The 71,207-nt window shown below is 47.3% G+C and overlaps 2 protein-coding genes across 3 annotated transcripts; one reads left to right on the top strand and one right to left on the bottom strand.

Moving 5' to 3' along the window:
• Positions 1-17,993: 17,993 nt before the first annotated feature.
• On the top strand, positions 17,994-57,985 carry zic1 (zic family member 1 (odd-paired homolog, Drosophila)). The gene is made up of 7 exons (XM_076047596.1): positions 17,994-18,012; positions 19,066-19,132; positions 31,252-31,288; positions 54,160-54,251; positions 54,394-55,715; positions 56,098-56,261; positions 56,748-57,985. The coding sequence occupies exons 5-7, from the start codon at positions 54,737-54,739 to the stop codon at positions 56,943-56,945; spliced, it is 1,341 nt and encodes a 446-aa protein (XP_075903711.1). The 5' UTR covers positions 17,994-18,012; positions 19,066-19,132; positions 31,252-31,288; positions 54,160-54,251; positions 54,394-54,736; the 3' UTR covers positions 56,946-57,985.
• Positions 46,895-51,685, bottom strand: zic4 (zic family member 4). 2 transcript variants are annotated; one of them, XM_076047595.1, is made up of 3 exons: positions 50,367-51,684; positions 49,584-50,255; positions 46,895-47,372 (listed from the first exon to the last, which is right to left on the bottom strand). In XM_076047595.1, the coding sequence occupies exons 1-3, from the start codon at positions 50,797-50,799 to the stop codon at positions 46,924-46,926; spliced, it is 1,554 nt and encodes a 517-aa protein (XP_075903710.1). In that variant the 5' UTR covers positions 50,800-51,684; the 3' UTR covers positions 46,895-46,923. The 2 variants fall into 2 exon arrangements, with proteins under 2 accessions (XP_075903710.1, XP_075903708.1); XM_076047593.1 differs by having other exon boundaries at positions 49,584-51,685.
• Positions 57,986-71,207: the final 13,222 nt, after the last annotated feature.

Consider the following 71,207-nt stretch of genomic DNA (forward strand, 5'->3'; position numbering starts at 1 on the left):
CACATGGCCATACGCGCACTCAAGGACACGTAGGCAGACGTGCAACCAACAGAGCCTCTTGAAAACTGACTCCCTTCATCCAGACATTGCGCAGCCTTGACAACAGAAACACGTTTTGCTTTTGTTCCACGTTGACTGTATTTCTACTACTTGAGCCGCCACTCTGCGGTCTGAAAGTACTTCCTCTTACTTCTTTGTTTGCCATACGTGCACCTTCTTGAATGGAATGCATGGTTGAAAACTCATCAGGGAGTCAGGAGACAGTCGCCAGTGAAAAGGGGGACTAGCTGGCTGCACCACTGGGTTCATCTGTGCAGAATTATTTACCTGTAATTGTCACGTCGCCTCCTCTTTTTGTAAAACACTTTTTCCACAAAGGGAAAGCGGAGGGAGAGCAACTTTTTTTTTGCAAAATCAGGTTCACAAAGACGTAATGGATTCGTTCCTTCTCTCTCTGCTCTCTCCCTGCCCAACTCGCTGCATATAGCCTGGGCGTGACTGTGAAATGGTGCAACACGGCGAAAGCGGGGAGGAAGCTGAAGGACAAAGAGTGAAATCCTGCTGGCCCTCATGTCTGATGTGATCCCGACTTCACAGTGGGAAGTTCGGAGTGCGGGCTGCTGACGGCTCTCCCCTCGTGTCCACTCAGAGGGGGGAAGAGGGCAAAAAAAGTATCTCTGAGAGTGATGCTGGTAAAACAAACAAATAAAAATCACTCACCGCTTGTTCTTTTCTTTGTTTTTTTGGTATTGGACCCCAGTGATTTTTTTTTTTTAAAGAAAAAAAAATAGTGATTCTATCAGTGATGCAGCTTCAAAGAGAACATGCCTTTTGTCATAAATGCCTTCTGCACTCCTCACCGTCCACTCCCAGTTCCGCCGCTGGCCTGTGGAGGGCGCGCAAAAGGCAGCAATGTGATGGGGCCCAGTGGGGAGCCGTGAGACATACAGCCTCCACACGGAAGGATTGCACGGGGTGACTTTCATCTGTCTCGAGCAAGAGGAAAAGGTTTAATTAGACAGAGGGATCGTCAAATAAAGACAATTAATGCGGCGGAGAGCCTGATGTACAGCAATGTTACAGCACAAAGCTGAGCCGGTTTGTTTCATTTATTTCAGATATTTTCGAAGGGGATCAAATGTCATTTTAAGCGTTCACATAAAACTACTTGTAACCAGCAAAATTCACCTTTCTGCCTTGAACGAGCTCTATGGTGATCAAATATTCACGTGATACCTTTCCCCAACTCTTTACTGCGAGGGAATTTAAGCGGACGACTCATTAAAACGACCTCCTCTTTTATGTATTTTTGCCCCTCCTTTCTTTAAGCGGGTTAAGAGGGGCCCTGAATAAAACATGACTTATCTATTGCGATCATGCCGCTTGAGCCATTATTCATTTAACCATTTATTTATCGCCCCCCATTCATCTGCATAAATATTTAACCGTGTCTTGGCATCTTTATGGACCGCTTGCTCTACCGCTCAATTACAATGGAGCAAGTGTCCTACCACGGCCATATGCCTGCGATCTGGCGACACGAGATCCGCGCAAATTTATGGATGGCGGAAAGAGCAACTCGGTGCAGTACTGTCTTCCGTCGTGTCGTTTACGCGTTTAACACAAAGTATTAATTTTGGGCCTAATGTCCCAGCAGGCACAGTTGCACACATATCATCTGATGTCAAATTGATGTCCTGTATTTGCTGCGTTGCTGCCATATATGGTGGAGGTTGCACTCGAAGGCCTTCACGATGCATCAGGACCCCGGGCAGCGTGATTTAAAAGGATACACGGTTTATTGCTCACGCACCATATAGTCACACACCATCTATTACAAGCTCCTGAAACTTTTCCCGTCTTCAGTTTTACAACAAAAGCCCCTCCGCTCTTGTTTTATTCCCCTTGTGGAGGGAAGCATGGAAGCATGCAGGAGCGTGGAGCGGCAGCGGTGGTGGGGGGGCAGGGGGCTGGGGGAGAAGAGGCAAGGAACCGTAAACACCCGCCATGGGTCCTCCTTTAAAGTGATGAACAGCAATGAAAGCAGCGCTGGTCGTCTGCTGGGAGACAAAAAGAGCATTTGACCACCTGGGCGCACGTCATTTCCCTACGCCGTCTCCGGAGCGCGACTATCGGCGAGATGTTCCTGCCGACGTCACGTGTGGCTGACTTCCCCCCTTTCATCCGCCGGGAAGCGCACGCAGCTCCGGCCGCGCTCGGCTCGGCTCGAGGAGGAGCCTCTCCAAGAGCCTTGAGGTGTGACCTCGGAAACTCTATGACGCGTTCACCTTCGCCTCCTCGGTCACCATCGACCGGCAGCGCCATTATCAGCTGGAGGCATCGATAGAAGGAGGCGCAACTGCCTGACAACAGCACCACATCGCTGCTTCCCCACTAAGCAACCATTCAAATCTTGTATGTATGAAAAAGTGAACCAAGAGCGTTCAAAACCCTGCGCTCTTGTCAGCTTATCAACTACCTCAACCATCAGAACTCCAAGCCAGTCCCACCAGGCCTCGTCTTTTCTGTGCAATCCTCAAATCACCGGACAAGTTTGTAGCTCACGTGTCTGCATATTTTTGCATGTGCAAGCAGTTATCTGGGAAGAGTCTCATTATCAATCTAGGTTTGATCTCAGCATATTAATACATCAAGGTCACATAAGTCTTTTGTTAATGCCCCAGCAGAGATTGAATATCCTGTGCTATTTATTTCATTTAGAAGTGGTTGAAGGTCCAAAACTCCAGCTGAGCTTATTTTGTAGCGTTTACTTTGCTGAGTTCCACAAATACTTAAATATGAAAGGCTCAAACTGCACAATCAAAGCTGTTTACAAAATAGATTTAAAGATATATATTTTCTGACAAGTCAATCCGGACTTACTAACTGCACATCAGGCCCCAAACGACGTCTCGGAACAACTCTGTAAAGTTTCGGCACACTGTGCGTGTAACATTAGCGTGTGTTTGGCACATGGGTGACATGTCAGGCATATGCCACCCCTGGCCCTGCCCCTCCCCCCACTCTCCACCACAGCCATCACTCCTGGAGGATGTTTTCAGCTCTGCCGCTGCTCCGAGGGAAGGTCAAGTTTAGCCCATCAGTCACTGACCAAAGGGCGGGGCCTAGCAGCTGGTGGCCATCAACGGCTGTTAAGACGTTCAGCAGCACTCGGCCCTCTATCGCCTTTTCGTCTCCTTTACTCTCATGTATAAGTATGAGTTTTGGCACTAACGGGGCTAAAAATGTATTTTTTTCCCTACCCCACCTACAATTAAAACTGCGCGAGACTCCACTCGCGAGCAAAAAGAAAACTTTCACCGCCGCGGCGCTTTCATGTGGCTCCATATAAAACAAATAGCACGTCTGACCCGGCATGAAGAATGCGTCGCGCACATATGGCCCGTGTGCTTGTGCAGTGACACGTTGAGCTGCGCGTCTCGCCAAGTTCAAAGAGAGAGGAGCCACCAGGTGGTCCCATGTATGTTTACCCAGGTCCGGGTCAGTGTTTTCAGGTGCGTGTACACCTCGGCACGGCTCCCTCTCTCTCTCTCTCTCTCACACACACACACACCATTTACACTCAGGCCTATATCCCCATATTGACGCACACTTTCCCCTGCGTGTTGTTTTAGCAGAGGGAGAGCAGCAATGGTGTGGAACAGGCCTGTTTTTTAGTGCGGGTCAAACTCTGGCCAGGCCTAAAAGGCGGCAGCCATCCGATCCCCCTTTCCCGAGGAGCCTCTGGTCTGGGACCCGTTTGGAAGTCCACCTGCTGGGAGAAGCTCACTCCAGATACCATTTTTTAAGGCCTCTCTGAGAGTTTTAGGGGTGGGAAGGGTCAGGACATTCTGTTTGAGTCAACAGCAGCGAATCGGCCTGAGAACTGTGAGCGCGCCCTCGCCTCTTGGACCATGTAGGAGTGGGGCTGAAGTGCACTAACTCATGTGGTCAAACACGTGGATGGAGAAGAGAGGAGCGCAGTCTTTTTTTTTTCTTTTTTCTTTTTTTTTTTTCGTTATTGTGAGACTATTCTCAGGATTGGGTGAATTTGCGATCCAGAGGAGGGGGAAAAAGGTTTCTGGACACCCTCTGAAATAATATGTTGAAATGATCCTTATTGCATTTCAGAAAGCAAATGCATAGGATTGTTTGTGGATTATTAACAAGAAAAAAAATGTTTTCATTTCCAGAAGGAGCAGGTGACATATTAAATGAAGACCTCACATGAAGTAATTTCTTCACAACTTTTATTTTTGTTTTTTTTTGGGGAGAAGAAAAAAATAGAGAACTCATTTAGGCACACACATAAAAAAAAGTTATTCTTGTCGTCTCACCTGCTCCTGGAGTTAAGTGTTAGAAGAGATCAGAAATAGTAGTTTAATGGCCCAGGAGGAAACGCATGCCTCAGGAACCCATTTTTTCCGCTGTGGGATTTGGGACCCGTCTACGCTCAGAACTTTGAATGTTAATGACGGATCAAATACGTTGCTCACGCTCGCAATCCCAGATAGGAAGTGGCAGGAGGGAGGAGGGTCGCTGCTAAATCGACACCAATTTACGTCAGAAGTGGAACTTTTGCATGTGCGACGTGAAAAAAAAACAAGCGTATTCCCTGGTTATCCATAAATGATTTCTCCGGTTGCACCGCACCGTAAATTCCTACCGCAGCGGGAACAAAAGTTGACGTTAAACACAAGTGAAATATAGCAATAAAAAGAGCCCAGATTATCGCCCCCGAGTGTCAGAAAGCAGCAAATTTTCACTGCTTTGCTGCCGTCGGCGTCGCGAGCCGCTCCCGCCGTTTGTCACATTGCGGCGGCCTCGCCGCTAAATCACGCTCATCTCGGGTTCGACTTAATCCTAAAGGTTAATCGCACGTGCAGGTGGTTTTGTCTCCATTCATCTCGCCTCCCGAACCCCTTCCACTAAAAATCAAAACACAACAACTCCTCGTCTCCTTCCGCTTCCCATGTTTGCCCCCCTCCACCACCGCCGCCACCGCCGCCGCCCCGCCAGCCCCGGCCTGCTCGGCTTGTCGGGGGGAAAGGGGGCAGGAGGATGAGGAGCCATCCATCTCCGGCTAACAGCCACCAGTCTGGCCCCATGCTGGAGCCCCAGAGAGAGGAAGCAATCGCTCACAGCACAGGAGCACATTCCGCCTCAACACAGGGGGGGGACAAGGCCATTTAACCCATCAGGGCCCGGTCTACTTTTCTCTGCTCTCAGGTGCACAACTTCACTTCCGTGCATCTGCTGCCGCCGCCTCTTCCCCCCCCCCCTCCATTATTAATATGCATGTTGCTGCAGGTCGGTGTACGTTTGGAAGTGTTTCCCCCCCTTTTGTGTTGACTCGCCCGCCGCAAATCGGTAAATAGTCATCCCCGGGGTCACTGTAACACAGCACCTGTACTTGATCCTCAATCTATAATTCCTTTGTGTCCTCCTGGCATGACAATAGCAGCACTGAACACACACACACACGCGCGCGCGGCATAACCAGCCCGAGGAACTGACACGCCAAGGGTTTCTCCACTCTTTTTCTAATGGTACTGCCAGCCCCCCCGCCACCGTCGGGATGGAAGGTGTTTAGCACCTCACTGTTTTTACTTTGACAGAGGAGGGACACTGGCGCTCCCCTGGCTATATAGGCCTGGACCCGTTCCATTGTTATCATTTCCACCATGGGCACGTTTTTTTTTTTTTTTTTTTAAACTCCGGCGGAATCACAGGTATTTTGCGGGAGTGGCGGTTGTGGCTGTCAGGTCAAAACGCGGCCTCCAGGTTGTTGTTTTTTTTTCTTTTGTTTCGTTTTTTTCGGGGAGGAGGGAGAGGGGCGCTTGTCGCGACGGGTAAAAACGGAAGAGGACACAAAGCGCGGCCTAGGTGACGGCAAGGTGAAAAGCTCAATCTGTACCCAGGCCCCGACGTCGGGGAGGAAGAGGAGGGCGCGACGGGGAGATAATGGCTGACCGCGCCATTACAGAAATAGAAGTGCCGGTGAGGAATGAGGCGGCGGCGGCGGCTGAGGAGAATAGTGGAAATGAAGGGAGCCGCGGTGCGGTGAATACATATGCACCGGGGGCCATCGGGTGGGACGGGGGAGGCGAGGAGTGAACGGGTAGTTAGGTCAAGAAATGAAAGAAAATGGAGTCAATAAAGGTTAGGCAGAATGACTCTTAAACAATAAAATTGACGACCCTTGTCTGCGGAGGGAAAGCGCGGACGTCGTGAGCCGTGACCAAAAAGCCATTGTTGACTAATGTCAAGCGAGTGCATTACCGCTGACCCCCGCGGCTGGAGATGGGGGTGGGGGGTGGGGGGGTGGAGCAAATATGAATTACAGGCGAGAAACGATGAAAAGAGAGGCGAAGAATGAGCCTTTAAACATTCAGAGTCGATTCCCGCCGCAACGATGGCGCGGCCCTGAGCATTTCTCAGGTGACGCGGGAGGAAGGAAGCCACGGAGGCAGCGAGCGCCATTCCGGGCGTAAGGAAGACAGACTGCAAAGGTCACAATGATTCGCGGTCATGCTGCTCCTCTCCTTAACAGATGGAGACAACCTGAGTCAACAATTTTTCAATTAAAATAGAGAAGGCAAACAAACATGGGGGGGCGGAGCTGTTTGGGGGGGGCGGTGGGGGTGGTGGAGGGAAAACACACAGTCGCACTTTGCCCGTGCCAGTGAAACGGGAAATGACCTTGTGGAACTGATACCTCATTAAAAGTGATGCTGCGAGCGTGCAAACAGGCTAATTAGACAAATCCTGCCCACACTTAGCAGTGGTACTGGAAGTGGTGGTGGGGGGGTGACGAATCGTCGCAGTGCATCGCGGCGTTGGTTCAACAGTGTTAGGGAAGTACGGTTTTCGCCTCGGTGCTTAAAAAAAAAACAACTAAACTGAAGGCAGGAACGCTTGCTGCTCCTGCGAATCCCGCAGAACACATGGTGTTGGATTGAGATGTCAGCTGCGTCTCCATTGCAGCTTTTGACAAAATAAAAGCAATAATTCTCAAATTTCGACACAGTATACAATTGCGGTTTGCAGTCAAGAATGGTGGCTGTATTTTTCTGTTTGGTTACTTGTAAAAAATATTCCGTCTCCTCCTCCATCGAAACATAACACGCCATTTTCACTTGAGGTGAACTGGTCACGTGACCCCGTACGTCACGTCCGCTGACGCGTAAATCCGAAAAAAAGTGTGTCCATGACACTTTTGCAATATACCTCTAAATTTCTGCTGTTTTTAAACTTGTTTTTTTTTTTAATGCAGACTGTTAATATTCTCGAGGGCCAAATCAGTGATAGCTACAACTTTTTTTTTTTTGTTCTTTTTTTTTTTTTTTTGATTGACAGCACTGTCCTCGTAAACACATCATCTCAAGCTGACAGCCCCGGAGAACTTAGCCAGAGTGTGACAGCCGTCACGGACCCCGCATCCACATCCACACATGAAAGGGCTTTGTGTAGCGCAGCCCCACCACTGAGACAGAAGAGGACACGTTGTTCTCGCCGAGCAGAAGCAGACACTCAGTGGTGAGGCTGAGAGAGGGAGAGAGGGAGAGAGGGAGTGCATCCTCCCTGTGATAGGACGAGGAGTGCTGATTTAGACATAGCCAACCCAAACACAGATGCCCCGGTCCGTCCTTCCTGCGGGGAACAGAAGGAGACACAATGTGTTCGAGAGGCCGGAGCTGACAAAGGGATTAATCCGACGACAACAAATGCTGCAATCTTTGGCATAAGTATCTGCTTAAAAAAAGACAACAACAAACATATCGTATGGCCTCCAATATAGCGCATAGAGTAAATGTAAATAAACGGGGAAAAAAACGTCCAGACGTCCTGGTTTGAGTTGTACAAACATGTCCAAATACTTTCCCCCCCCCTTCTTCTTCCAGACATCCATCTCCCACTGGCAATCTGTCAATTTGCCATTATCTCTCGCGTTTTCTCGCCAATGCCCACCCCCGCCAAACCCTCCTATCTCTCCCGCGCCTCTTCCTCCTGAGGAAGACACCATCCGCCTGGATGTTGTTTGAGGCGGGCTGATGGGAACCTGCGAACATCTGTCCGCGGTGCGGCGGCGGGAGGAAAACGAGACGGGGGGAGAAGCCGAGATGAGGTTGAGTTCATGTGAGCCGCCCCGCCGCGCCGGACTGTTACGGCCATCAGTAAATCTACCATCTCAGCCGCTATCAAAGGGTCCAGCCGCTATCTCGCTGTCCATTTATGTCCGCGTATGTGTGTGCGCGCCCATGTTTTTTTTTTCTTCTCCTTCTTCTCCTCCTCCTCCTCCTCCTCCTTCTTCTTTCTCCCTTTTCCTGTGTGCGAGTCCGTGTTTTCATCTCAAATAACATAATCCCATAAGAGGGTGGGAAAGACATTTTTTTTCGAGGATGAGGGGAGAAAAGAGAGCAAAAAAATGATGGCAGCGGGGGGAGAAAGGCGATGAGGGGTGTGTGTGTGTGTGTGTGTATGTGTGTGTGTGTGTGTGTGGTGGTGGGGTTGCAGGGGGGCGGGGGGGTGAGGCAGAGTGGAGCCAGAGAAAAAGCATTAGTAGTTCCAGCCAGCTGCCAAATGATGCCCTTGATTGCCTCTCTTCTTGTGCAGAAACAGAAGGTGTGAGGGGTGATTAGGCCTGGGCCCGATCCCTGATGAACAGATGTTAATAACAAAGCCCATGTTCATTGTGGTTAATAGCCAAGCGCGCCAGGGCTGGCTGCTGAGGCTAGGGGGAGAGAGAGAGAAAGAGAGAGAGAGAGAGAGGGAGGGAGGGAGGAAAAAAAAAGAAAGGAAATCTGCCTCCATAGCTCTTCTCCTCCCCTCTCACTTCATGGGAGAGAGATAGGCTCCCTCTACTAATGTTTTGGCTGTACACTAACGTAATGAGCATGGTATTTGCAAGAAAAGGTAATGATAATCAGTCACGGGGGTGGGGGAGAAAAAATAGGAAGGAAGAAGGAGACGAAGAAGAAGAAGAAGGAGAAGAAGAAGAAGAAGAAGAAGGGGGGAGAGAGAGAAAAAAACGCAACGGCAAATGATGGCGCGTCGCATCCGCGAGACAGAGGAGCTCAGGGTCGCTGCTGTTAACTTTGAGTTGATGATGGCCTTTTGACGACGCCGGGGATAAGGAGATGTTAATAAAGCTGGTTAAAATCACAGCCGCCGCCGCCTCGTTTTTGATCCTATTAGTCCCGCCGTCTCCACGCAGCCAAAAAAGACGACATTTTCATCAGGGGCGAAATCGCTCACGTCTAAACAACGACGCTCAGAACGGAACCATTTCCACGGCTCACAAGCGCAGTGAATAAATAAATAGATTGGCAAAAAAAAACAAACAGATAACTTGTTGCAAAGGGCTCGAACAAAGCAAAACTGTGTTTTCTTTTTCACGAGCGTTGTCAACGAGAAGGCTCCATCCATCACTTCTTTCGCTTACTAGACTTTTGTGGTCTAAAAATGGACACCTGTTATGATGTCACAAAGGGCACTAATACCTCTCTCAGGTTGGTACCATCTCTTCGCAGCCGCCTTGTTTCGTTGTCCCCTTTCGAACGTGTGTATGGAGGTATATCTGGGCAATCTTTGTGCTGGAGGCTGCAAACACAGGGTTAAATACAATGTGTCTTCAAGGTCCAAGGCGTTAAATAAATGAATAGATACACAAAAGATTATGTACAGTGTTTGATGTTTTTTGTTTCCCAATAGAGGTCAAAGGTCACAGTCAAAGTGCCGTTTGACGTGACGCCGCTAACATCGTTAGCGCCTCCTCCTCGCCTCGTCCCTCTGTCTGGCACACGCATCCTCACTTATAAAACATTCAGGCCCCGATCAATTATTGACCTGCGCCAGATGCTGCAAACGCAATAGTTGTTGCTGCGACGGAAGGCGGAGGTCCTCCTTTGTCGCGGGCACCTCCGCCTGCGACGCAGCCTCGACGGCTCACGACTCAAAAACCCTGCGTGGAGCGGCAGCCGTGGCGGAGGCGCACGCTGAGGCCGCTCCTTTTCTTCTTTTTTTGTGTTCTTTTTTTCCCCACCTCTCTCTCCCCTGACCGCCTGCGCCAGGCTGACAGCCAGGACGACTTTTTTTTTTTCCTTCCTCGGGCGCGCAGATACCTTTATATCCTCAAATTGATGCCTTGTCTGAAATAGACAGAAGGAGGCGTAATGAATGTTCCTCGGTGACACAAAGACGTGCCACCAGGACTTTGTGAGATCGCAGCTCGGGGATGTTGTGGCTCATATAATTATTTTTTCCTTCATATAGCGCAGAGCGTTTAGCCGTTCCTGCTATTCTAATTCAGAGGGACGATATGCTCCTATTTAGCAGCTTCACAAAAACTCCCCTTTCATACTTCTCTTTCAAAGCTGTTGGAGAATTTGAATTCCTCCTTATCTTCTTTTCTTCCTCCCCCCCAACAAAATAAAAGCGTCACATTATTTTTCGCTTCTCTTTCGGAGGAGACCCCGCATATCAGCCCCCGTTCTCATTTGTCCTCTGTGTGAAACCTTTTTGCTTTCGCAAAGGGGACGACTGCACTGCAAGCAGCGTGCGCGCCAGCTCAAATAGACTCACGGGAGGTCGAGGGAGTGCCGGCGCTGACAATCAAGAGCGCGCTCTTGTCATTCGTGGGGACGGCAGCACGCCAAATAGCGCGGGCACACGTGAGCCCCAATCTTCCTTCTCTCTGCGGCAGGTATATACGTGAGCTCCGAGCGAGCGGCAAGACGTTGAAGCCCTCATTAAGAGTCCCAATCATCCTCATTGTGGGATGCGACGGCAGTCGCGGCCGCGCTCGTTCTCTGGGAGTTCTTCTACTTCGGCTCGACTTCAGCTCTTGGGCGGAAGGCGAGTGACGGCGGCGGAGTCCCCGCGGAGGAGGACGTGTCTGCGGCATCCCAATACATTATTTCCACCCACAACTCCTGCAAACTCATCTGCTGGAAACTGGTTTCACATGTGGAAAATATTGCATGTATTCTATTGTCTGCCTGTATGGCTCGCGTGAAACAATCTGGGAGGAAGTCATTCTGTGTGGAGATTTTATTCACCAGGGTGGGAGAGGCGAGTTAGAGTGCAGGAAATACTGGAATACTAAAGGGAATGTTTCATATTTTCACCACATCTGCCCAACTTAACAGCGACTCATCTGATATGGACCCATATGTTTTTACACTTGGCTATAAAATGCAACAAGTGAAGCTTTTTAGCTTTTCAACTGCAATTATGGAGCTCATTATACACGTACATGCCATTCAATGCATTAAGGCATGTGTAGAAGATTTGCACAAAAGTGAATGTAGTTCTATCAAGTCAAAAAAATTCTGGGTTCCACACTCCCAGTCTGGCTTGACCCACACCAGCTTCCCTCCTCATCCAAACAAACATTTCTCCATTTTTTTCACCCAGAATGCAACAGCCTAAAAAAAACCCAAAAACAACATGGATCAGCTTTCAAAATAAATGTCTTCCTCTTAAAATTGTCATTTTAATTGAAATAAAACAAAATGTAAGATTTTCCTTTATAAATGTGAATCATTAATACACTAATTTAAACAAAATGTACATTTAGGCACCTACAGTGTGCATCAGAATGGGGCAGGACTCAAGTGACACCGCTGGTCTCAGGGTTTCACAAGCCGCGGGGATTTTCATGCACAGTGACCATCTGCGGGGTCCATGGGAAACTGTCCCATCAAAAGGAGAAACTATCCAGTCAGCAGCAGTTGTGTGTCGGAAAAAGGCTTTGCCGATGTCTGGGGTCAGAGGTCAGAAAGGCCAAACATGAAGAACGCAAACAACCACTGCTTACAATGAAAAGAATAGCATCCTTGAACAGACGCACGCTCAGCATAGCCGGCCACTTTATTAGTTAGCCGGTGCTGGCAAGCTGCACTTCATAAAGTGGCAGCTGACTTTACAGCTGCTTTTGATGTTCCACTGAAAATTTCAACGCACATCTTTAGCAGTTGCACAAGATTCATGTTGTTTTTCGTCACGCTGGGCGCGAAGCCGCACGTGTGGCCGCAGGTCGGACGCAAAAGTCGCGGCCGAACCCTCCGTCGGAACGCGGGGAAGGCCGGCATGGATGGCAACCCGGCTCTTTTCCTTTAAATTGAAAGGAGACAATGCTAGTTAAGAGCTATATTCCCAGCGGCACGCTTCCCCTCGCCGCCGTCAAGCGCTGCTGTTTAATGTACACTCATGCCCCATCTGCCTCCACTTCCATTATTCCACTCGCCCAACCTCCGTCTCGCGCGCTCCTTCCACCCGCGGCCCCATGCTGTCCCCTCTCTATTTATTGAATACATCTTTTACTCTGCAACATTTTTCCACCTGAGCTGGCAGTTGCAAGTTTTATAGGGGCGGGGGAGGGGGAGAAGGCGGCGGAGGGGGCAGAGGGGACACTCGTATTTTCATCGCACGCATCATGCTCCACCGAGCGGCACCCATCTCGGGCGAAATGAACTAACTGGGAAGATGACTTAGACCTTACCTTTTCTGTTCTCTTGTTTATATTATTTAAGACGGAGCAATAGCACGCCCCCCCCCCCCTCGCTCCCCTGTCCCCCAGCCTACCCCTCCCCTCCCCCTGCACTTCATGAAAAAATAACAAGTCAATAGAAGGCCACCAGCTGGGAGGAGACGGTGCGGGGATTTTAAAGGGTAAGTAAACAGCAACCTGATCAGCAAAACAATCTATTATTCAATGCCATTTTTGGCAAGATCGCCTCTCGCGTGGCCTCAATTTATCAAGCAAACCAAGCAGATAAAACACACACCAACACACACAAACACACACGCCGCTTTCAAAAACAATATTGAAGCATCATTGATCGTGACATGTTGTTTGTTTTTTAATCAAAATACTCCAGTAGCACTATTTAGTTCCTATCAGGGGCTTTTTTCCCTCCCCTACAATTTACGCTGCCAACTCAATACAGATGCAGCTGAACTACATCCCAGCCTCAACTACATCCACACTGCAACTCTCTGAACTTGACGTGACCCCCGGCTGGACCGCAGGTCAGGGCGGCTGGAGTGCGGACGAGCAACGCACCCCATTAGTGTGAAGCCCCGCTTTGTGTGTCGGTGGCAAAGGCGAGGCTTTGCGCTAGAATTACACCCACTTTGTGTAAGTAATCAAGGGCTGACCCGCCGGGTTAAACCCTGTAATTGAAGTGATACTTCAAAGGGACGACTAGCACCTTCTCCAGACAGCCAAACGCCACATGCAGCAGGCAAGAAAGACATAAAGGGGGGCTGGGTGGAGGCAGACACACACACACACACACACACACACACACACACACACACACACACACACACACACGCACACACACACACACACACACGCAGTCACATACATATATGGGGCAAAAGAGGGAGGTAATGGGGTGCCCAGATTGGATGACACTGTGTGAGTGTCTTGCCTTTTATTTCTCATATCTCTGATAAAGAGACAATCAGAGCTGCATCTCAGCCACAGCGATATAAACAGAATGAACTTGTGATGCCTTTACAGTCAAAGTCGGGGCAAACTTGGCATGAAAATGCAACATGTTTGTTGAAAACGTGATTTTGAATGTCCTGGCAACAACAAAAATTAGGATAAATATGTCAGAAATTGTATTCTGCACTGGCTAATTTTCTCCTTTACTGGATCCAACGCTCTGTGGTTTGGTTCATCGACTGTTTGGGGTCGCAAGGGTCAAATTTATGAATTCGTTCGTGATTTCGAGAGCAAGTTTTTTATGGTTTGCATGTGATGGCGCAAGGGTGTGTTTATGGGAGAGGAAAAGAAAGTGACATCTGGTTTGACTGACATTCTTCAACAATAGTTTTGAAAGAAAAAAAAGGGAAGAAATCTCACACTGGTTTTGGCATAAACATCAGAGCCCTAAAAATGATAAAAACCTGCTGTTAAAAAATAAAAATAAAAGCCAATGCGCAATATGATAAATAAAGACTCTTTCCTGCACATGTGTCTCGAAGTGTGCTGGATCCAGATATTGAATAAAGAAGCCCTGTAATGAAAAAAAACAAAAAACAGACTGACTAAAATCCATATTTCATAAACAGCACAAATTACTGTTTTGATTTGCGAATTTGCTGCGGAAAGGGAAAAAAATCGAGCAAAACCCGGTGACCCCAAAATCCACAGTGTAGTAGCAGAGCAGTGGGGTAGTTTGCAAATTCCCGTCTTCGTGTTGTGACAACATCAAAAACCCCTCTGACCCCCAGCCATCGCCATGCCAACCAGGACCGCATGCGGCCCAGATGCTGAGCTCCTTCTCGCCCAAGCCCTGCCTCCGCTCCGCCGCTGCCGAGACACTTGCCCCCACTGCAATTCAATTAGGGGGTAAGGAGGGGCCGTAAACACGCGGCGGAGGCGCCGACGGACGGGCTAACGGCGGCGGCCGAGGATTAATCAGTGGGGCGGTGGGCTGAGAGGAGCTGCGTCTTGTCTTTCAGGTCGTGCGCGGAGTGACTGGCACTGCCGTAATCACTCATTTGCAATAGCCGCCGCCGTAGCGCGCTGCAGATGATGGATGCCCGCGCTTTGCGAGTGTACGAGCCACTATCTCCCTTAACCACCCCCCCCCCCGCCGCCTCCTTTGCCTCCTCCTCCTCTTCCCCCACCACTCCCCACTCCCCTGCTGCCTCCGCCTCCCCCCCACCCGCCCTCCAACACACACACACACGCACACACCTCCAGCAAAAAGTAGCAACCAGCCGAGAGAGGCAGATTGATCCCTGGATTCTGTGTAGCTACAGGCCTCCTTCCCTCATTAATTCTGCTGATTCCACCAGATGGGAAACAAAATATTAATTTTATTCAGCCCTAGGCAGAGGCTCTGTGTTTAGGTGTTCGCTAAATCACCAGGGTTTCATCAGGATGCTCTGATATTGCAGCCCCGGCAGTAAAAAAATAAAATTAAAAAAAATTGCCGGGGCCGGTGGGTGGGACAGAGGATCAAATTGTCATAAATGTAATTAATTGTATGGCAAAAAAAATGATTAATTTATCAGAAATGGACGGCAGTAGCCAAGAAGCCCAGTCATGCCTTCAGAGTGGAAGAGCATGCTCGCCTGAATTATGCAAATTAATTGACTCTTTCAATGTGGCATAAAATGCTAGTGCAACTACATTGCATGGTACATTAGTCTGATCATCCAATAAAACTACATTCTTTACAAGTGAATCCTTGACTCCAGAGGGCTCTGGGATACGATTCATTTTTTCGGCACAGATGTGAGTCTGGCAGCGCTTGGCAGAGGGTTGGAGGGTGGAGAGGGGTGGGCGAGAAATGTATATTGTATGTGTTTGGATGTATATATTAATGTTTGCTCCCTGACCCTGCGAGGGCCTGGCCCTGGCATGAGACCCTCCACACGTGTGTGTGTGTGTGTGTGCAATGTGATCTGAGCAGTGTCTTCATTTTTTTTTTTTTCTTTTTACCCCCGAGCGCCCCTTTTGTTTCAGGAGGAGAAGACAACTTAGTTTGTTGGTCACATCTAAAGAAGCACACGGATCATTGATTTCATTGGAGCGCTGCCACCCGCTGGGGCCGACGGCGGCGGACGAAAGTGCCAATGATGAGGCGTGAGTGCCGAACGCGCGATGCACATGGCATACGCACAAACAAAAATACGCGAGGCCTAATTATAAAGGGGCCAATTTACCACAGTGGAACTCCAGCGAAGGATGATGATCTTCAGGCGTAAGATTACGGTCGGACCTCTGCATCAGCAGCATCAGGGGGAGTAAATCAAGATTATCCCCCCCCCCGCTTCTGTTGTGATTTGCTTTATCAGTGGCAAACATATTTGCTTATTTCTCAAAAGCTCAGGATTTTTATATCACAGCTCTGGTCAGCATCCTTGAAGGACGGAGGCCTAATATCTTGCCTTGTGTTCCAGCGGTGGAAGCAGGTGACACCACACCGGCCGAAACAGATTTCACCACTGGCCCCTCTACCTCCAGACGCCACCCCCCTCTCCCTTTCCCTCCCCCGCAGCCGCTCCCCCCCGCGCCGCCTCCCCCACTTTGATATGCATGTGTCAAGGCAAAGTGACAAATAGCACATATTAATTAGGCACTAGGCTGGGCGAGATTGCTGTTATTAACGGTGGAAAGGGGGTAAGGTTGGATTTAATTGCCTGTGACATCAAAGTCAAGTGACTGGTATTTCAAGCATCATTTAAAATGTTTGATATTGAGGCCATTGTACGCACATTAAAAAAAAATCTAAAAATATAAAGGAGACTGATGGGGAGGAAAATACCTACATGCTTTTTGCTGCAGCTATCTGAAAGCTAATAACATCCCTCCTCTGATAAATTGACTAGATCCTGATGGAAAGTGTATTGTGGTCGCCCCTGACTGACTATCACCGCCTCTCTCCGATTTGTCATGTACTCCCACGTATTTCATTCGCTTTTTATATCACTCGCAAGCGGGAGGAAAAGAAGGGGAGGGGGTGGCGGTGGTGGTGTTGGGGAGAATAATTTCGACGTGGAGAGAGTAAATTTGCTTGGCTGGCTTGGAGAGCGAATGTAACGGTGTTTTCATTACAGAGTGCGTCTGCTGAAAGATAAATGAACAGAGCCAAATGGTGTAAAGCTATTGTGCTCGCGCCATCACCTTGCGACAGTGCGCGTGGATGTCAAATAATCTCGGCAGTTAAGGAGGCCGCTAAACAAAGCAAGGGTTGGAGCAAATTGGATTGAAAACGCTGCATCTTTGTGGGTTTTAATAAATGGAAAAAAAGTTTGCAAGTTCCATTTATGTTTAAGCCGACCCATTTTTTGTTCTTTTTCCAAATTGGAAAAATAGACAGCTCAGACCGGCTGTGTGAACGGATGACTGATTACTTGGGGAACGGGCGGTGGGGTTTTCGGGGGTTGGGGAGGGAGGCATCCTATCAGGAAGTAGACGGTGCTTTTTAGCTGTTAACTGTTGCTATGGCGATGCCGTACTCCTGTTGGGCGTTCCGCTAACCCTGAAATTAGTGCAAGAGGTGTGGCACCGCCACAGACTGTGCTCCACTCCTCTCCGCTGTGCCTGCCGCCGTCCAAATCAAACAACCGGAAAACCTGTTGAAAAAAGATAAGATGCCAACGCCTCCCGGATGCGGCTGCCACGATGTTTAAGACACTTTTAACTAGTGATGTGTGGATCTTAACTAAAATTTCAATACCTCGGATACCATATCTTTATGCTCTGCAATTGATTCTCAAAACAAAATTTGATGAGGAAGAAAGTGGGAAGTAACTAAACTATCAAGAGCATGTCGAAATGATATGCGATTAATGGGAAATCTATTTTCTAGCACATGAATAAATGTTTAATACCTAAGAACTGCAGCAGACAGACGTCCCTGGTGGAGTCCTTCAGTACTGCAGGCAGTACTGTACGAATAGTTACTGTTAGAGTTGTTCATATTAATGGAAGTTAAATTATACAGGACCATTGCGATTAAACAGCCATGGTGAAATTTGAAAAATATATACCATATAAAATGGATAGAAAAACACTTTAAGTTTTTTTTAAATGCATATATTATTATTACCAGTATCATTTGCTTTAACTGTTAATATAGACAAACCTGTGCAATTATTGTAACATTTATTTATTCAATTAAACATTTTACCAGCAATTTAAATTTAAATCCCCCAGTATTCTAAAACAAGAGTGTTTATATATATATATTTGCGCAAAGTAAAGATATCAGATCGGTGTCAACGATACTAGTCTGAAGTATCGGAAAGAAAACAGGTGGTATTGAACGTCACGACTTTTCACGTCCATCGCCTTGTGACGATAATTTCAAAAATATTACATTCAGGCATCACACAAGCCACCCCCTGGGTCCCCGGAAACGGCCCAATCAGACTGACGCTGTCGCACACCTGCGTTCAAAGACCCCTCGCGCCGAGGAGTTTACAAATACAAGCTCGCCTATTTCAAAACTGCGTCTCCACCGTTTCCGAACCAAGGTACCGAACCAAAGTTCTCCCTTCCCCGCAACGACGTCATCCCTCTTAATCTTAATGGCCTGTTAATGCTAACATCGTCAATACCTTTCGCACAGCGCGGAAATAACCAAAGCCGGTAGACGGGAGTGCCATTTCTCGGCACTTTGTGCACGCAATAAGACACACCAGGTGCGCTCGGTCTCAAATTAGCCCATCAACAGGGAGGCAAAACTGGCATCTTGATGATCCCGGGCGCCAGCATGGCACGTCGTTTAGGAAATGGCCTATTATTTTTGTGCAGGCATTAAAAATAATTTACTGTCTTTAGAGTCTCTGATTTCCCCAAAGATGTGTCGAGAAAGAAAATGCGCAACTTGACGCGGGGTTTGTGTTGTTGCAAACAACAAAACTCGAGGAAACGCCGGAGGAGGCTTCATCTGCGTTGTAGGACGCTTGGAGCAGCAAGTTGCGAACATTGCACTTTACAAGAGCGAACGAATTCAAGGTGTATTTTTATGAAAGCATATGCAGTTTTGGCACCATTCTCCGCTTTTCTTACCTGTTCACGTCACCAGCAACCACGTATTTACTCATTGGTCCCTTTCAAAACGTTTAATATACGTTTTAAAAAGCAGTGTACAAACAGTGTTCTACTACTAATTATAACAGTAAAACACATAATACTGATGCATGTTCAAAAAACGTACTTCCTGTTTAAGATCTTCCTGCGGCATCCAAATCAATTTAAATTAGCCACAATCTGGACTTCAGTGGTCAGCATTGGCAATTGTCTTCTGGTGTGCAATTTTCACAACGCCTTGCTGCAGAATTCAACTTCACTCACTAACTCATGTACAGTAGACCAATACAAGTCCACCAGTTGAACTGCTTGAGGTCTGCGTTGGTTTAATTGTCAACATAATGTTCGAGTTCATCCACTTTGCTAGAATTTGGTATGTGTTAACAGCGGTAATGAAGGTTCTGTTCCATGGGAATGGTTCAACTGAAGTCTCAGTTTTGAGTTTGAAAAAAACAAAACAACCTTAAGTAATAATTTTTGTCTTTGTCCCACAGCGTTTTGCACCTTGGACGTTGTGTTTTACTCCTTTCCCATTGTGGATACAAGAACGTGGATCCTCAGGTAGATGATTTTTATTTTATTTTATTTTTTTTTACATATTTATGGTGCTGAATGCTTTCCAGTTTGTTGATGAACTGTGTGTCCTCTGAAGTGACTTTCACAACAGTTCCTGTAGTAACTGTTAATAGAATAGGGCCAAAATTACTTATTAGGTCTGTCTGGGTATATTTAGAAACTAAAGGAAGTCATTACATGGTCATATGTTGTATTTAATAATTTGAACTGTCAACAAAAATAATTCAGTGTTTCCTTGTGTTATTATTTTATTGTTATGGAAAAAATGGATCAGTAAACCATGTGTATAAATATAAATTTTCCACTGTAAACAAATGGGGTTTCATAGCTTCAAAATCTGAATGTGGATAATAACTGGTGCTCAGTTCTGTGTAAAATCTGCCAGGCTTTAAGTGTATGTGTGCGTGTGTGTAAGTGTGACACCCCTCCAGCCTCCGTCATCTTCTGTCACTTGTATACGTTGCGTTTGCAGCAATAATTGGGTCATATGCCGACAAAGACATAGGGAGAGACTGAGAGAGGCTAGTTAGCCTCAGTGCTGTCAGGGGGCACTTGGAGAGGTGAAAAAGGGGAAATACATATTGATAGGATGCAGCAGTCGGCCCCTGTAGTCCCTTTCCCATGATAGTCCACGGACTGGAATTATAATGAGTAGGATTAACACCCCCTACCACCACTCTTTCAGTCCATGCACCAACCCCATCACACACAAACATGTACACACACACACACACACACACACACCCTATTACACACTTGTTCCCCACAAGCACTGCTACTCCAGGCTCTGCCCTGTATGCAGGACAGGAAGCCGAGTGCCAGCCAGGAGCATACTGACATTAATTAACAACATCTGACACAGATGCCATGCTTGTACTCACGCCATAGGTGGTCCCGTACATTATTTCACTTTTAGTCATTTCCTCTTATACGTCTATTTATTTATTACCTCCCCTCGCTCGCAATTTCTAATCTCCTTCACACGTTGTCCTCTCTTGACGTTTGAGAATGGAAAAAAAAAAGCAATAATTTTGGAGCTTGGCTTCAGACGCAATTAACTTTTAACCCGTCGGGCACTTGTGTTTAATTATGAATCACCCTTTTTGGCCACAGTGAGGAAGCGAATTCACACCTTGCTACGCTCTAATCTGTTTCCTCTCCCTGATACCCCAAATATTATGACACTAGGCCCAACAATGATCTGCCCCGAGTCATTTTCTTATTTACTTTTTGCTGCTACCCAGAAGGGCTTTGTCCAAGCAGCGGCCGTGTCACGACTTGGTTGTGAAGGCGGAGGTCAAGCTACCAATCGAAGCCGGAGAAAGAAATCAAAAGTCCGTCAGTGGTTTAGTAATTAGCAGCAGCATCGACTGTCGGGCTCGCACCATGCCGGGGTCGAGGAGCGCTTGGTGACACATGGCGCTCGATCCGGCGTTAGTGCACCCCACTAATCAGCCTGAGATCAAACTGAAATAGACGTGTGACTCGCCAACTTGTCTGCAAATGTGTTGATAAGCGGCACACATGTCAAAGCCATTATTTGGTGATGCAACCGAGGGGTTAAGAGAGAGAGAGAGAGAGAGCGCCAGAGAGAGAGAGAGAGAGAGAGAGGGCGCGAGTGCTGCAGCTGTATACAGTACGAGAACAAAGAGCAGAGGTGAAGAGGGGTAATAATCCCTCGCCGCCTTGAGGGACCGCTCGCCCGTCGGGGGCCCCTGCGTTGCATTCCAGCCGTAGCATTTTCCAACAGTGGACGGCGGACACTTTTCCGCCGCCCCTCACTGTTTCTCTCTTTTGGTGGCAGAGAATGACCCCGCACTCCCTCCTGACCCGCCTCCGGTAATGACCGTCGTACATCATGTCTTAAGTGCCGCAGCACATGGCCGGGGCCCTCGAACGTCGCCCGGGCCCGTCCGGCGGCTCATTTCCATCCGTCCCACAGAGTCCTGGACGGGCGCCATGGCAGGGAAATTAAAAATGCATCATGTGATTCATCCTCTGAATGACTCCCGAGCAGCATTAAGAGCGGCTGACCACTGGGGATGAGTCCAAACCACAAAGGACCTTGATGGTTCTCCTGTCTGGTGCAGGTGTCGGGGGGCTTTTGCCCCAAAAAAATAATACACAGACAAGCATGAACAAAAGCGTGATCGTTAAGCCTGTGCAAAAAAAAAAAAAAAAAAAGAGACGAAAAAATAGAAATATTTTTTACTGCATGATTGAATCAAACCTGTGGACAGGATGCGTCAGCGGCTCTGAGTTTTAACTCCTCAATAACGGCGTGTTTGTTGACATGTTGACAGTTTTTAATTTCTCCTGAGCGGCGGGATAAAACACCTGTCAATATTAGCAGAGAGTCCACAACCCCGCAAGCCGGAGGGGTGGGGCTGCTCAAACGCAATGCTGCCGCCACCTGCTGGTAAGCAGCTTTTGAAGCCTTCTCCCCTCCCCACCTTCCCCCAGCCCCTCCCACCACCACCTCCTGCCCTCCTCCTCTCTGCCATTCAGGCTCAGCAACCCCCCCAAAGTAACCAACGTTAAAATCTCTCCTACCTCTGCTTTTAAACCCCCCGCGTTTTTTTTTTTAATACAAATTCCAAAAGATGGGGAAGTGTTTATTTTTTTTTTTAGCCTGTAAAAAATATTTCCTTTCACCTTTTAAAGCAAATTAAAAAGGAACACGTAAAAATCACAAAAAATACGGGGGCCAGTGTAATTCTATCTTGCGCGGCAGACAGGGGTGGGGTTTGCAAGATATGAAGCTGTGCACACAGACAAAACGTGCAGACATGCTTTCAAGTTGTGCAACTTTGATTATTCAGAGGAGAAAAGAGAGAGAGAGGGAGAAAAGGTTGGGAGGGGGTGCCGTCGTATTGAAGGGGGGGTGGAGGGTGAGGAGGGGTGAGGAGAGGGGGGCGGCTGATGAGGAGGCCATTGTGCCCTTTACAAAGGCCACGTGTTTTCCTTAAATCTCGTTAAGTCACCACCACTCCAGACACTCCTGAAGCATATCTGCAGCGCAGGCCCCCGGTCCAAGAGCGCAACACACACAGACACACACGCACACACACAAAGAGTCTCCGAGCCATTTATCTCGACGGCGGCGTCACAAGGTGCCTCCGCCACATTAGTCGAAACACCGTATTTTCAATGGAGTGAAATAAATTCTAGCGCTCTGCCTATAATGGTCACACCCGAACACTGACCGCAGGAGGTAAGTCTAACAAAATTAGTATGCAAAAGAGCTGCCCTCGCGAGGCCTATAATTTCCTTACAAATGATTTCTGCATTTGAGGATGAAAGGTTGGGGGGGGGGGGGGGGGAGAAAAAAAAATGAAGAAGAAGGATGAAAAAGACAATGGCATTTTTGGACATGCGCGCGTCCCAAACAGAAGCTGCATTTAAATAACTTAACCCGCATCAGCAGGTGGGGGTGGTGGTGGTAAGATTCGACACTCCGCGTCTTTGTGATGGGCTTTTTTTTTTAATTTTTTTTTTTTTTTTTTTTTTTTTTGCGTAACTCCTCGACGGTGTGAGCCGCGGATAAAAACAAGCCTCCTCAGAGCGTCCGGCAGCAAGGGGGGAGGGGGGGGGGGGGGGGGGAGAGAGAGAGAGAGAGAGAGAGAGAGAGAGAGAGAGAGAGAGAGAGAGAGAGAGAGAGAGAGAGAGAGGGCCGAGTTCGCTCTCTCGCCGACATAATGCTCGGCGGACAGGCTGCCCGCGGCATGCTGTGACATCTTTTTCATGAGTTAACTTCATTAAACGTATATCCGCCTCACATTGTTTCGGCCAGACGGACTTTCAAGTTTGAAATAAGGGGCCTGTCATCGGCCGCTTTCTAAAGGGGAAGGGGGACGGGAGCTGTTTCGTTCGCTCGCTTAATACTTCCTGTATAATAATTAAATTCCTCCTACAATAATAATAATAATAATAATAATAATAATAATAATAATAATTGGGGGAGTAACTTCATTTAGCTGCTCTCTTTGCTGAGCTGTAGGCCTCCGGCTTCATGCAAGGCTGCATTTATTCAGCCCAAAGAGTCTATGAATGTTAATTGCACAGTTTCCGAATCATAAATGCTGGCATAAATCACGGGACTGTACAATATTATGTTCTACTTTTTTATGTCCCCTACGTGGTCTGAGAGCAGCGGCGCCCTATCACTATAAATCACGTCCCCGCAGCTCCCAGGACTGGTTACAGGGACGGCGCACCGACCATTCTTCCATATTAATTTTAATGTACTTAAAAGATGGAGGTGCACTTGCCGTGTACGGCGTCCGTTTAGTAATCTTTCATGAGTTTCATTAATGTGCATCCCGGCTGATTAAATTCCAGTCCAGGAGTATCCTTTTTAATTGTAATTTTACAAAATGACAGGGGGATATTTTTAACCAACCCATTTTATTATTATTATTATTATTATTATTATTATTATTATTATTATTATGTTATTGTTTTTATAATACTACAGTATGCAGATTTTTTCGTTTTGTTGAATAATTAATTTTAACATGACATCTTATAAGCAATTATACTATTGGCAGATAGTTTTATGAGAAATAATAACCCTTCATGTAGAAGATTTAAATTATTCAAAATTCTTAAAAAAAATATATATATTATTCATTTAAATTTCCAGATTAGTTGAATTTAAATGTGCACATTATTTTTTTTTTATCTTAAAATAATTGCACCTTTGCATTAATTTTTCTTTACATTAATTTAAAATATCGTCCTGCATTAACAGTCAAATTCTTTCAGTTAACAGGGCTAGAAAACAAATAACCTCTTCTCTCTTTAAACTGCTTTAAAAATTGATTTGTCTGATCATCTGTCAAATTCTTATAAATTCTTGAACTTTGTTTTAAATATGAAATCATCATTAAATATGTATTTTTAATTCATTATTTACTCTGTGAAGCAGGGTGGGTGTGCAGGGAGAATTCGGTCACATTACAACAACACTTAATCAGAGGCATTTATAATTCAATTTACACTTTAGAGCCCAAGGAGAAGCTTTACTCCCACCAAACTAAGTGCTAAGTTTTGCCTGTTTTTCATTCTCCTGCACACAACAGCGTGCAGCAGAGCAGGACGGCGCCTTAGCCTTTCAGTGCACGCGCTTCTGAGAGTCTGTGTCAGAGCCTCCATCAGGGTTTCATATTTCCCTCTTCCCTCATCTGTCCCAGCATGGTAGCCTTAATATGCATGTCTCCGCACCGACATGCTTTGACTAAATGGCCACATTTGCACATCTTTTTTGCAGCCCATGTCCAATCCCCTCGCTCCTTTTATGCGAGTTAATTTCTTCCCACAGAATAATACTTTGGCAAATCATTCTTGCAAAGTGCCACATCATTTATTGTGAGGACTTCGGTGAACTTCTTTGAAAAATTAATGCCTTTAATTTTGGTTGATGGCAACATCAGCGCAGCTCTGTAAATTGCACTTTAATGAGATTTTGCTACAGGGGATAATCTGCAACTGACAGAAAAAACATCTTGAAAACATCTGTAGACCTATGATTTCGCTCTGACGATTCCACCCCCCGTAAATCTCGGAGCTGAGGGATGAGCAGAAAAATGGTCACTTGAGAAGTACAACTTTATGATCCCAACTGCTCAAAGTTAACGCTTAAAGAGACAAAGTAGGAATCATTAGTCTAAATGGGCAGATATGGGAGGTGGGAGAAGGGGAAGCGGATCATTAATAAGATGGAGTTTACTTTTACATGCGGAACGCCGGAGTGATATTCACTATTAAGTGGTTGTCCTCTAAACGCGAGAATAACCCTTGAGGGTTTTAAATCTCGGGGCCAGAACAAGAACTGTGCAAACTTTATCATTTCAAATTTACGGCCTGACGTGCAGTTCAAAAGATTGTCCAGGCTGGTCAAGTATCGGCCCAACTTTCCCATCTGATCATAAAACAAAACAAGAGCCATTCCGCGGCAAATATGCGGGCCCCGGCCCTCGCAGCCAATCCTGAGCCGATCCCATCTGAAGCGCGGCGGTGTGTTCGCCGCCTTCCTGGGGGCGTCTGGACAAAGTCCCATGGCCCAGTAACTCTTCCAGGGAGACAGATTTGGGCGCTGTCCAGCGAAAGAATGAAGCAGATCATCTGCAGCCCGAGCTAAGCCAAAGTCCCCCTAAATTAAAGCTGACACCTTCAATCTCGTCAAGACGGCATTTCGGGGAAAAAAGAGAAATCTCTCTCACGCCGTCACCTGATCTCTTTTGCGGCGCGGCGTTAATCTCGTTTCTCTTTCATCCCCTTTAACGCAACTGTCACATGTACCGTTTTCACGTTGCACTCTCGGCTGTGCCCGACCTGGCCTTTGTTTTTTTTCCTCCTCCACTCCATCGCAGCCGCCTGTTGGCTCTGCTCTCGCTGCCACGTAAACAATAGCTGGTCAAAGCTAATTACACAGCAGACGCTGGAAAACTGCGAGGTGGACTTGTTTGCTCTCGTAACGAATGCGAACGCCGGGACCGGTGATGGAGCCCCCGCCACCGTCTGATTGTGCCCCCTCTATGAAATTTCTGGCATTTATTGGGCCATCCTTATTCAATCTGTAGAGAGCGTAATGTTTTCCATGTGCCGGCCCACAAAAAGACCCCGCGGCCGAGGAAGACATGTTTCCAAATGTTTCACGGTGAGCGTTTTGTCTCCAATGCAGAAGAGGTTCCTTCACTCGCTCTTCATGTTCGCCTCTCCAGGCAAAGCTGCGATACATTTTTGCGGGCTACCATACCCTTCCATGGCAATTTTAGCAAAATAAAAATAGTCCCCACTGGAGACTGAGGAGAGATCTCGCAGGCTTGTGTGAAAGGTCGAGGCGCAGCGATATATATAAAAAAAAAAACACAAAACAAAACTGTGTTCATACTTTCGTGCAGCCATTCCCGAAGGACACACACACACACACACAAAACCCCTCTTTCTTCCCCCAAGAGCGACGCAATTAAACGGGCTCCGGTGATTGGCCCTGCGGCCGGCAGCCAAGTCGGGATCACGCTCTCTGCACGGTTCCGGGCGCTCCGCGGCTCGAGCAGACAACTTGTGTCTGGTCGGTGGCCGGGCCGGCGCTGTCGGGATGGCAGCACCTGTCAACGGCCGGCGCCGGCGTGCCAGCGTCGTGCCAGGAAGGAGCCTGAACCCCGGCACAAATGACGGCCCTGTGCTGCATAAAATGTGGCATCTCTCCGCGGCAGCAGAACTGCGCTGAGCTCCACCGCTGAGAGCAGCGTGGAAACGCGGCACATTGTGTGTGTGTGTGCGTGTGCGTGCGTGCGTGCGTGCGTGTGCACAAGTTGGTCTCGGTCTCCCGCTCCCCCGCTCTCTGTCTCTCTCCATCTCTCGCATGATTTCCCTGACTCGGACTCCCCAGGGGTTAGTCATCTTGGTCATCAGCTCCGCTCGCAGGTCAATTGTAGCAGCAAGTGGTCGGCCAAACAATGCAGAAAAAAAAAGGAGAAGAAGCAGAAGAGGAGGGGAGGAAAAATAGCTATCGCTATGATCCGCGCTCGCATCACTGTGGCATGACGAGATCAGGGCACAAAGCCGGTCATAAACAAGCCCAATGAGTGGTGTGAGAGAATTGCTGAAGCACTTGAAATGGGTGGGTGAGAATATGTTGGGGGGCAAGGAGGTGCGAAAAAAAAATGAAGGGGAAAAAAAACAAAATAGAAATGGAGAAACAAAACAGCCACTAGATGTATTTGCATCACGCTTGCCTCAGTGGAGCCCTGAGTGACTGAGGCAGCGCCCGCTCCTCTTCCACCCGCTGATCTCCAGTGGGGGAAAACAGTCCTGCCGGGGCCAAATTAACTGGAGAGCCTCTGCACACAGGCCCCGTAGACTAATGAAGAGGCCCAGAGGATATTTGCAGGGTCACACAAAGGATGGTGGTATGGATGCTGACTGAAAATTGGGCATTAGGCAGGATGCCATGGGTAGCTCCAGACCACTGCAGGGCCTCGCTTCCAGGGAACCATCACCCCAAAGAGGATTGACGCGCTTACGCTTTTTTTTTTTTCTCCTCCCTCCGTCTTCTATTTATTTCATTTCTCTGACGAAATGAGATGATTATTCACTGAGTATCTGCATGCTTAGTCGAGAAACCGTCATCACCCCCTCCCCACCCCCCATCTCCCCCTGCAGACCCCGGCAAAAAAAAAAAAAAACAAACCCAGAAAATTTAACATTTATTCAGGGCCACGGGACTTTTATTGGCTCCATATGCAGACTGCAAACCCACAGGAAATTTCAATTTGAAACCACTTAACTGCAACACTGTCGCAGCCATCTCCAACAATGAGGCATTTAGGGTTTTTTTTTTTTCCTCCTGCTTCTTTTTAAGTATTAAGCAAGAATCCCAGAATACGCTGTTAACAGTGGTGTACAGCGCAGGGGCCACGAGGCATCGCCGTTAACGCCGGCGTCCGTGCTTGATGCTTTACGGCGCCCTTACTTTACAAAGGAGTTGCCCTGTGTGAGCCCAAATTAATATCACCGGGGCCGCGTGTGAAGCGCAGGCTGGTGCGGTTCGGGAACCTGCGGCGCAGGCGGACGTCGAGGCCGCATTACTGTAAAGAACGTCGAGGGTCGTAATAGTATTAAAATTCCCATTCTTTCCATTTCTCACCCGTTTCTCCAAATCTGCTAACAGCACGGCCACGAGCAGCAATAAATCCCCCTCCTCACCATTCGCTTTTCTTTTTTTGTTCCGCTGCGTCGACGCTTTCCAGCTGACATATTATTTGCTCGTTTCATCACGTTGTTTTTGATATGGCAATGCAACCCCCCCCCCCCCCCTCCCACCTTGCCCGAAAACGCAACCGCAATTAGAGAATCGAACGATCCGTTTAGTTGATGAATTTCGATTTCCGTCCGCTTGTCGCCTGATGAATACGGAAATGCATCGGGCCCGCGCCATCGCGCGGTAATTAAAGTGAAAAATACTGGCAGGACGTGAAATCCTTAATTGGACTCCCAGAGAGATATCGGGAGTTTGTCGGATAGTAATAGGTGATGGCTGGAGGACGGAAAAACAAAGCACGCGCTCAAGTGTGGGCCCCGAGGATCAATTAATCACGTGATAGAACGCAGCCAATTTAGCGCGGCTCATTCGGGGGAGAACCGCCGAGCGCAGGTAGCGCGCTCTTAATCATCCTAACTTGTGCACCTCAGAGGAAGTCTCACTCTCTGGCTGCGTAATGCTTCTCTGGGTGTTTTGCGAAATGTTCCGTTTTAATGGGAGGAGCAATTAATAACAGGCTGATAAAAGAGGTCCGCCCTGTGAGCTGATAAGCGTTTGTAGTGGTTGTTGTGCAGTTTCATTTTATTTTTTATTTTTTGATAGTCATCTTGAGTCGGCTGCCTGTGTCGGCGCAAGGCTGTGGACCAGGCTCCTAAACGTGGACTTGGCCTTATTGTTGGCTCAGAGGTCTGTCAAATCGTACCCACATCCGCAAGTTTCTTCGGGTTTTTTTTTCCTGTTTACCGCCGCCTCATTAACAAACGCTTGCAGCCATCTGTGAAGTGCCGCGAACACACCTGCCTCACCCTGGAAACCCACGTAATGGCTTTTCTCAATGTGCATCCGGGTGGTTCTGCTTTTTCCGAAGGAGGCGGGGCCGCTTGTAGAGCTGTCACTCTGGGATCATCGAGCACAGCGCAGCACCTTGTAAAGTCTTGGTGCCGTGATTATGGATATTGTCAGGCATTGGGAGCACCGGGGGGGGGGTCGATCTGTCATTGGAGGAGTTATGAAGCCTCTTCCTGTGGGTTTCAATGTTCGTAATGTGGCGTTTATGGAGACCCGGCCCGACAGGGGCGTTCTGGAGCTCCGTCGCGTTGCACGGACCTCTGCAGCTGGAGGCAGAAGTCCATTGTTGGGTTCTTTTTTCACATTTATTTCCACGAAAATCTCCATTTGCTCCGGGTTGAGGCCAGTGTCAACAAGACGGAAAAGCCGCTTTGAGCGCCGCGCTCTCCGGTGTTCAATTTATCCGCAGCGATTACGGTAATGAAACATCTCTTATGGCCGCCACAAAAATAAGTGAAATTGAGGTTAGTGCGCCAGTAATTCACTCCGATGTTGCTCTGGGGACCTGAACTTGATGGAGCTGTTGTTAAACTCGCCATTATGCAAAATTCAGTTTTCTAACCGCAAAATGCGTCTCTTGCCCCTGTAACTCTGAACGCCAGAGCCTCAACGTTCATATTTTCCTCCGCAGCCGCCTCTCAGAAATTGTAAATCAGCTTGCCGTTTCCCCAGCCCTTTGTGATGTCACATAGGGGACTGATGCCTCTTCCAGGTTAGCGATAGCGCACCCGTTACATGGGTTCATGTCTTGTTCCGCCTGTTTTTAAACAAAGGGAAGGACCATCAAGCATCACTTGAAGCCAGACTCTAGTGCTGCTTTAAGTTGTCATGGAAGGCTTTAAACAGAGGGCTAAATGTGCTGTTTTCCATGATCTGCATTGATTGTTTCAATGATTCGGGTGCAAGGGTTTTCTGACAATGCCTTTAACACGAGACCTCCAAATGAGATGGAACGGCTCATTTCGAACGAGTCCTCTTGTTTTTTCGGCCACCTTTGAAGTCTGGCGTCGTGACACAAGGAAGTGAACCACATCAGGTGCCGAGATGAATGAACTCCTGCAAATGAACTTTGGCAAGAACCCTCCGGATCCTTTGAACTTGCCACGGGGTCTGTTTCTGCTCCGTCAGGGGAGGCGGGCCGCGGCGTTGTGGTCACTCGGTGGAATGGTCATCGCGCTCCTATCCTCTCCTCCTCGCCCAGTGTGTCTGTTCCCAAGCGGGACTGACACAGGCCTGGGACGTACCCTGCTGTGGCCCTCTGAAACCAGAGACCCTTGAAGTGGACGTCTGCCTGTGTCCAGTCTGCTGCCAGACGCCCCGTCAGGTCCTCCAAATGTGGCCTTCTGCACCGAGACATTCTGGTCGCAGGCCACTCGCTCTCTCTTGCGCCCCTGCCCCCGACTCCTTGGCCCTCTAACCACCACAACCACGGCCCCGGCCACGCTGCCCACTGGCAGACCAGGGAGCAGACCACCCTGGGCTGGTCAGCAACCCCTGCTTACACCTGCCATAAAACTTAAAAGCTACAGTCTCATCCCCCGGCTTTGAAGTGTTCAAAGCGTAGCCTAGTGACCTCTGATGCGACTTTGGCCACAACACATGTTCTGCACTGGTGTGTGGGTGCAGGCCTCTAGGCGGACAAGGCGGGATTGTTTACCTACATGTGCAAAAAAAAAAGAAAAAAAAAAGTAAGGGCCAACGCATGGCAGCCATGCATGGAGCCTTTATTCCCCACAAGCCGAGCTCCCCGCGGTTGGGAAACGGCAAGTCGAGCGGGACGTGGCCATGTGTTCGGCATTACCCAAAACACTCTGTGGCCACGGACTGACCACTCGGCCACAAACTTTGGCTATGGTTCAGTTTACTCCGAACATGCATGTTGGTTCCATATTAGTACGTCACATCTTCACAATTTAACAGTCTACATGTTCATCAGTCATCCCCGTCCTCCCTTTCATAGCAGTTCCTAGTACATTTGTTCACTTCCTGTCTTTATAATGTTGCGTTGACCAAGCGCAGAAGAAAAATACTGGAATATGCAATAAAAGAGTTGAGAGGTTGATTGTCGCGACTTCGTTGTTTAAGTTCTTTGCTCAAGTGTGTATCAACCAATAATTATAGATAGATAAATAATAAATACTCAATACTTAATACATAACAAAATATTCAGTGGTGATATGTGACAGTCTTATCACTTCAGTTATATGGGGAACGTTTTAATTAAAATAAAAGTTTTTTTTTTTTTTTTTTAAATCTTTCATACTTTTGTTGCAAGAGAAAACCATAAGTTCTCTGATGAATAGAAAGCAGCAACTTTGTCAGAATGTCACTGTTAAATCTGAGGGAAGTTTCCTGTGTGGAAGGGCCAATCTCCTCTACTTTCACACCATGTTTCAGAGCAAGGCTTTGACTCACAGCTAAGACGTTTTTTCATGTTACATTATTGCCTCACATATGAATAACCTTAAATCGGTCTTGTCACTTACAGGTTTGACATTGCGCGTGCCGAACAAGCCTAAATCATGGTGAGTCTAATATATGTCATTTCATTTTTCCACCTCCTTTTTCCTCATTCACGCGTGTTACGCTCGCACGCAGTTTCCAGTTATAATGCATGTGCCCACTCGGCGTACGTCGAGCCTCGCATTTCAAACCGCCTCTCCCTTCGCGGAGAGCATCGCAGTATCCGGTGCGCGTTGAAAAATACCCGAGCTGATTTACAAGGCATTAAGTGTTTGACACAACCGTGGGCTCGTAATTACACGAGTCCACGGCTGTATGTAAATGTCAGGCGAGACGGGCTGATATATAGCCGGGCTGTGGGCTTTACATGCCACACATGCTACGACGTCTGAATGACAAGGCTTCGAGATGATGTAATTACTACACGAGAGGCTTTCATAAGCGCACGAGCCGTCGCAGCGGGCGTCCCGAGCCACACAATATAGGGCCCGGCCGCAAAAAATATTTATATATAGGTTGGCCTTCTTATTCACACAATGTGTGCGAGGCCTGCTGTGCGTGGCCGTGTAGGTAGACTAACAGTGAATCGCAATTACACTGTGCATACAAGAGCTAAAACACAATCACTAGCTGCGGGTTCTATGACCCCTAGAATTGCACAAAACCTAAATATGGCAATAAAAAGTGGTCATGGAAGCACCTAAACTTCGAAAAACCTCAAATATCGCTCAACGATTATGACGCTCTCATGAGGTGGCTTTTCAGACGTACCCATAATGGAATGGATAATTCAATGGAAACACCTGATAATCGCAATCGTACTTTGTCGAAGTTTTAGAAGTATTGCTTTGATCTTGCGAAAAACTGTCGTGGAAACGCAGCCATTGTCAATTTCACTCCCTGCGCTTATGTCGCTTGTCCCAGCGCCTTGCTCCGTGGAGCCGGAGCAGCTAACTTTAGCCTGAGAAATCCCGAGCGTGTTGCTTTAGGCCCTCAGGGGTGGTGGTGGTGGTAGGGGGTTGGGGGGTGCCCGGGGGGTTGCGGCCCACACAAATGTTCGTGGGGATGAAACCCGCGACTGCGACCACGGCCTGCACCGTGACCCGCGGAATGCGCCTTCAAAGAGGATTCTCAGACTGTGGGAGTATCTCCGGGGATTGTCGTCCCGCGGCACCATGTCGCTTGTTTGCTCACTCCGCCCTCCCCCCAGCCCCAAACCCCCGACGATTTACTGTAGGCTGCGAAACGCACGGTGAGGTATTAAAAACTCGCGGCTGATCTTCCCTCGTGCATTTTAAAATAAATAAGTAAGAAAAAAGTGTTTCATCGTGTATCCCACCCTGAGCTGGTCGGTGCACCAAGTGATTTTCCGCAGACTGTGACGTGCACAGTAAGATATTAAAGCTTGTGGCTGATCCCAGTTGCTTTTCTTCACATATATTAAAGCACCACAGCGCTTTCTCCACAATCCTCCCCCCGGTCGCCGACTTGCATAAGACAACTGAGAAGCGGACAGTGTGTAAAACGTCCCAACACCGGCGGAAGCAAGCGAGGGCGAGCGGCAAAAAAAAAACGCTTCCTCCTCGGGCCGGAATGCCTGGGCCCTGGCGCGCACGCTGCACAGGCTGCACGAAAAGACAGCGCCAGCCAGCGCCATTAAAACAGTGTGAGCGAGAAGCTGTCAAGTGCGCCTGTCAACGCCTCTATTTCAGCAGACTTGACGGACCCTTTAAAACCTTGATGGGTATAAATCAGGGAGGCCATTTTTGAAACAAGCGGGTCATATTCAATCCCCGCTGAAAGCACGTGTGTGTGTGTGTGTGTGTGCATGCGTGCGTGCGCGTGTGTGTGTGTGTGTGTGTGTGTGTGTGTCCACATAAACCTTGCCAGCATGGGACTCCCCCGAGGGCACGCGAGGCCTCCTCCTCCGACTCCCATCTCGTACTAGCTGGCAACAATTTCATACAGTGCCCGCCGCCCTCTTTAAACTGTGCGCGGTAAACCCACATTGTTGAGAATTAACATAGCTGGCCTCTGCACAGTGTTATGCTGCTTCGTCGGAAACTTTTCTCTTAATGGGACATAAGTTGTCCTCATAAATCTGGCTGGTGGGGAACAAATGAGTTGGGAAAAAATACATATAAATTATCCCAGTTTATTAGAGCTGCGCATGGGCTCGCCAAGCCTAAAAATTATACAATGGCATCTAAGTAATAAATTAGAGTCAGATAAAATAAATGAAGTGGGTCTGGCCAAGCTCATCAGGTGGCCAGAGGCTTTCCTGCTGCCTCAAAGGTGTGCAGACTCCAAGTGAAGTGGCTTTGTCCGTCCACTCCAGCCCTAGTTAGCCGAGGAAATCAAGCACAACAACAAAACTTCCGCTCCTCCTCTAAATCTCCCGACCTCTCTTTTTTTCTCCTCCTCCTTCTTGTTCCTCTTCTTCTCCCCCCCACCCCCCACCCCCACCCCCAGAGACGTCCAGCCCCCTTCATTCCTTTCACCCCAATGGGGCTCTACGGTGAGCCTTTGTGCTCGCCAGATCAGGCTGTGTCTACCAACTCCCACTCCTTTCAGCGGTGACTAAGAGGAGCGCTAAGGGCTGGAACGACAGTGTTACCCATGCAAGCAGAACATCCCTCTCTTTTTGTGCAGTGGGTTGGCGAGGGGGCAGCGGGGAAGGATGCGGTCAGTCTGCTCCGGGATAATGGAGGGCCGGGCAGCTGCCTTTGCCGCAACAAAGGGACCAGTCTCCTGTTAGTCCTGTTTACTTAAGTGTTGTTTCTAGGCCCGGTGCGTGTCAGGGCACCTTTTTAAAGGGGCGCGCGGGCAAAAAATGTGCACAGGCCGAACAATTGAGACATTTCAGCCTTCGGATTACCAGCTCGTTTAATTTCTTATTAGCGCGGATTTTTTTTTTTCCTCTCCCCAATACATATTTAATTTTACTAAAATTAAAAGTGCAGAAATTAAACCAAATGAATATTGCCAAATAATGATTTTTGTTCAACTTTTATTGGCACAATTAATTAGAATATCCATCATCTTTTATTGCCGTGTCAAAGAACATGACGGGATTTGCTGCTGCTCCGTAACTTTTTTTTTTTTTTTTTTGAATTTTAAGTAAAATCGGCGGTGTGAAGTGTTTTCAGGGACTCCGCTTGTAAAAAATGGGTCTCCGGAAAAAAAGGGGTGAAGGAAAAAAAGAGAAAAACCCTCTCGCCAGCACTTACAAGTCAACATCGTCCATCTTTTCTTTTGCGCAAAAGCCTCTTTCTTAAGCCGAGCCTTTGATCCCTTTGACCTGCCCTCCCTTTTTTTTCTTCCTTAAGACAGATCTGTTATGTGCTGAAAATTCTTTGCTTTTCCATAGAAACGTGTCTCCTCCGCCGGGATATTGATGTTTCTTTCCACGCAGGGGTTATGATATGGTGAATCAGAATTTCAAAGCCCCGGGACAATACTCTCATTCACGCTTGTTTTTTTTCTCTCTCTCTGTCTCTTTGTCAGACTCTCTTTTTTCCCCGTCTTTCTTTCAGTCCCCAGGTTCAAATCCTCATTTCTCAAATGAATACAAATATTTATTCTGCGGATGTGTGCGGCGGCGTCACATCGGAATCTTTTCAAACTATTAAAGTCTTTGTCGGGGCAGCAGGTTGCAACGCAGCGTTCGGTCGCTTTCTCCTCCCTCCCTCGTGGGCGCACACAGCCCATAGAGGGAGAAAATATTACATTTGGACGCATCTGTTTCCCTTATGAATTACTGTACACGTTTGACTTGTCTGAAAAGTTTGCGCGCTTAGTGAAAAGTCACAGCTTTTCTGGATTTGCATGACATTGCTTTGCAAGCTGTGCACGTATCCTCGCTTTTAGAAAATACTTTACCGGTGCCCTGTTGTTGTTGTTGTTGTTGTTGTTGTTGTTGTTGCTTCTGTTGCCAGTGTTTACCCATCACCACAGACGTCGGCAAGGTAAAAAAAAAAAAAAAAAGAAAAAAAAGGCGACTTGGCCGCAGCTAAAGAGCTGCAAATTCCTGGAGATGGGGGGCATTAAATCGACACCCCGTTCCTTTCTCAGCCTCTCCGCCGCCTCCTCTTTTCTGCGAGCTGACATGTCTGATAGACCACGCTCCGCTCCCGGCATTGTCCCCCTCCCCTACCCCGCTCCCCCCCCAGCACCTCAACAATGTACATCTCGGGGACAACACTTCCAGAGCCGCTTTGATCTGCAGACCGAGAGGGGACAAAGTTATGGTGGGGATGGAGGGGGGGGGGAATTACAAAAAGAAAGAGAGAAAGAGATGATAGAGCTAATTTTACCATTCCCTCCCTACTGCAGTCTTGCTTTGGAAAGGGGAAAAGAAAGCTAAATTCATCATTCATCAAGCCATAAAGCATAACGCTCCCTCTGATGTCATGTTTATAAGTATCCCCCATCCATGCCAAAATTCTTTAAGTTCTTCACGTGCCGCTTCTATAAGCAGAGAAACAAACAAAAAGTCCTGCGGTGCAGCCGCAGCTCGATTCTCTGACAACTACATTTACTTTCTGCACATCTCCATCCACTCCCAGTTGCACAACGGTGCGAGCGGCCTGCAATTATTGCGCAAAAAGACAGAGGAGCTGAGTGAGAAAGCATCAGCCCAGACTCAATTTGCAGGACTTGTCATAATGACAGGAGCGTGAAGCTCTGCACATTCACTCCCCTCCTCCACAAAAACCCAAAACAACATTAATTATGATATTCCAGAAAGCCACGTTGGCGACTTGGCCGGTGATTCCGTCTGGGCAACCCTTGTTTTCACCTTCTGGGCTCCACCTAGCTGTAAAAAAAAAAAATATACACACACTCTCACACAAATTGTATGTTGTGCAGGCAGGGCTGCACTTTGGGGGGGAAACACTTGTGACAACCCCTGACAAATGTTGTTGCCGCAGGGCCGCCGAGGTGTCCAACTCTGACTGCGTGTGCATGAGCGCTCTTATTAGGGCAAAGTAGATTAGACTGAGTGGAAGGACGTGAGGCGCAGTCTCATCCAGGCTGCAGTTTTCTGTATCTTGTGGAAAATTGGGCAGATCTTTTTTTTTTATTATTATTGAATTTGTGAGCTGGGGCCTTAAAGTAGTTAAAGCAGGATTTCAAACCTGTTGTCCTCATTTAAACTACACCAGTTTAATATCATCCCCTCACAGTGTCATCAGTTTGACTCCTCAGCGCCGTCATTGCCATCAGATACAGTCATTTCGTGAAGTTTGCTGCTGAGTCGGGCATATGTGTGTGGTTTAAAATTGGGCCCATTGTTGGTTTAGCTCAGAATTAAGACCGTTTTCTGACAGGGATTAAATCTGGATTTTGTGGATCAGATGCCGTTTGTTTCATAGTTGATGAATTTACCTGCGAGATGACTTCCTGCCAATGAAATCTTTTGACTTTCAGCACCGAGGTCGTCCTTCATACAGAGCGACTTGATGCCCGAAAGGACGTGTAGTATATCCTTCTTTCTTATGGAGGCTTATTTTCAATTTAACTCAGGATTAAGGCTGTTCTGCGGAAGTTAAGACAGGACTTTACATGGATTAAGCACTGTAACCTATTATTTAAGCTGCAAGTTTCACTGCAAGATCATTTTGTGACTTCTTGCCAGTGCAAAAAAAAAAAAAAAAAAATCACTCTTTGAGCACTGATGATGCAGAACCGTTTGATGGAGCTCTGTGCAGACTAAAAGGACGCATCCTCAGTCTTGCTGTGTGCGGGTTTTTTTTGTTTTCTTGTGTTTTTTTTCGTCATCTGGCGCTGCCGCTCCTGATGGATGAACACGTCTCCGCTCCCCTGTAGGCCCTCAGCCACTCCGATCATCGCGCCACCACCCGTCAGCAGCGCCACTTCCCCTTTTTACTGGCTCCGTTTGCGTTCCTATCACTCCCCAGCAACTTTCCCGCAGTTTACCGAGCGACTTAAGTGCCAGGCAGAAATAAAGAGACCGCGCAAAGTGACGACCAGAGTGTTATAACGTGTCACAAACCTGGCTGGGTGCGGGGCCCCGGCGCACTGTGCCGGCTGCGTCAGAATGAGCCCCTTGTCTCTGCGCACATCTGCGCGCACAGATCTCTCATTTCGGGCTAATTCGAGTGGCATGTTTGGGATTTTCATGGAGTTTTAATCTCTTTCTTAGATTCACTTAAATTGTATTTTTTATTTTTTTTAAAGTTGAATTGGGAAAACTAACACTTATCTCAAAAGGTTTTTTAATTTTATTTTATGAAATACAGCTCATCCATCGACGATTAAATTACATGAAATACACGATTGAATAATTATTTAAAAAAAATCTTTCAATCTGCTTACAATAATTATTATTATTTTTTTTGGTTAATTAAAAAACAAGCTTGGTGGGCAAATGTATCGCTACGTTGGATTTTTGGCAGCTAATTTTGAAAATAGGGCGTGGCGGTGAAGTTTACAGCTTGACTTATTATACATATAAATGAATTAATTTTGTTTCCCCACCCCTTACTTACGCCACTGTTAAGACACCGGGTGTTTCAAATTGCCGCTCATTGATTGTGCGTGTTTGCTCACTGCCAAGCGCGCACGGAACAATGACAGTAACCTGGAGGAACACACTGACCGACCCATACAGCTCGATAAGACGCGCTTGCCAACTCTTTTGATTTACATCACAGGAAGACTTTGCAGAATTCCTTGCAAGCCCCCCCCCCCCGCCCCCCACCCTTTCTATCGCCATAGATCACCCAAAAAGTTTACAAACACGGACGAGCCGCCGACGCTCTCTTCGCGCCCCCCCACCCCCACCAATTTCCCATTTCCAGCCCGGACTGCGAACAGGCCGTGCGGGCTCAGTGTGGGGACCGTGTCACGGCAGCGCATGTCCCCGCACAAAAGACAATTGTGATTTAGAACAAACATGGGGTTGGGGGGAGAGCGGCGTGAAGGCAAAGGTCAAGTCCTCTTTCAGTTCAAGTGCGCTGCGATTCACCTACAACACAACAGGGACAAAGAGTTGCAGCTACCTCCGTATGAAAAAAAAGGAAGGGGAGGTGATTATCCGCTTTACGATGGAAGTTGGGGGGGGGGGGGGGTCGGCTGCCGGGAAGTAAAGAGGAGCAGTGCAGTATTGCCTGCAAATCAGCACAAGACTGGCTTCTTTAAAACAAAGCATTTGCTCAACCAAAAATGGAAAAGACAAATTACAACCTGAACGAACGTAAACAAGTTATTATTATTATAATTATTATTGTTAGCATTTGTATTATTATTATTATTATTACTATTATTATTATTATTATTATTATTATTACTACTACTAGTAGTAGTAGTATGCCCCAAAATCCGTAAAGGAAAAAATATTTTTAGAAATTTGCATCTCGTCCACTTTAGGTGGTGGCTCTCGTGTGTGCGTGTACCTTGCATTATTATTGCGAGTTCAATTATTTCTAGAACAGAGGGATTAGCAGAATAAGTAGTGTTAATTGCGCGGCAGGTATAACGAGCAGGTCTAATCCTTCTCCCCCCCCTCATTGTATTGAGTTTTTGTGGCTCTAATGAGTGGCAGGTAGGGCTGCTTCCTGCTTTCTCACACGCTCAAATAGGCCTCTCGCTGCTTGCAGCCCTGGACCCTGGCTGCGTACAGGAAACAATTGATTTTGAGCATAAAGTTAATTATGCCGAGAAATTAGACAAGCCCTCAACGTCGAGCAAAAGGAACCGGAAGGTTGATTTATTTATTTTTTTTGAGCTGTTATTATTCTTCTGTCAGCCATCAACACGCCGTCACATATCGCCTCGCCTGTGCACGTTTTAATGTGTCCGGTTGACGCAAATGTATATTTCTACATACGTGACTAAATAAAACGACTCCTAAAAGTCACTTCTATTCACTTCAAAAAAGGGGGCAATGGTTCGGGCCAAAACACGGGCGCGCACGCGCACGGACCGGTCTCTCTCGCGTAGTTTCCTAGGCTACACCAATCACTATTATGAAAATAGCCCGAGCTCAGAGAATGTCACAGTGGTCGGCTTTTATTGAAAACCGCGGAAAAAAAAAAATCTTTTTGAAACTCTTCTTTTCACCGCCCTTTTGATGAATTAGATCGTGGGACAGGGAGGATTAAGACCGGTGCAGCTCTCTCGCTCTCTCTCTTTATGGAGAGGCGGAGACAACAAAAAAAAAATCTTATGGTAGTTTTTTTTTTTTTGTAGGCAAATAAATCATTTTTTTAAACACTCGGTTATTATTTGCGCCGACGCCGCAGAAACAAACAGTTGCGCGGAGGTTTCCGCTGACCCCTCGCAGGCAGAGAGAGAGAGAGAGAGTGGGAGAGAGAGAGCGAGGGGGACCCCGCAAGTCTGCATATGTTTTACGCGTCAAAGTGAAATTGCCAGCTGCCGAAAAGGGCTTTCTTTAATTCTATTACCGGACGTGCATGGGCCCAGCTTTGTTTCAATACTGTTGCATCGCGGGGATGATTGACAAAGTAATAAACGCGTCATGCTGCTGCATCTGATTACGGCGCGCCATTTGCATTGGACATTGAGAGCAATATGACAACCTTGACACGGCGGGGATTTGCTCTGTCAAATAAACACGTCTCCCAGGATCTATATTGTGGCCGCCACAATGCCCCTCCCCGTTCATTGAATTTCAAAGTGTTTTCAAGTTGACTGTCGTTTTTTTTTTTTTTTTTAATTATCGGGAATTGTATTTATTATATTGTTATTAATATCGCCCTCATCATCATTATTATGTTTATGGCAGTGCAGAACAGGAAGTGATAGTGTATGTACGAAAATGATTGAATAAAAAAAGGACAAGACCAGAAAACGAACACTAGAGTTCAGGACGTTTTTCTGTAATTAATGTCATATACAGTTTTCCACACCGTCTTCCTTTTTCCCTCTCCGGTTTGGTCTTTTAAGAGCCAAAAGCTGCATGCTCTGGCCAAATATAATTTCAACAATCTTTTCTTCTTATAATTTTTTTTTTTACATAACAAAAAATATTTATTTTAATACGTGACTTCAAAAATGTTTTAAAATGCGTAAAATCCACTTTTGGAAATCATCTTATTTTTTCCGTTGTATTTTTTATGATGTGGGATTGCCATCAGATTTTTATTCATTGAAAAAGAAAAAATACTATACAATAAACCTAAAGCCCTCGGTAGCATTTAACACTTTTAACACAGGCTAGTGGATTATGGATGGAGGCCATTTGTACCCCACGGCGTGCCCACCTCCAGCAGGTGATCCTGGTGTCGTAACGTGTCAGCGGTGGCCTGACATAAGTATAATAATAGTTAATAGGGCGTGATAGGCAGAATGACATTAAACCTAACAAAGATGTGTCAAAAAACACGGGGAAAAAGTACGTCTCCATTACTTGCATCTCCAAGGACCGTCGAACATTTCATTAGTTTGTAATTTATGAATGTTTGACAAATATTAAGGGAGTATGTAAATACGAGGAGGCGTAATGTCTTTCCTGCGGGAGATGGCGAAATGACCCAAAGTCCTCGATACCAGACTGATCACGCGCATTACGCCTCCCTTCTCCGAGTGCGCATTTGCGCGTCTGCCCGGTGCACATTTCCCCATCTGACGTGTGAAATAGTGCAGATAAAGCAATGATTCATAATGCTGGCCACATTTGCATCCCCCTAATATTCGACGTTATTTTGATATATGATGATATACTGTCACTTTTATCGAGTGCATAAACGCACTTTCAGCCATTATGGCTCTGGCTAAATCAGTGGGAGTTGAGTTTTTTTTTTTCCTGTCCTAAAACGGTCCATTTCCTTGTTTGAGAACCACTTCCATTGGAGGGATGGAGGGATGAGGGGGGAGAAAAGTTGTTGTTTTCTCTTTTTTTCTCGAGCAGCACTGGCCATCTCAGCTTGCAGTTCTCCCTCTCTCTCTCTCTCTCTCTCTCCCTCCCTCGCTCTTCCTCTCTCTCTGTCTCTGTCTCTCTCTCTCTCTCTCTCTCTGTCTGTCTGTGTGTGTGTGTTAATGTATTTGACACACCTGTTCGCCTCCACTCGCTCCGCTCAGATATTAGTTTCACCGTGCAGTGTCACTCCGCGCAGCAGAGGTCACGCAGAGTCTCTAAGTTCACGTTGTGATGAACTGCTGCGGCGCGATGGCGTCGCCAAAACGGCTCCTTCTCAACCGGTAAATCGTTTATCATGCGCAATGCGTGGCACATTTTTCTTTACGCAAGGTCTGACAATAACGCACGTTTTTTTTTTTTTTTTTTTTTTGATGAATCGGCGCTGTATTAGGTTTCAATGTCTGAAATAATGTCCAAATCAGCTCTATTTACGCTGCATGCGCACAAAGGAGACGAACTAGTGCGCCCTCCAATTACTGTTTTACGTCTTATTGTTGGAACAACAAATTCCACCCCACGTCTCCCCTTCACGAGCGCGCAGACAAGAAGCCTGAATAGCAACGTTTAGCTTCGCAGCAACAAGTTCTTTTGCGCGTACGCGGCGACGCGCGTTAATGAAGGAAGTCATCATGGCTGCTGCTGCTATTGCTGCTGCCAACTCTTGAGCTCAGACTGTGGGATGAAAATGAGCGGAGGAGGAGAGCCTCGGATCAAAAGGGGGCAAATGAGCGGCTCTCTGATTCAGTCGCGCAGCTGCATTGAGGAGCAGGGCCAACAGGCGTATCGTCGCGCTGAAAGAGAAACGCTATTCAGAGCGCAGGTGTGAAGTATGTGGCACATTCTGCCATATAATGCGGAGGTTGTTAGAAAATCCGTGTTCGGCTCTATAGGGTACTGAGGGTAGGAAGCTGGTTCACGCTGGAGGGAGCCGATCGTCTGTGAAGGCAGGATAACTTTGTTTCCTGAAGTCTGCTGTTGGCTGTTGTCTGGAAGAATCCAAGGTGGGCTGGACAGTGGGAGGGTCCTGAAGGCCTCGCTGGGACCGGCTCTTGTTTTATTTACTGGAGAGCTCTGACTTGTCTCTCTGGGTTTATTCCCCCTGCAGGGGTGGAACCTTAACCTGCTTTCACTCTGCTTGCACACCTCAATATCTTCACCATCCCCAGACTCTGTTGGCCGTTTCAACGTTTTGTAGCACCCAGGTTTTTTTGGTTTTTTTTTAATGCATGAATTCCTTTTACCTGGGTAATTGGGTGGGACAATATTGCACCTGGTCAGAAGTGATTATACTCTTGCATTTAAATAGGATTGAACATATGGTTCCATGACTTAAAGGCAACAGTGTATGTACATAAAGGTAATAATTGTCCTTCATGATTTAGTTTCTGCACAATTTGCCCTATGACCTCGCCTTTTAAGACCAAAAACATGCAATGTCCCTTTATTCATTCAGAAATAATTACAAAACAAAAAGTAATTCATTTGTTTGTAGTCATTACCCACAACAATAGATAGATAGATAGATAGATAGATAGATAGATAGATAGATGGACTCACAATTATTTTATTTGTCTCCTTCTGGGTAAATTCTGGTGTCCAGCAGCATACAATGTGCCATACACACCCAAGTACTCCTAGTCACCCTACATAATAAAATCCACTATAAATTAGTAAAAATAAAGTCGATAAATAGTAAATGATTAAATAAATTAGTTTAAAAAAATCTGCTATCAATACAGTAAAGTGTACATTAACCAGATCCGTTGAGCAGTCTTTTTATTGCCGGAATGAATGAATGACCTTCTGAACCTCTCAGTTCTGAATTGCAACCACAAGGTGTTGAGCTAAATCTTGTATTTTTTTTTAAATAATGTCTTAAGGCATTGTTCCTATGTGGCTAATTTAATGTAACACCCCTCCCTTTCCTCTCTCTCTTTCTCACCCCCAGCACCCTTCCTTTCTCCCCCTTCAAAGCCGTGTTTCCGGTATGCCAGCGCCATTATAACAACTCTGCCTCTCCTTTCCGGTCGGCTCCTGGTGGCTCCATTGCACCTGTCGCTCCCTCTCTCCCTTCTTTATTTTCCACGCCAATTTCGGCCACTTCAGTCCCTGATAATTATGACCTGGTCGGCGCGAGAGGTGCTGATGGTGTTGTTGGAGCGTGGGGTGGGCGTGGAGGAGGAAGGGTGGGGGGAAAGGGGGAGGGGGTGTCTGGTGAGAGAAGAAGGGAGGAAGGGAGGGAGGTGGGGGTGAGGCTTTTTACTCCTAGACTGCTAATCCCCCTATTAAAAGGGTTTTTGTTCAATAATGCCGGACAGTTTCCGGAAGTAGGATTAACGCCTCCTTTATTTTACAAAGAAATGATATTTCACACTCAAACGAGCCCGAGGATGCAGCTGAGGTGTTTTGCGAGGCAGAATTGACACAGATTCATTTTCTTTCTTTCTTTTTTTTGTGTGTGTGGTTGTGAGGTTCACCCCCCCCCCCCCCATCCTCCTCACCCCCTCCTCCTCTAATCCCCCCATTTGTTTTTACAGCATCAATTCCTCTTTCATCAACTTTCACACGTTTTTTTTTGTCTTCACGTTAACCGCAGTTCTGCAAACGTGGATCCCGGGGCGACTTTTGCATTTGTCTGTCTCACACACACACACACACACACACACACACACACACACACACACACACACACACACACACACACACACACACACACACACACACACCTGTTCTGGTGTCCTGACCCCGCGGGTTCGGTGGCCGTCACTCAGCTGAAGGCGGGACAGGCCCCCGACGAGCGAGCCCGACGGGATCAGTTGTTAAATCTACCGTCCGGCTCGTCTCTGGGAGCGTCTGCTGCTCCGTCACATGGATGCGCTCTGGGAGTCGACTTCAACAAACAGGACAAAACAAAGGAACAACAAAAAAAACCCAACACAAACAACCATCATGTTTTTTTCAGTCTCTGCTGCCAAACAAAAAAAAAAGCCTCTTTGACCCAAATTCTGCTTCCTATTCGCTTTCCCTTCCTTTCCTTCCCTGCTCCCTGCAGGAGAAAGGCCTTCTTATCGTTCTGGTGAACTGACGGTTTAATGTTTGCTGGACGCCGTAAATTATTGGCGCCAAAGGTCACCGTACTTGGGCGCGCAGAGCGCACGCGCGGCGCCCCGCGGCACCGGCGAATGGTTTTGTTTTACCAAATGAACCCGAGGGCCAGTTCCCCCTTTCATCTGGCGCCTGCAGTAAAGCTCAGATTGGAGAAATACGCTCCCAACGCGCCACATATTTACTGATGTTTCAACTTTCTCCCTCCTCCACCCGGATTTGCCTCCCTCCCTCGCTCCTTCCCTCCCTCCCCGCTCCCCTTCTCTTCTCTCCTTTTGAATGTTGCCTATCCTTCACTTTCAGCCCCTGAATGGAAAATGTCTTTACGCGGCCCAGTTAGGTCTTGTCCGTTTTGACGACTGGAACTAAAAGCTTTAGACGGCCCAATAGAGTGGAGCCCAATAGAGAGGAGCCCAACAAATCGGTGACAAAAGGCTTTCCGTGTCATCAACGTCGTTCAGACGACCTAGAAAGAATCCCTCTGATATCAACTTTCACTTCAAAGGCTCCCCCTTTCAATTGAGATCCAACTATCTTGTTTTTCCCCGTCTTTTGTTTAGTATTTTCCCCCCTTATTCTTGAAGCACGAGCCCCGGTGCCAAAAGAGGCATCGTCATCTTTTATCCTCGTCGCTCGCTTCAGTGTTTATTCTTTTCTTTCAGTGGCCCCTCTTGCACAGAACAAACTGTCATGCACTTAACCAAACTTGGGGGAAAGAAGGGGAGAGAACCCTGCAGCAGAGGGCTGCAAGGCCCGCTATTCCCACCTACTTCTGCCTTGGGTTATGCTGGGGTGACAATTTACCCACTCAGCCAAAATATAAAACTGTTTCCGCTGCAAATCCACTCAAAATAACTGCCTGCTTTTACATTTTATGAGACCAACTTTTTTTGACCCTCAAATGCTGGGCCAATTAATTTCTTTTTTAAAAACATGTATGCATATGCTTGGTTATTTAAAAAAATATATTAGGCCAAAAAAAACATTTTAAAAAATAATGTTGTGATTATGGCTCAATGTGGCCACTGTTTGGTCCCCCTTCCATCGCAGGTCTATTATGCGGGACAACTGCGTTTTGGCGGCTTCTCCTTTGATTGTCATAAAGTAGGACCGGAGCAAAAGAATATATTTTTCCCCCCTTTATGCTGCCCTCGCCTGCAATATAAAGGACATAGATTACCGTTTCCTACCCCATGGGAAGCAAATATTACATTCTTTAGAGCCGGCTTTTGAGTCCGCGGACTTGGGCCCCGTATCATTTGAGTTTGACTCGGCTATTGCTATAGAAATCTTAATTCACCATGAGGATTCACCGTCGTGAAAAAATGGCTCTTTGTGCGCCAGACTCTTTGAAGTCTGGCACCAAATATTGTGGGGACCTTCATCAGGCTCTGCCCACGTTCTGCCTTCAAGAGCGCCGCTCATCTGAGAAAGTAAGACCTAAAAAGAGGCAGTGGGGCTCGGATTGAGTCGCTCATTTTCACCAGGAGCACTTCAAAGGTTTCATAAGCACCGACGTATTAATGCTTAAACTTAAAAAAAAAGAAAAAAAAAAGTAATCCACAACGAAAAAAAAAGCTCACAATCAAATCAAAGTCGTACATTTACGTAAACCAGAAAAACGATGACTGAAAAAATAGGATAAAACTGATTATTATAGAAATGTATACAAAACCAAATGGTTGATCGTCTGATGTTATCGTTTTCATCATACAAGATTTATTGAAAATACTGACAAATTACAAGGCAATTCGGTACGCATTTTGAGTGCCGCTTGAGTTGAGATATTTTGAAAAAATAGTGACGACAAAAATACAAAAAAAACTCCACAAAATTGCCACTTTGATAAGACATTCATAAATTCCACGGTCGTATATCAAATACTGTATGCCTGTTTAAACAGCTCGATTGTTCACCCATGTGCACTAATGGGAGAGGAGGACAAATGCTGTTGTAAACCGTAAACAAACCCCCAAAAAATAATTACAAACAACTCGGGAAGAAATTTCAATTTGGACAGATTCTTAAAAAAAAAATTCTAACAACATCAACACATCGAAAACTTACAAAATTTACAAATATACATCGCCGTCCTATTTTTTTTAAGCATACACTTTGGTTCGGTGGTACAAAATCCTCCGAGATCAGGTTGGAAAAATAAATTAAGAAAGAAGAAAAAAAGGAGGAGGAGGGAGAATACATCCGAAATCGTAAAAATGTACAAAATAACTTTACACCAACATGCCTAGAGCCTACTATAATGTAACGCACCGTCTCACGGATTTACACGACTCTCTCTCCCCCAGCAGTGTTGGGGTTCGGCAGCAGGGCAGCGAGCCAAACGCTCTGAATCGCTGAGGTTTGAAAATATATTCTTTTAATGTGCCTGGAAATTAGCACGTCTTTAAAGTTCGCCACATTGTAAAATACGTCTCTTGGCTCGGGGGTGTCTGTTTGGTGGCTCGTCCGAAGAAGTGTGTGTGTGTGTGTGTGTGTGTGTGTGTGTGTGTGTGTTTTGGGGGGGAGGGACGGGGGGAAGGGGGGGTGACCAGTGGGGCCTTCGCTGGTGTTTTTACGCAGCCAACTGCGTAAAAATAGCTGCGCTTTTTTTATTTTCAAAATCGCCTTCTGCATTCACGTCCTGGTTATTTATGAGTTTGTTTTTTTTTTCCGGGGCGTGTGTCGCTAAAAGGAGTCCCTCGGTTCTTGGTTCCTGTACAGCGGCTCTTCCGAAGAGTCCGGCGTGGAGGAGCCGCTGGGCGGTGTGTGGGGCCCGCTGGCACCTGAGCTGTGACACACGTACCACTCGCTTAAATTGGCCGGCTGAGACTGAGCCGCTCCCCCTACTGCCGAATCCGAGGCCCCGCCGCCGCCGGGCTCCCGGCCCAGGTCCGACGAGGGCGACACCAGCGACGGCGTGGACGACTCGTAGCCCGAGCTGGGCGGCGGGGACTTGCAGTGCACCTTCATGTGCTTGCGCAGCGAGCTCGGGTGCGTGTAGGACTTGTCGCAGCCGCGCACTTTGCAGTTGTACGGCTTGTCGCTGGTGTGCACGTGCGAGTGCTTCTTCCGGTCGCTGCTGTTGGCGAAGCGTCGGTCGCAGCCGTCGAACTCGCACTTGAAGGGCTTCTCACCTGTTTAGACGGGGGAGGTCACACACGGGTCAATAAAAAAGACGTATATTTTTGGTTTTATGATGACGTATATTTTTATTTCATTCACATCATATTTCACTTTACGAGACCTCAACAGTGTGGGTAACCCCACTTTATGGGCAGACAGCTTAGACGCTTTGAATAAACCGTGCCACAAGTATTCAAAGTGCAGTGAACAACATAAATAGAGCAGCTATTATTAAATCGCAGTTGTAATATTTAAAAAAAAATGTATATGAAAAATAGATTTTTCCAAGTGTAGTATTATTTGAAAATGAAACCTTTGCCCTTATAATAAACTCAAACCCTTCAGTTTTTTTTTTTTTTTTTGTTATTTTAACTTCCCCCCACTCCTCCCCTCATATACACAGATTTCCACCCTGGTTGAAAAGTTTTCCTGTTTGGACAGACATGAAACTCCCAAACCGTCCTTAGATCCATACCTTGCTCTGCACACACAGCCAGGCATATATGTCAAAACGGACAAGTCATAAAGCACTTGGCATGTGGCAGCTCTTGGAACAACTGCAAAGCCATGATAAATAAATTAAAGGCGGACAGGCTTCATCCTCTGTGCGTTAACGGCACCCCTCACCCCTCAAACTCCTGCAAAGGGATCTTCACTGCGCCTAATTTTGCGCCCTAATGACAGGTATTCCTACCTGATTATGACGAGACCAGAAGGGGGGGAAAAAAGACAATCTGAATAAATTACACCGAAATCATCCACTGCTGATTTTTACTCCTCCGATTAAAGCTTTTGAGAATATGTAATTGCCTCGGTCTAATTACACTTGAGGGTTGAATATCAATTTGACCTTCAGCTGTTGGGTTGAGAGAGCCAATCAAGGATATTAGTGTAGTACAAGAAAGCGTCGAGGAACAGGCCCCAGGGGTAGCCCCAGTCATAACCACACTTTCGGGATAGGTTTTAAACATGATACCAAAGACCAGGCCCCTCGGGAGTCAACACACAGAAATAATTTAACAGATTTGTACTTAGGTAATGTGAGCAAATTATATGAATAATACATAGGGCGCAGAAATGGAGCGGAGGGGAAGGAGGGTCCTGGGTGTCGTGGAGCCACCAAGGAGGGGAAGCAAAAAAAAGAAAGAAAGAGGGGAACGCAATCATTGTATTCATTTACAAGTCTGACTCGACATTTTAAGGCCCCCCTTCTTCCCCCTGCAGCCCTGCAGAACGTCACTGGGCCACAGAGGCTAGCAGCCATTTTGAACCAGTGCCTTTTTTTTCTCCTCTCCTAAAGGTTAAACTCCAATGTGCAGCCGTCACCCACGCCAACCTGTTGTTGAATGATTTTTAGCCACGGCTGCACTCGTCAACTTGTTGCTTTGGCTGCAGGCTACGAGGTGCAACATCATTCATCCCATTATTTAACCCTGAATGTAAGTCAGATAAATGATAATAAATAACATTGCAGTTAATTAGCCCGCTCTGTTTATTATTGCCGAAATGACTTGTTTTGAACAATATAATTATGATCATTATTAGCTGCGATAAAGCGGGGATAAAAGTAGGGCAACCCCACAGGGGGTCCCCTCAAAGCAGAGACAGCAAAAAATAAAAAATAATAGCATCATCAGCCTGTCATCATATCAGTTACAGAGGAGGTGAAGATGCACCATTTCCAACTTTGGCAGCCAGTCATGTCTGGCATGCATTAAAGCACATGGACAGGACGTGACATGGGCCCCCGAGTCTTTGTGCGTGTATTGTAAACAAGAGGTCGAACCGTCAGACGCCTGAGTGAGCTGTTCCATATTCCCGATCAGCTCAGCCTTTGTGAAGCCATAGGGGCGGGAAAAAAAAAGAAGCAAAACTTGCAGTGCAGCTCACAACAAACAGGTGGCCCAGTGGCTGCGGGTCTAACAGCGGCGCGGGCTGATGAATTGACACGACTCGTCAGAGTGGATTCAATCTAACGCGTAAAATCAAAGCAGAACGATTTAGGCAGGTTGAAAATAATAATAATAAAAAAAAATTATATATATATATATATATATATATATATATATATATATACATTTTTACGTCAGATTATAAATTGTTGCATACATCGTGTTTTTTTTTTATTATTAAAACTGTGAATGTGCAACTTTTCCAGCTTTAAAAAAATATTCCTTTACTTTTTTTTTATTATTATTTTTTAAGAAAATATAATTACTGACCTGTGTGCGTTCTCTTGTGAATCTTGAGGTTCTCGGAGCGGGCGAACACTTTCCCGCAGCCGGGGAACGGGCACGGGAACGGCTTCTCCCCCGTGTGCACTCGGATGTGATTGACGAGTTTGTACTTGGCTTTAAACGGCTTCCCCTCGCGCGGACACTCTTCCCAAAAGCATATGTGGTTCGCCTGCTCGGGTCCTCCGACGTGCTCCACCGTCACGTGCGTCACCAGCTCGTGCATGGTGCTGTAAGTTTTGGAGCAAAGTTTCTTGGGCGGCAGCAGCTCCGGCTCCAGCCACTTGCAGATGAGCTCCTGCTTGATCGGCTGCCTCATGTAGCGGAAAAACGCGCCGGCTCCGTGGTGGTGCTGGTGCTGCTGGTGGTGGTGGTGAGCAGCGGCGGCGGCGGCGGCAGCAGCGCTGAGATTCATGTTCAGATTCAGACTACCGTAGCCGTGCAGCGGCGACGAGGAGAAGGGATCAGCCCTGGAGCTTGCCACTTGACTCAAATGATCGGGTCGAACGTACATTTCTCCGGGCAGTCCTAACCTTATTTGACCGTTCAGCGCCTGGCCACCCGGGGATCCGCTGGGAGGCTGGTCGTGGTGCAGTCCGGAGAAGAGGCTATGGCTCCCAGCGTCGGGGTGATGATGACCATAGTGTCCGGGGTAGCTACCTGTTGTCGAGACAAACATTCCGTGGTGAGAGGCTGTACCAGCAGCGGTCTGCTCAGTCAGCACCGGCATGGTTTGAGCTGTCAGATCTCTCCGGATGAGGAAGTCCCTACCTGCGGATAAAGCCTGGGCCGTGTGGGACATGGAATAGGGCACCGACGTCGCCTGAACCGGGCCAAAAGCTCCCGTTTGACTGGAGACCACTTCACTGTGGCCTGCCATATGATGATTGTGGTGGTGGTGGTGGTGATGGTGGTGGGGATAATGATGGGCTGGGCTGATTTTGAGGGCCGCGGAGTGCCCCATGTGTTCTGGCCCGAATGGACTCGGCCCCAGGCGGGGTTCCGCAGTAATCTCCCCAGGGTGCGAGTGAGCCATTGAGTGTGGATGGCTGCTGAACCCCGGGAAGCCTGTCACGCTCTGAGGGGTATGGTGGTGATGATGGTGATGGTGGTGAGCCCCTGCCAAGTCAACTAATCTCAGCGCCGTGTTCCGTTTGGAAAACGCAGGGTCCATCACGGGGCTTCCCAATGCATCCACGCTCATTACTTCCTAATTTTAGAGTAACTTGACAGCAGGCAAAATAATAATGATGATTGCAAATATATTTTAATCGCGAGTGAAAAAAATAATAATAAAAAAAAAAAAAACAGAAGTTTTAGAAAGTTGAGTCTATCTGCAGTCTACATGAAATCCCATTCGCTTGAGAGGCAGCAGCAGGACGCTTTGGTACTGAATAGAGATTCATGGTAGGCGCTGCAGCCCGTGGAGCTAAACAATCAGCCCGCGCTCTAATTGGTCAGAGCCCGGTGATTGACGTCACCGGTGACAGCTTCCAACGTGAAGAAAAATGTCTTAGTGACAGCGAGCTGCGCACCGCGCATGCGCACTGCCCTCGGGCAACGGCCGGAGCGAAATAGTTGTTATGCAAAAGGTTACGGCGCAGTAAAAAAAAAAAAAAAAATCCCTTAAAAGAAAAAAAAAAAAAGTTTATCCAGATAAAATGTAGCCGTCCCGTCTTTTGTGTTCGCGGACAAAGGCTATGAAACGGCAATTTTTACCCTCCACGCCTCTTCCACTTCCACTCTGATCACGCCATTAGAAAACAGAGCGTCTCGCCGGAGCGTCTAACGTTGGCACTTTGCAAAAAGAAAAAAGTTGCAGGTATCATAAATAATGCAGTGATATCTATGTTTTGCGCCCGGAACGCGTGAAATCCAACTTTTTTACGCAACGCGCCAACGCTCGGTCGAGAGGAAACTTGTCAGATGCGACGGAGGAGAAGTCTGCGTAGGGGGAGAGGAGTTGAAAGTCGGCTCGGAGTACCCACCACGCTCTCACAAATACCCGCATTTACGCATCCCCGTCGGCTGCCGCTCGCTCTAGATCCTCGGTGTGTGCAAGAAGGGCGAAGCGCTGCTACGTCCCCGAGGAGGAAGGTGGTGGTGGGTAGGGGGGACGGGGGGGGAGAAAGAAATGTGCCGGACGGAACCTGTTGTCGTTACGATCCGGGGTAATTTTGTTTTTAGATCCAAGACGGGAGCAGACGAGGGTCACGGGAGGTGGTGCCGTTCCGCAGACTTAAAGTAAAACGTGCGCGGCGTTGTGAGTATTGGTTGCTGCAGTTGTCGTGCCCGTGGCTGCTGCGCACATTTTTGGTTTGGAAGCCTCAGAGGTGGATGTTGAAATGGCACGGCGAGAATTCTTCAAATTCTTTTAATCGCTGTTACACAAAACTCCCCTCCCCCCCCCCCCCCTATTGATTTTCTTTAATATTTTTGCTGTTGTTAAATTGTTCGAAAAAGTTATAATATTCGCAGAAGTGCTGTAAACGCAGTCAGCCACGTGTTACATTTTTATTTGTCAATGTACAAGAGAGAAAAAAAACATGTAATCGATTTGCCTAAATGTACTAATTATCAGTTTAGAGTTGTTTAGCTTTTGCAACATGTCGTGATTTTCCCATATGGCGTCGTGAGGCGTCGTTTGCTTGTTGTGAATTGCGTTTTCTGATTATGGCTGTGTGTAAAAAGTTGTTTGCATACTTCTATAATCTTGAAAGGTAATTTTTTTAATTGCTTTTACGCCGAGGCTGTCTGCGTCTACACTTAAATTTGCATCATGGAAATTAAACGTCTCAAAATAATACGTTTTTTTAAATGACAGTTTGCCTTTGATAAAGTAAATTTATAATATAAAAAACATATATATAACGACAGTCCATCGCACTTGCCTGATAGTTTATAGGGAGAAATAATAATGGAAACGAATCCATCTCAGGTGCCCCGAAATTGACTTTGCCAGAATTACTACTGACAGTGTCACATTTAACGCGCCTGAAATCGAATCGATATTGTGGGACTTGACGATTCCAAGCCCATGGTTATTAAATGGCCTCGGCGCGTGTGGTTCGCGGGGGCTCACAGCTGTAGCCTTCAGAGGCACCTCGGCACCAAGCGTAATGCAAAACTCTCAAGTGCTATTTCTGGTCCAAGTTGTGCAGGCAGTTACTCTTGGAGACAAGTAAGCGAGGGAGTTGTATCCCTCTCTGGGAAAAAAAAAAAAGCTGAATATTGCAAAGTGGTCTCATAAAAACGCAGCGTTTCGTGCTTTGGCTTTACGCTGCTGCACTGTAAATCCACAGTAGCTTCTGCTCGCCAATTCTTCTTGTATGTGTGTGTGACTCCAGCACATTAAGACCGTGACATTAAATGGCTAATGGCCCTTTAATAAAAACACCCCCCCCAAAAAACGCATCTCAAACATGTAAAAGTCAAATTAAAGGTTGCCTCAAGTATGTAAAAGCAAAAATAGGTTAAACACAATGTACTTCCAACATCTCCCGGTGGCCCTCAATTTCAGACTAAATGACCTGCATACCTCTCAATCTGTGCTCAGCCTTACCGTATTCCACCTGTTGAAATATCCCTCCAAGTTTTGCACAGCAGAGGAGAGAGGAGGAAAAAAAATCAACTCAAGTTGAGGCTCTGAAATCAAGCTTTGCCTCCTTTCCCCGTGGAGAACGACGTGCACGCGCTGCTCCAGCATAGGCAAGAAGACATTTTAATGGCTCGCATGGCACGGGGCTCCGTGCATGCTGCTTTGAACTCCAGCAGCCGGAGGTTCCTGCAGAGAGCTGCAGAAATCCCACTTGATAAGTTTTGGCGACCCACAACGTGTTGTTGTGCGTATAGGAGTTGTCATGCATCACTGGGGCTGCAGGGGGAAAAAAAAATAAGAGACATGTATGCATTCATGCACAGCCACAACCCCTGATGGATGCACATGTGAAAGTCCAGCTGAATAGTGTCCTGCCTGTCCACGCTCACCTTTGTGACAACGGCCTGCTGCTGCTGCTGCTGCCGCCGCTGCTGATAAAGAAATGCAAAGCACATATGTTCCTCTGCTATGACTCATATGTGCTAAAGATGCTGTGCTGTGCACCATATTCACCCAATAGAGCCTGCTGAGGATTCCCTTTATGTTTAACTTAAATAAAAACAATAAGTTGATGATAACCGGCCTTTGAGCTGACACCAGACTTCACATCAGACCTCAGGGGATCCCAGGGGGGGCGGGGGGGTTCTTGGAAATAGAGACATTGACACTGTCTCCACATACCCCACTTTTGTTTTTTTGTTTTGAACACAATAGTGTTTACACACAAGTGTTTACACCGTAAGACTTGGTGTCAACATGTGTCCATAGCCTCTTTTTGTTTTGCTCTTTTCATTGTGGAGACTGATGGACATTTCTGACTTTTGTGCGTCTGCATACTATATTTATCTTTTTTTTTCAGACTGTGTGTGTCTTGCTGCAAAAACACTTGATCTTTGTGTGTGCCATCTCCCTGCTTTGTGCACCTCAACTCCCCCCCCCCCCCCTCCCTGTTATTCCCCATTGTAGCCAAATTCCCAGTCAGCAATCTCACAATATCGGGAGTGATGATGCAAAGGATCCAATGGAAGTGCGGGCCCTGCACCGTGGATTGTTATTTGGTGAGTGGATGTTATTGGGGGGGTTGGTGGGGAAGAGGCCCGGGCCAATGGGATCCCGGCAACCGGGGCCACATGACCGGCCCCCTCCTCCACCATTCATCAGGGCTGGACTGTGTTGTCTTTTCAATTCATTTATCTGCAGGAATGATTGCGACTATCAGTCTAGAGCTCACCGCCTGACTGAGGAGGTGAAAGTTGCGCCACAGGAAGATAAACCGCAAAAGACAATATTGCTTGTATACATGTTGGTGCCGCGCGCTCGTCGGATGCGCAGTGTTGGGGGATTCCACGCGTCGTAGAAAGTAAACGGAAATTCAGCGGATTTCTCTTTTCTTTTTTCTCTTTTCCCTCGGTGGGGGAGAGAGTTCGTACAGTCGCGAGAGACAGGGGAGAGAGGGGGGGAGGAAGGAAACGAAAGGAAGCATATCTGCGCGCGAGTTGCCCATTTCTCGTCTCAGTCGCGCCTCGGCGAGTCCAGACTGAAGATGCTCCTGGACGCAGGACCGCAGTATCCCACCATAGGAGTCACCACGTTCGGCTCCTCGCGGCACCACGCAACAGGCGAGGTGAGCGAGCGGGAGGTGGCGCTGGGCATCAACCCGTTCGCGGACGGCATGGGCGCCTTCAAGATCAACCACAGCTCGCACGACCTCTCCTCCGGCCAGACGGCGTTCTCCTCGCAGGCGCCCGGCTACGCGGCGGCCGCGGCGCTGGGACACCACCACCACCACCACCCGGGCCACGTCGGCTCCTACTCCACGGCGGCGGCGTTCAACTCCACCAGGGACTTTCTCTTCCGGAACCGGGGCTTCGGGGACGCGGCGGGCGCGGCGCAGCACAGCTTGTTCGCGTCGGGGAGTTTCGCGGCGCCGCACGGACCCTCGGACGCGGCGGGGCACCTGCTCTTCCCGGGGCTGCACGAGCAGGCGGCGGGCCACGCGTCCTCCAACGTGGTCAACGGCCAGATGCGGCTGGGCTTCTCCGCCGGGGACGTGTACGGCCGCGCCGAGCAGTACGGCCACGTTACCAGCCCACGCTCCGACCACTACGCCTCCACGCAGCTGCACGGCTACGGCCCCATGAACATGAACATGGCCGCGCACCACGGCGCGGGGGCCTTCTTCCGCTACATGCGGCAGCCCATCAAGCAGGAGCTCATCTGCAAGTGGATCGAGCCGGAGCAGCTGAGCAACCCCAAGAAGTCGTGCAACAAAACTTTCAGCACCATGCACGAGCTGGTCACCCACCTGACGGTGGAGCACGTGGGGGGGCCCGAGCAGACCAACCACATCTGCGTCTGGGAGGACTGCTCGCGCGAGGGGAAGCCCTTCAAAGCCAAATACAAACTTGTGAATCACATCCGAGTGCACACGGGCGAGAAGCCCTTCCCGTGCCCGTTCCCCGGCTGCGGCAAAGTGTTTGCGCGGTCGGAAAATCTGAAAATCCACAAGAGGACCCACACCGGTAAGAACCGCGTTGATTTTCGAATTTCATCCGCTGCTTAGTCATATTTTTTGTGCATGCGATCCTTTGTTAAAACTGCGCTGTTCAGGGAATAGATTTATATGCATGTGTGCATATTGATATATCAGGTAATTCTAGATTGAATATGACGTTACAAATAATTTAGTCTATTTGCATGAATTAATTCAGTGAATTAAATCTAATTAATTTCCACGCCTTTGTATTATTTTGTGTGACATTTTAAATTGTGTGCTATTGACGCGATAACCCTCCCCGTCCCTCCGAAAAGTGAAAAGTTGAAAAAAAAAAAAATCAATAAATAATAACAATCATAAAAACTGCCGCATTTAAAAACACGGAACTGTGTGTTGTCTTGTTTTAGGTGAGAAGCCTTTCAAATGTGAGTTTGAAGGCTGCGACAGGCGGTTTGCAAACAGCAGCGACCGCAAGAAACACATGCACGTCCACACGTCAGACAAACCCTATCTGTGCAAAATGTGCGACAAGTCGTACACACACCCCAGCTCCCTCCGAAAACACATGAAGGTAAGGCCACGTTCACTTCATCCTCATCGTAAAAAAATATTATTGTAAATTGTATTGTATTGTATTGTATTGTATTTTTTTTTGTCTGTGCGAGATAGAGTAAAAATAAAATATAAACTACATTTATTTTGCGCAATAGCCTATTGTGAGACGAGAGCTTTTGTTCTGAAAAATGGAGCAGCAGAAAGTTAATTTGCTTTGACACTTTCTTTATTTCCTGCCTTTCAACCGGCAAATGAGATTAAGATCTTAATGAGAATTATCGTGTTTTCAGTGCGTGCCTCGCTAGAGAATTTTTGCGGATCTTTCAAACAGTCAAATTAGCAGTTTTATTTATTTGGACCGGTTTTAATGTGACGCCTACGTTACGAAAACAAACCCACAAATAACAACAATACACGGGAGTGAAAAAAACAAACATTTGCCCTGCCTTTATACCTTTATTTTCTTTTTTCCTCCCCCACTTTTTTGCTCTTTATACTGAAGGTCCACGAATCCACCAATCCGGGGTCGCAGCCATCTCCAGCGGCCAGTTCAGGGTACGAGTCGTCCACGCCTCCCACCATCGTGTCGCCGTCCACAGAGAACCAGAGCAGCAGCTCCATATCACCAGCAGCCACAGCAGTGCACCATACAAGCAGCCACAGCACGCTGTCGTCAAATTTCAATGAATGGTACGTGTGAAAAAGAAAAACAACAACAACGACAAATCGAGAAGAACACACGAAAAAAATTGCGAGAAAAAAAGACTGCAGTATTTTAAAGGAGAATTAAAAAAAAAAAAGACTTCTTGGAATCACAAAAAAAGACTTTATTAACGTGGACTGAAAAATCACGGGAGGCCCAAACGATCAATTTTTAAAGGCTGTCAATGAAAGAGAATGCATGGACAAGGAGAAAAGAGAGGATCGAGGACAGCCACCGAGTTTAGACTTTACCCCTCCTCCTCCTGCCACGGTTATTTCTTTGAACCTTTATTTTTACTGAGAGACTTTTTTTCCTCGACAAAGATCTCAAACCGAAAAAAAAAGCATGCTTTCTTCCCAGCCCGATTTTTTTCCTCCTCCTTTTTTGTACATACGGATTTCACCGAGTTCGGGATAAGGTGGGGGGGAAGAGGGGAAAAAAAAATGTACAATTTTATTTTGTAAATAATTCTATCACAGTCTAAGGGAATTTGTGAAAAATGTGCTCCCTAGATATATTGAAAAATGAGATGGTTTTACGAATATCTCCGTTGATGGATAGACTTCACTGAAAAAGAATGTTATAGTTGTGAACCAAATGTGAATTATTCAGTATTACTCCAAGTCTACACGTCGACCTAACCGACTCTTAGTATTAATGTGCTTTTGTAGCCTATTCAGTGCAAACATTTTCGTCCGAGGTCCAGTTTCAGTAGCACAGTATCATTGTTGTTATTTAATGTCATGTCGATAAAAATCGTGTAGTGAAAGCCTGAAACTCCGTGTCGATCTGTTTATGTACGTGATAAATATAAAAAAAAAATCTCTTGTCAATTGCTTTGTCTAAAAAGGAAGTATTATTACATGTAAAGTAGCTCAATTTTCCATATTTATCCGCATGTAAAAGGACCGGTAACATGTTAGAAAATGAACGGTATTTATGGAGAAATGCGCTCGTATGTAAAATTTAGTTTACAACAAAAATGTTTGGATACATTTCGTACTATATTAAAGGATTAAAAAAATACAATAATGTAATGCGTTGGAGGTTCTTGGCTTTATTTGGTGTTTCGAGGTTAATTTTAACACCTTCGCGATGTGAATATTATATATTTTTTTGGTCTTAGAAAAGAAAAAGCATAAGAATTGGACGCCTAATTTAATTAGATTTTTCGAGCACAGGCACAAGTTTGCGTTTAAAAAAATAATTTGTGAAAGTGTGTGTGTGTGTGTGTGTGTGTGTGTGTGTGTGTGTGTGTGTGCGCGTGTGTGCGTGCGTGTGCGTGCGTGTGTGTGTCGAACGGTTCCGCCCTCCCAACTTCCCTGACAGTCCATAATACGTCGAGCTGCTCACTGCAGCCCCTGCGCATCTTCTGTTTATCCAAAATTAACGCCCGCCACTTTGCCCCGCAGTAATGTGCAAATTAAATCGATTCATCACGGCGGTTGTTCCTCGGTGTAAACCCGGAATAAGTTCGTGTTACTTAATTGTACGGGAATCTAATTTTCCAATCTAATTTATTTTTCCTCGCCTCGCGTTCTGTCGGTCTGGATTTGGATGTTGCTTGTGTGTGTGTCTCTCTGTGTGTGTGTGTGTGTGGAGGGGGGGTTTGAAGAAGTCAATGTGGCCCCTTCATTGTTCCTGGCTGCAGCTTGCTTGACCGCCCCATTAGGCAGAGATCACATCAGCAGCCGCCAGTGATCATGGTTAACACTGCCAGCGAGACTCGATCTGTCAGTCTCTCTCTCTTTCTCTCTCTCTCTCTCTCTCTCTCTCTCTGCAGCAGAAGCAGATGAAAAAAAAACAACGCAAGGACAATTTTGAAGGGGCTCGAAAACAATCCTGCAGCAATGCATGGAAGTGTGCGCGTGCTTGCGCGTGCTCGCCTCGTTTCTATATCAGCCCCATAGATATATAAATGTATAGGCTATGTTATTATACAACAACAACAGCCCAGGACTCTGCTGCTTCTTTTGGACTGTTCGTCCAAATGTATTGAAATGTATTCATATTTTCCTTTTCACGGGCTATTAGATTTGCAGATAAATGAAGGATGGTAATAAAATGACTTTTTTCGACTCTATTTAACACTATCTATCTAGGTTGCAGCGCTGGCGCTTCGGTTGCTGCGGAGGAGAGGAGAGGAGAGGAGAGGAGAGGAGAAATACGCACTTTGCGCGCCGCGTGAACTCGATCGAGGGAACCGTTCTTGCAGCTTTTGATAGGAAAAAGTGCACACGTGAAGTCCTGAGTGCGCGCCGTGTGTGTGCGAGAGAGAGAGAGTGTGTGTGTGTGTGTGTGTGAGAGAGAGAAGCGTGTAAACAGCAGATGTGTTAAAAAAAAACAAAAAACAACAAAAAAACAAAAACAAAACATAAACGTTAAACTGTTGGGTTGGGTTTGCACGGCGCCCCACACGTGCGCCATATTTGAAAAAGACGCACGCGGGAACGGTTTAATCATCACGTGAACTTGACGCGTGGACGTTTTAAAGTGCAGAAGGAGGGCGGTCTCGTAACGGTTAAATGGAAGAGCGCGTAGCTGGCTTGGCCTGGGTCGAGGGGGCTTGTCGTTTACTCGGTGGTGGCACAGGCTGCCCCGTTCAAACTCACAGGCCGCACATGGATTTTTTATCTCTTTCTTTCTTTTTAATGCAAGAGGCACAAGACGGCCTCTTTTTTTTTCTTTTTTTTTTTTTATCACCAGAGGAAGCAGCCAGACTCCACGTCTTCCAACCCGGGGCCCTGGAACCCGGCGATGTTTAATTTCCACTTTATGCCTCCTCTGCCGTGTTACTTCCCAACACGCACGCTGAAAATAAGATGCTCGTCCAAAGAAGTGGAAGGGGGGGGGGGGGGTGCTGGGGGGATCTCGGTGTCGTTGCAGCGGAGTCTGACTCCGGATCAAATGGGGAAAACATCCACTTTAAATGTATTTACGCGCCAGTCTGCGAGATGACAAACAGGCCCCCGTGCGTGCGAAGGGGGGCCAGAGCGCAGGCGCCGATTGGCTGCCATGAATATTTATCAGAGGCACTTGTGGCCAGTAAAGCGAGCCTGACGTTTGTGTTACCAAGGTAGACTGTGTGTGTGTGTGTGTGTGTGTGTGTGTGTGTGTGTGTGTGTGTGTGTGTGTGTGTGTGTGTGTGTGTGTGTGTGTTGCAGCAGCAGCGTAGTTGCGCACCGGGTAACACGCAGAATGGCGGCTTTAGCTTTTCACTCTTGTGTTTTTGTGCGTGCGTGCGTGTGTGTGTGTGTGTGTGTGTGTGTTTTAAAAGCACTTAAAGCTCTTTAAAAAAAAAAAAAAAGAAACCCCTCCTTGCTACAAACGGACTCGTGCGGAAGTTGTTTTAAAGCCCAAAAATGTCGTTTCCCTCCGCCACGTCCACGTGCAGCATTCTGGAGTCGTTTCTGCAGAAACGTCGCTGCTTTTACTGCAGTGATTGTTCTTTAATAGGGGATACATAACGCATGCGACGCGCGGTAGGACCAGCGCGTGCAATCCGTGCCGTCACTCGCGGAGCACCGAATCTTAAACATTTGCGTTAGTTTTAACAGTTTCACTTATAAATAAACATGTACACTTTAAGACGGAGTCGATTATTTTTAGTAGCTCCAGACTTTAAAAAACAAAACAAAGCAAAAAAAAAAAAAAAAAACTCGTGTATACCCGTCATTTTTTTTTTCTCAAAAAAGAACAGTGTGCACAGTCTAGTGCCTTCGTGTGCACATGCAGTGCTGGAGAAAAGGTCAAATCCGAGTCAAGGCCACTTTCTTTAAATGGCGTCTTGAACGCCACCGGCTCGTGTGCTTGTAGCCGCAGAGCGATGGCGTTGCACGCGCAGACTGCGGCTTAATGGAGCCATCCATCCCGCAGTCTAGTTTGCATATAGTGCACGCATTGATTCCCCCCCCCGCCCCCCACCCCCCTGCAGAAAATTATTCATAATCTCCAGTTAATTGTGACGCGTTGCAAACGCGATTCTTTATTCGTTTCGTTAATGCATGGAAAGATGTGATGTAATTATTTGTCAAATGAATCGAGCGTAAATATTATTTTAGCCACGTAACTTAATTAAGACCGGTGCCAAAAAAGCATACCTTCCAATTTAAAACGCGCAATAGTAACAAACTGTCAGGATTATATTCCATCGTGCAGGTGTGATATGCAACCGTGACCTGTTTGATTTAGCGACTTCATCAGTCTGTGCTAATAAATTGGCCAAAACTATCGGAGGAGTTTGGGGAGAAAAAAATAAAAAATGATAACCATTCGGTATTTTTTTTTTATTTTTTTTATTATTTTTTTTTTTATCTTTTTATATTCCGTCATTTTGAAGTGTGAGCAATCCTCGCCTGTTCTGACCGTCCACTCTGCGGCTCTTGCGGCTATTTTTACTCCAGCACACCGCTGATTGGGACATTTATCTGCGCGCTCCGTATCGCCGGTGGCTTCGTTATGGTGAAACATTAAGGCTCGCGGTGACCCCCGGCCTCATCACTTGTGTGTGTGTGTGTGTGTGTGTGTGTGTGTGTGTGTGTGTGTGTGTGTGTGTGTGTGTGTGTGTGTGTACACGCGCGCCCGGACCGTGCAGCAGGAGATTTGTGGAGGCGCTGACACGGTGTTGTCGCGACCCCCAGCTCGTCTTGACGCGCTGCTAAATGAGGCCACTCCAATTAGCGCCTATACGGCGACAGGGGGCGAGACCGCAGCGCGCGTGCACGAGGGCAGACACCACCCGTGATGAAAATGGGTGGAGACGATCTGTGGTGACGTCGTACGATTCACACCTGCGCTTCCTCACGCAGCGCCGGAAATTGCTCCCCACATTGTCCAGCATCCGGTTGTAAATGTATTTAAGACACGCCCACCCCAACCTGAACATATAGTTATACATATAACTATACATACGATATATATATATATATATATATTTTTTTTTTGTAGTTTTTATTTTCTTTTATTGCATTATAAAATTGCTCTTAGGGTGACAGCTAAAGACTCTAAATCAGGGCTGGGCAAACGTTTTGACTCGTGGGAACACAATGGGTCCTAAAAATTTGACAGAGGGGCCGGAGCAGGAGCAGATTTCAATGTCAATTGATTTGGCCAGGACTCCCTTGGAAAAGAGGTTTTCAATCTCAGTGGAACTGTCTTGGTAAAATTGAAAATGAACAAAAGCGTTGCAACAAAATCCCCGTCTTTGAAGCCCCACAGTGTTTAGCTCTTTATTGAAATGACTCTTACAGCAGTGAAAAAGTGGATGAAATACAGCAAATTTATGACTTACTGACTATTAATATAATTTCTTCAAGTTCGGCCAGCCGGATTAAAAAGCTTGTATATGGCCCCTGGGCTGTAGTTTGCCCTTGCCTGCATGCTCTAAACCCAAAAAGGCAATCACGCACAACGTTTTACTTTTTTTATTCTTAATATTTTTTATGCTTTCCGGCAACACACATGCACGCACGCACATGGCGCATTAATGGAGTGTTTGAGCGGAAAGGCCTCGTCTCCTCGGCAGCAGTTTGCCGACATCTGTTCCTCTGATGGGTCTGATCATCTCTCCTCGCGACGATGACCAAATAGGACGAGAATGGCAGGACGTGTTTTAATTCGAGTGAGGCGGTGTCCCCTAGAGGACACGGCCGAGACCGCTGGAGTTTCCTGTGTGTGTGCGTGTGTGCGTGTGTGTGTGTGTGTGTCTCAATTTGGAAGCCAACTGTGTTTTGTTTCCTGCGCCGGATCGTTAGTGATTCTTCAGTTTCTCAAATTGTGGTCCTAATTTGACCTTTTGTGCTGAAACCCAATCACCGCACATTCACTTGGGCCGGTCCGGGTGCGAGTTAACAGCTCAATTCACCTCCACCATTAATATTCCCTGGCAAATCGTACAACCTCGGTAGTTTCTGCTCCGCCATTTGACTCGTGTGCTGCCAGAAATTTATTGTTTTGCTGACGTTCCTCTGGGATACGGCCCCCGAAACAAAATATTTCTGAGGGACACGAGGTAATAAATACCGGTTGTTTTGCTCGCCTGTTGCTTTGAGTGCAGATTTTTTTTTTTTTTTTTTTTTTTCAGTGAAAATGGATTTGTTTTTTCCCCCCTCTCCACTAAATCATGTTTGGTCGCCCAAAACATATGTGCAATGAAATAAACTGGAATAATTCCCCAGTCAAGCATCTCATGTGTGCAAATTGGACCATTTTTCCCTCCATCAACACCTTTTTTTTTTTTTCTTTGCTGTGATACAATTTTTGGGTGGGATTGAGGGGAGTGTTTGTTTTTTTGGCTTAGCGTTCAGTTTGACTCCAATAATGGATGTGCATTTATCATTAACCCCTCCATTCATCATCTGTGTGTGTGTGTGTGTGTGTGTGTGTGTGTGTGTGTGTGTGCGCGTGTCATCTGAGTCAACTTGTATCCAAGTGGAATGTGGATGAGTCATCAAAGCAGAGCCAGAAAACAAATATTAAAATATTACAGCAGAGTAGACATTTGTTGAAATAAAGACATGCCCTCCCCCCTCTTCTTCTTCTTCTTCTCTCTCTCTCTCTCTCTCACTCACTCACTCTCTCGTTCTCTTTCTCTCACACACATACACACAACACTCACACTAACTGGCACATGGCAGCCCCCAGGTTTTTCCACCGCTGAACGGCATCCAGGCGTCGAAACAAAAAGACGGGGAGTTATTTCAAGTGAAAACCTGGCGAGCGGCGATGTGCAAGGTATCATCATGACAGCGAGGCTGGCACGGCCGCGTTTTTTTTTCTGCAGCTGCATCAGCAGGACGCGGGTGAAAACGCGGGCCGAGCCAAGGCAGGTCTGGAAGCGGAAGGTGTGTTTGTGTTTGTGCGCGGCGAGTGATGGAGAGTCAATGGAGGAAATATGTCTTGTTTAAAATGACACAAAAAAAACGGCTGTGATTTGCTACCTAAAGGCGCCTTTCAACACACTCTGTATTAAACTGATCGAAGATCTCTCAAATTAAAATGAATACATATAAGGCCATGCTCTGCTTGCAGCTGCTGCCCCCCCCAGCAGTTCCATTTTTCGCCGACGGCCCTCCGCGTCTCGGCCGACCGTCAAGACGCGAAGTGAAGGAGGTGAGAATAAACATTCTAACAAGGTTACATCACCGCCGCCAGAAGCAGCGGCGACCCTCGCGCTTCCCGTGTGAAAGGACCTCCCTGGGGATGGAGGTGGATGAGGGGTGGTGGGGGGAGATAAAAAAAAATCAAATACAAAACCGGCGGTTTCAGATTTATTTTGAAGGCCCTCCGGAGCTCAGGTTTTAAAGCGGGGACGGGCGCGAAGCTGCGAGGCCGCGGCTCCGTTTCGTGTCAACACGCTCTGTGAAAATAAACACGGTGGCGCAGGCGGAGGTCGGGCAAGGCGAAACAAAACGCCCCCCCCCCTCCTCCCTCCCGGGCGGTGGGGAGGGGGGGGGGGGGGCACCGCGCTTGTTTAAAGGTGCAGAGGGAGCCCGATAAAAACAAAATGATCAAAAATAAACGCGAAGCGAGTTCAATTTGTCTGCTCGTAAAAAAAAAAAAAAGAATCCTCCAAACAAAACGTCACAGCTCCACTCGCATGCAGGCCGCTTGCATCTCGCACAGCTGCTGGTAGCTCACTCACACTTTGATGCATAATGATTTGCAGAGAGAGAGAGAGAGAGAGAGCAGAGCTTGCTCCAGGTGTTGGCCGTTTATTATTTTTCCACCCTTATCAATTAATCACTAATTGTTTTATGTTTCCCCTCCACCTGCAATGGAAATTATGCAGCCGCGGCCGTTAAATAAAAAAAAAACCCACTCTTGACACGACGCGTTGTCCTTCGCCAAAATGCTCCATTCTTGATGGAGCTGCGCTTTCAAGAAAGTATCAAAAGCTGCAGCAATTTTTTTTGAATGTCTCTTCAAGGTTTTTTTTTTTCTTCATTTTTAAATGAATGCCAACGAGAGCTGATTTCACCGCTTGCCATTTTCAGGGGGGGATTATGTTTGGAGGTAAGGTCACTCGATGTAATGTGATTTGCTTGCCTGCATAAACACTCTCTTGTCAGATTGGAATGCGTGCTTGAAAAAAAAAAAAAAAATCATCCGATATTAAACCCCCCCCTCCACCCCAGTATCCCCCCCGCCCACCACCACCTTCCCTCTCTCCCTCCCTCCTCCTCTTTCATTCGCTCAACGCCCCAGAAAGTCGAAATTGTTTCTTTCTTTTTTTTCTTCCATTTCTCCGAGCTTTACTTTTAAGCACTTTTGTCCAGATAGCTTTCCTGAGATAAGGGGGAATGGGAACTCTTACTGTACTCCATTCAAAGGGCGGGAAAGGTCAAATGCCAAAAGGCCTCGGCCCGACGGACAGATGGCGAATCGCAGGGCCGGAGAGATCCCGACGGAGGAGTGAAAACCGAGATGAAGCTTTGTGTTTCTGCGCACGACGCGTCTCGGGACAAGCGTCAAAGACGGGCGGCTCGTCCTCCGGCGAGAGAGGACGAGATTGTATCCCAATGTTTTTTATCCTTCCTCGCCTCTCGCAGTTTGACGCCGTTTCCCTTTTCGACCCCACTGCGTGTGTTTATCCACAGCAGAGCGTCAGAAGGGCTCTGGTGTGCGTGTGAGCGCGAGGCTCGTTTCTGCGACCGCTTGTTTTGATTTGTCTTTCAGTCTGTGTTCCTTTCTTTTTTTTTTTTCTTCTTAACATATGACACATGACAGCCCCCTGCACTGCAAACAAACTCAACTATGCGGTACAAAGCCGCACGCAGCAGTGCTTTATGTCTAATGGGCAAGTGTTGATAAGTCCTGATGAAAAAAAAAAAAGAAAAGAAAGAAAAGGTTGCTTCCAAACTCGTGCGGCGCAAGTGCCTCACTGTCATCGCGCTGCGGCCGCCTGTCGTCAGGCAGATAAACGTTGGCATGTTTCTCCACCGAGTGGCAGGCGGCGGCGACGTCGGGATTTAAGCAATTATATACATTTTTTTGCACCATTTGGAAGTTTGTTTTATTGCCACAGGAAATGACCGCAACTGAGTGATTCAAAAAAATATATTTTTATTATAAAAGATAAGCAGGTCAAAGGTCGCCCTGCTCCTCGTGTTAGATGCGCTGCACCTGTGACGCGGCGCTCAGCCATGTCCAGTCTCAGCTTGGCCAGCTGACTTTCTTTGGCAAAACTCCCCTGACAACCGGCGACTCCCACACAAGTCCTGTTCTTGATCTGAACTTTGGCTTCTTAGCTTTTGATAGATGTTATCATCACCGTTTTGAAGGTATTTATCGTAGTTTTCTTCAATTCACGTGAAATAGAACATAAGACACACATCAACAATGTTACAGATGTTAGGGACAACATTCATTTACTGACATTGTTCAGAAGTAAACAAAAGTAATAAATAATAAAATGGGGGAAAAGAGGGGGAAAGCGGTTGGCTTCCACCAAACAAATATTCATTAGAGCTCTACCCTTTCCAGAAGTGCTGAAGTCCTCTGGATACAGAAGTAGTAAAAACACAAGTGCGGTGAAAGTGATGTAACGTAGCAGGTGCTATATACATTCTGCTCATCCATTTATATTGTTACAGTTTGTGCAGTTTTTATTTTCCTCTTTTACGACCGCGATGCTTCCCGCGCTCTGTTCTGCGCTGGAAAGAAAACCCAGCTCACTTTTTCTGAGTTTAATGAACTTTTCTTTTATTTTCTTTTTTTTTTTTCTTTTCTTTTTTTTTTTACCAAATCCAAGCCATAGAAGCCGTATTAAGTCGACGTAACGCAACAAAGGAGACAAAGGGGCGGGGCGGACAACACAAAGTACAAAGCCTCCCTTCTCTTCCTGCCCCCGGGGGGCTCCGGCGGGATCAGAGACCACAGAAACACTTTCAGTCTTTACAGCGGCGTTCGCATCGAGCGCTGCCAGTTAATTATAACCAGAGAGCGTTAGAGAGGGAGAGAGAGGGAAGAGGGAGAGAGGGCGCGCTAGCTGTCGGCGGGATTAGCGCTTCGATCCCGGGGCCTCGCTCGACAACACGGCGACACGGCCTGTCGGCCTTCCAGAGTTTTGTGCCGCTCTGTTCTCGGGCAAAGTGCGTCGCGGCTCCCGTGACAACTCTCGCGAAAATTGCAAATTACAGGTTCTGGGATGAAGACAAAACGCGGGGGAAAAAATAGAAGCGCGGCGAGGCCCCACGAGCGCTGCTGTTTTGACAGGACAACATTATGGAATGAAGATACATGAGCGGCGCTGTGCAAAGTACAGTGCGGGCTGCGACTGTCTGGAGTGGCGATGTGTCGCCAGCAGGCTGAACGAGCTGCGTCGACGCTGCCGCTCCCAAGCTGCTTCCACTTAAGACGCAGGCCCCGCCCCCTCCCTGCGGCCACGTGCAACGTTTCAATAAATCTCGCCGCAACCCTCTGCAGAACTTTTTCTCCCCCCCCCCCCCCCCACTCCTCCTCCTCTTCTGAATGTTTGTTTCAAACGGAAACGTCCCGAAATGTTGGAGCTTTTCCTCCTTTGATACGAAGTCCAGGCACAGTTTCTACTTCGTCTTGTTTCGCCTCTCTTGGGTGTTGCACGTGCAGATGTTTTTTTGTGTTTTTCGTGTTTTTTGGGGTGAGGGCGGGGGGGGGGGGCGGTGGGCCATCAATCTCTGTCAGTGGCGTAATAATGCAGAAATTCCATACTGGGACACTCCATGAGGAGGAGGGAGGGGAAAGGGGGCGGGGGGGTTACCTAAATCAAATAAAGGCCTGTGTCTTGCTCAAGTCTGGGAAGCAGCAGCACCCCGGTGAGGATGTGGTGGGAATGAAATTATACGACCCCCCCCCCCCCTCACCCCTCTTCCCTCCAGGTTGCACTGACTGCATTTTTCACGTATTGCTCTTCAGAAAGAGACATTTATTGAAGAAAAATGTCCCATAAAATTCAAGCGTGGCACGTCAAGGAAGTGCAAACCTTCACGCTGGTGATTTAATCACCGCTCGCTTAATGTTGTATTGCGGTCCAGGTAACCACTGGGTTTTTGGAAGTTGCATTTGTCGAGTTAAGGTTTGGAAGCCGTACTGGATGATTTGAGCCAAACAAAAAAAACACACACAAAACGTCCCTGAAGACACGAAAGCTGCGTTTCTATCACAGTTTTTCGCAAGAAATAGAAGCGATATTTCTAAAAATTTCGACAAGGTACAATTGTGATTTGCAGGCGTTTCCATTGAGTGGTGTGAAGCACATAAAAATAATTTTCACTTGAGGTGAACTGGTCACGTGACCCCCGTCCGATGACGACGTCATTTCCATGACACTTTGCGATATACCTCTATATCGATACGTCTGAGAAAACGCCTCATGAGGGCGTCAAAACCATTTAGCAATATTTTGAGAGGTTTTTCGAAGTGTAGGCGTTTCCATCATCAGTCTTTTCCTGCGATATTTAGGTCTTGCTCAATTCTCGGGGTAATGAAAACACCATGGGATCCAAGCCCAACTGACGTCGCACAAACGCGCAGCTCCACGTCCGTCCAGCCTCCTGGCATCTCTCCACACCCATCCGCTGATCTTTCATCCCCCGATCCGATCTGAGCAAAGTATTGGCACGGCTTCTGATACGAGCGCCACGCACCTCGCAGGACTTTGGGGCTTGGTGTTAACATCACATGTAGAGGGAGAGGGTGGGGGGGGGGCAGAAAGAAGAGGGAGGGGGAAAAAAAAATGGCAACACATGGAAAGTATCGGTGCTGCAGGGAGACATGGGATGGAGAGTGATAAGACTGGATGCCCTTCATCTTTCCCGACTGAATGCCGGCCCTAAGTCAATTTTACTCCCAGCGTGAGACTTTCTTCAGTCCAAGTTTTTTGAGCAAATCCAATCAGCTGTCGGCAGGATTGAGATGTAGCCTGTCAGCGACGACAGAGTTCGCCGAACGGGGAGGAGGAAGAGGCGGAGGAGGAGGAGGAGGAGGAGGAGGAAGAGGAGGAGGAGGAGGAGGAGGAGGAGGCAGTCCGGCATTATTATAAGGCGCTATGCCGTGAAGTGATTAAAATTCATAGGAGGAACTAGATGCTGAAACTGATAATTGAATTAAAGTCATTGATATACTAAGCAGTTTTTTTTCCCTCTCCAACCCTCCTCAATGTCTGGGTATATTCTTACGCTTGCGTCAAGATGAAGAAGGAAAGAGATCGAGCGCATTTACGGTCTCGCTGTCACGTGTTGTGTGCGTGGCGACCGGTGGAGTCGCACCCCGAGTTGAACGCGGCCGGAGCTGGAGTGGCCTGGCACGGCCATGTTATTGTGAGCACCCCCCACCCCCCACACCCCCCCCCCCCGACCCCGAGGCCCTCCACCCCCCCCCCCCCCTCGCCCCGCCTGCCAGGTGCTGCATCCCAAATCGTGCACCGACCAAATGTCTCGACATCAAGAGTCTTGACAGGCGGACTGCACACACTGTACTGCTGGCATTCCAGGAGGACACACACACACACACACACACACACACACACACATCATCATGTTGGCCAGGGTGGAGGGTGGTGGTTGGGTGGGGGGAGGGGGTGTACGTCTCATCTCCAGCCCTCTTCTTTTCTTCCCTCTTGGTTTTTTTTCTCTCCGATTGGCTTGATTCCACGCTCATTAGCATCTCCCATTATCTTCTCCAATATTCTGGGGAATGTTTCCAGCCGCCGCCATTCCAATTATTATCACACACAACATGGTTTCGTGACTTTCAAGTTTCTGGATGAGCTTCAGCTCCCTCTCTCCCTCCCTCTCTCTCTCTCTCTCCCTCTCTCTTTTTTTTTTTTTTTTTTTTTAAATTTGTCAAGGTCCTCCGTCACATGTGAGGCCTGTAGATATTTCAAGGGCATCTGTTCCGAGCTGGCCCTGAAGTGAGACTGTATAACACGGCAAAAGAGGGTGGTGGTGGGGGTGCGCGTGCGTGCATGTTTGTGTGTGCACGTGCACGTGCGTGCTGGAAGGATACACCTAGAATTTGTTGAATCAAATCCTTGCACCTGGATGTAATTGTCCCGCCGCTGTGCTGGGAGTTGCCGCTGCCATGAGGAGAGCAAATTAGTGGCTGGAAAATGGTGACCTGTCAGGAGCCGCCAGCCTCACCTGGAATCATATTTTAGCTGGACCAAAAAAAGAAAAAGAAAAAGAAAATCGGAACAAAAAGCACTCCCCTTGCCTGGCTGGTTAAGGATCTGTGTTTTTACAGGCTGTGCAGAAGGTGTCAATGCAGCGAGCATGAAATCTAGCTGCCAATGACATGAGCGCACGCTGTCAAATCACTAAATCACGTACGCATGAGCCAAGTCAAGTGCAATGTGTGTGTGTGTGTGTGTGTGCCTGCAGTGTTCAAGGTATTCAGTTATTCGAGTTTCGTCCGCTGCAATGTTTTCTTATCGTCGACACCTTGTGGATGGGTAAACTTTGGGACAGGATCAAAGGAATATACCCCCCCCCCAAAAAAAAGATGATGAATGCACCATTAGTGGTAGATAGTCAAACTGCGAGAGGGAGAAAAGTCTGAGGAACGGTCATCTGTAAAGCTGCTTCAGGTTGGCTCGCTGAGCCTGTGACGGGAAAAGAATTACACCTCCTACAGTAAATAATGCAGTTTACAGAGATGACATGGATAAAGAATTACAACCCTGGGGGGCCTGACCAATAACTACCACTGATAAATCTTGTGGGTGGGGGGACGGGAAAAAAAAAAAAACCCCACCAGGCCAAACTATTCCATTACACTAATAATAAATGTCCCTCCCTGTTTATGTTGCAATAGAAATTTTGCTGTATTAATCTCTTTTTGCTCTAACAAATTAGTGGCGCAGCAAAACAAATTATCTCTTTTTAATATCATTTTTAATCCGGACGGACACAAAACATACCATAATTTATCACATTGGAGCCATTATAGAATCTGCGGCGCCCGGCCGTTCTACTATGCCTATTAAACATCAATTAACAGCAATTATGATGCGTTTTCTCCGTTAAAACGGGCGTCTCCTTTGATGGATGTGAGCGAGCCGAGACGTTTACGATCTGTTGTCTCGATTTTCCGTGTCTGTGTTGCTTTGGCCTGGGCCTTGGAATGAGACTGGTACGACGGCGGTCGTGTGAGTGACGGCCGCTGGGCGAGGCCGTGCCGCAACTGCGGCGACTTTGTGGCCTCCCAATGACGGACTCGATGTTTTTGAGTTTCGAGGGAGCGGCGAAGGAATACCTCGTTGGCGGTCGCATCGCAGCGCTC

Source organism: Nelusetta ayraudi, unplaced genomic scaffold, assembly GCF_046127955.1.
Source record: "Nelusetta ayraudi isolate G7.1 ecotype Tasmania unplaced genomic scaffold, CSIRO-AGI_Nayr_v1 ptg000094l, whole genome shotgun sequence".
Taxonomy (NCBI): Eukaryota; Metazoa; Chordata; class Actinopteri; order Tetraodontiformes; family Monacanthidae; genus Nelusetta; species Nelusetta ayraudi.

Excerpts from the sequence above, each read along its gene's own strand:
- zic4 (XM_076047593.1), bottom strand. The coding sequence starts at position 50,799 with ATGAGCGTGGATGCATTGGGAAGCCCCGTGATGGACCCTGCGTTTTCC. Across the intron at positions 47,373-49,583 it reads TCACAAGAGAACGCACACAG|GTGAGAAGCCCTTCAAGTGC; the intron begins GTCAGTAATTAT and ends CCGTCTAAACAG.
- zic1 (XM_076047596.1), top strand. The coding sequence starts at position 54,737 with ATGCTCCTGGACGCAGGACCGCAGTATCCCACCATAGGAGTCACCACG. Across the intron at positions 55,716-56,097 it reads CCACAAGAGGACCCACACCG|GTGAGAAGCCTTTCAAATGT; the intron begins GTAAGAACCGCG and ends GTCTTGTTTTAG. Across the intron at positions 56,262-56,747 it reads CCCTCCGAAAACACATGAAG|GTCCACGAATCCACCAATCC; the intron begins GTAAGGCCACGT and ends TTTATACTGAAG.